The 72,089-nt window shown below is 35.7% G+C and overlaps 2 protein-coding genes across 2 annotated transcripts; both read right to left on the bottom strand.

The window, feature by feature from the left end:
- Positions 1-19,469: 19,469 nt before the first annotated feature.
- Positions 19,470-23,822, bottom strand: LOC128561856 (NKG2-C type II integral membrane protein-like). The gene is made up of 6 exons (XM_053556529.1): positions 23,636-23,822; positions 23,146-23,256; positions 22,962-23,012; positions 22,453-22,604; positions 20,901-21,001; positions 19,470-20,061 (listed from the first exon to the last, which is right to left on the bottom strand). The coding sequence occupies exons 1-6, from the start codon at positions 23,820-23,822 to the stop codon at positions 19,896-19,898; spliced, it is 768 nt and encodes a 255-aa protein (XP_053412504.1). The 3' UTR covers positions 19,470-19,895.
- A 7,161-nt stretch (positions 23,823-30,983) lies between these two features.
- LOC128561826 (NKG2-C type II integral membrane protein-like) lies at positions 30,984-56,941 on the bottom strand. Its single transcript, XM_053556481.1, has 6 exons — positions 56,755-56,941; positions 56,000-56,098; positions 55,811-55,864; positions 55,137-55,288; positions 53,289-53,389; positions 30,984-31,095 (listed from the first exon to the last, which is right to left on the bottom strand). The coding sequence occupies exons 1-6, from the start codon at positions 56,939-56,941 to the stop codon at positions 30,984-30,986; spliced, it is 705 nt and encodes a 234-aa protein (XP_053412456.1).
- Positions 56,942-72,089: the final 15,148 nt, after the last annotated feature.

The raw sequence follows: 72,089 nt of genomic DNA, 5'->3' as shown, positions 1-72,089 counted from the left end.
TATTTATGAATGGGATTTTCAGTTACATCTGCCATATCTTTCCTTGGGGGAGTTGATCTATTCTGGTTATTCATGTTACCAGAGTTTCTGTGCTGATTCTGCCCCATGATTATTTTACACCATTTGACTTTTCCCATGGAGCTTTGTTGAGGACCCGTACAATGCTATGGCCTGAGAAACTGGGGACCTATTTGGTGTGGTGGGGCTAAGTGGTTCTGTCTTGTTTTCAGCTGGTCTCTGTTCGACCCTAGTTAAACAGTTACTCTGGGTTAAAGTCTCAGCTGTAGAGAAATACAGCAATTAAGTCACCCTGTCCCCCACAGGCAACAATTGGAAGAGGAAAATCAAACCTTCCTACAACCACACACCAAGGGCACCACTTGAATAGTCCTCTGGTGATTGGGTTAGTTCAATATGTCCAAATCAATTGTCTCAGTCAGCACCTGTCTCAGACGTGAGAGTTTCAAAGGTCTCTGGGAACTGGATCACAGGGGTCTGGTGACAACTCAAATATGACTTGCTCCAGTGCTTCGTGAAGTCAGGAGGACCCACCCAGCAAATAGAGTAGTCTGGGAAGGTTGATGCCTCCTTCCCCACCTTGCACCTCTGTCACACCCAGTCACTGATAGCCCTGCAGGTCTATGACCCTGTTGCCTCCCATGAACAGATACTCCACGGGTTTGCACCTGCCTGAATCACAAGGAAATCTGTATCTGCTCAGCCAGGCCACTGCTCTCTGCCTCTATTCAGCAGTGGGTGGTGGGGCCTGCAACCTCAGGCACTTGATGGAGGCTGAGGGGTGTTCACTCAGTTCCAGCCTCACTCCCGATTGATGTTACTGAAAGAACAGAATAACTTTGTGGGAATTTGTTTCTGTCCCTGCTAAATTCCTCTGCAGAAGAGAAGCTATTTTGAGTTCTCAGAACCTGTGCCTCAGGCCCTGTCTTTACTCCTGCAGGTTTGTATTCGTAGCACCTTTAGCTCTAGCCTCCTGCCTTCCTTTGTCTTTAGGCTGTTGATCCCCTGAGGGCCGGTTGCATCTTAGGCTCAGTAAAGCAGTCCTCTGGGTCACCACCGCCCTTGGAATTTCTCATCTCTGTGCATGCATTTTCTAGTCCCTGTGCTCCACCCAGGCCAGTACTGCCACAGGCAAGCCCTTTACTCATGAGGCCTGTGTTTCAGTCCCAGATCTGTTCTGTGGTGGTTGCCATCTGAGAAGAGGCCCGGCCTCCTCTGGTTGCCCAGGGAGACAGGGGTGTGGCTTTGGAATATCAGGCCATATATTTGCCAAAAATGGCTGCTGCTCTGTGCCTCAGGGCACTGCTTCTCCGGTGTGGTTCCCTCTCAGCTGACAGTCATCTCCTCACTCCCATGCCACAGAATCAGCACTGAGCAGCTGCAGTCCAGGCTCTGTCCACACCCCTCAAGAAATCACCCAAGAATCTGGACTCCTGGGTGACAGGCCTCCAGACCTCAGAGTGAGAATGGAGGGGAGTGCTTGGAGCTCAGAATTGCAGGTTGAAGCACCAAACTCATTGAGACCAAATGAGCAAATAAACAGATAAAAAGGCTACCAGACACACAAGCCCACAGATGCACAATCAGATATACATAGACATGCAGACAACAAAAACAACAACAACAATAACAACGAACAACTACAATAAAAATAATGATAATCATAACATAATTGAGAAAAAAAGAAAAGGGTAAAAAAATACAAACAAAATGAACAAACAAACAAAAATCTAGAAATCTGATGTTAGCACTCTCAGAAACCATACGAAAGGAAGAAGAGGAAGAGAGAAGGGAGAAAGAAAAAGTGGTGTTCATAAAAAAGTTAAAAAAAGAAGAAAGACAAAATTGAAAATAGAAAAAATAAAAATAAAGAAATATATTTAAAAAATAATAAAAATTAATGATAGTTCCTCCAAGAAAATGATGAGGAAAAAAAGGCACCAACCAGAAAAATATTATTCTTGTATATATGTAGAAATATACATCTATATATATGACGCAGGGATCAACTTTTGTAGGAATATATTTATAATGCAATATACTTTCTGGACATCAGGTGGCGCTGTGAGTGGTTCCCAGGCTTATACCTGATTCACAGTTTATTCTGTTACCATGGTAATCACCCTACCTGGCCAATCACCATTTTGGAGTTTCTGTAAAAGTTTTTTACCTAATTGTTGTGCAACCTCAAGTGCTCTGTTCCAGGCAGCACTCCTATCTGACCTCCCAACTCAGTGCATGAGTCCATGCTTCACAAATCTTTCCACTCTGCTCCTGTGTTCTCCTGCAAAGTGGCAACTGCAATCACTGTGGGGGAGGGTGCTGGCTGCTACAGGGTCTCGCTGTTGCTGCAGCTGCGGTGTGCTGAAACCTTATACTCAGTTTTTGTGGCTCAGAGTGTCACTTTTGAATCTGGAATTTTGAGTCCAGCCAGTTCACTGTGCAGCCTGAACTGCCAGCCCGCACCAATATTCCCCACTAGGAATGGTCCAGTCTATTTAATCACTCCTGTTGTTCTGGGGGAAGGTGCCCGCCATTTCGGACAATTCAAAATGTCTGTTTCCCGGGTGGGATCCCTTCCTTCCAATTTTCCATCGGGTTGCTTAGTTCTTTGTGATTCTGAATGGCTCCGCTTTTGGGTGCCAAACTGCTCAGGAATAAATTTTCGTCAGTTGGGTTTTGCCAGGAATTGCAAACTGCTGTCCTCCATGCTGGCCAAGCAGGAAAAATCTCTACAACAGAGTCCATGGTTTTAAATTACACCTCACATACAGTAATCTACCAATTCACTGTGCATCTCTAGCTGTCTGTCTACACCAATAATCCATGCAGGGAAAAGGTCCAGACCCCCCTTCCTCTCTCCTGATGACTTGTGAGAGGTGGGCTACACGTCTGTCCATCTGCCATCATGCTCTAAATTATGTAATTTGAAAGACATCGTTAGTCATTAGCTTATGAGTACTAAAGAAACTACCTTAATATAAAAAAAAAAAAGAAAAGAAAATTTGGCTTTTGTCAATGTGTACCTGACAACTCAGAACCACACTGACATCATTCTCCTCTAGCTTTTACACTTATTTTATTTATTTATTTTACAGTTTTTGGCCAGGGCTGGGTCTGAACCCACCACCTCCGGCACATGGGGCCGGGCGCCCCACTCCTTTGAGCCACAGGCGCTGCCCTACACTTTTTTTCTTATAAATTAAATTCATTGTCTCACTGCAGTTCAATTTCCCTGTTCTCATTGTTTGCTATGTTCTCCCAGACAGCCTTTCATTCATCAATGATGACGAGCCACAAACCTTTCTTCTGGCAATGTTGCTCCCATGGGACCCCTGCATCCTGGCTTTTCAGTTCATGTCTCCCACCTTTAGATCATTTATATATTATTTTGAAGTAAAAATTAATCACATATTTTACTTTTTCTTGTGAATATACATTATACATAGACAAATAGCCGAGCATTTTGTTGTAAACACTTTGATTTTAGGAGATAAGTGTTGTTGGTGGTACTCTAAGGCACTGTGTGGGCATGTCAGCCCTGCTGATAGGTCGGTCATCACAGCTGTCCCCAGACATATCAGCTGTTGGCATCTGTCTTTTTGGTCTTTGAGCATCTGAGTTGCATTCTGAGATGTCATAGGAGAGTCACAGGGCAGGTTCTTCAGTCATCACCTACAACTTATTTCTTAAGAGGTAGCAAGCCTATGGAGAGTTGATTCTATTCTTCTGAAAACAAGTTTGCACAACCCACTGGCTTTTGTACCTTTCTCTCCCATTCTTCTTTTAATTTCAAATTCATATGAGGGCACAAATTTTTAGGTTACATTGTTTTCACTTCCAAGGTAAAGTTGAATTATAGTACAGCCCTTCAGCCAAGGGGCATGCTGAACACCCTCACATTGTGCACCTTAGATGAGATCCTGCCAATTGCCCTCCCCCTTCCTTCTTGTTCTCCTTCTCCTCTCCCTTACCTTTGATATACTATACTTGTGTTTTATTGTTTGTGTGGACATGTAATTGTTTACATATTGGTTTCATATTAGTATTGAGTACATTCATTTTAGTAAAGTATCTCAAGAATGGAAAAAAATATCCACTTTCGTGTCATTTATCTTTCACTCTGCCTCAGCCAATCACTCCCATAGGAACACCTCAGGATTTGCCATAAGCTTTGTTTTTCTTTTCCTTTGGGGAAATTCTAGAAAATAAAAAAGTAAAACAAATGCTAAAAATAGTGGATTCATAGGACAAGAAAATAAAATATTTATGATTAATATAAAGTCACATATGTTAAGAACACACAGATCAAAGAGAAAATGCTGGCAAACTTCATCAATGAAGAAAAAGTATGAAGAGATGTGTAATTTGCAAAAGGGCTTTGCAAAAAAGCCCCTTCAAGTCAATTAGAAATGTGAAAAGATGCTAATTCTCTCTGATAATGAGTGAATTAAAAAAATTGAAGATCATTGTTTTTGAGTATCACATTGGTAAAGTTAATGAAATCCTATATGAAAAGGGACCCATGACAAGGTTGGCAAATGTGTTTTTCAATGATTATTTATAAGGGTTGGAGTATTTGATGTCTGACAGTTAAGTTCACAAACTTGTCACGTTGCACTTACGCTGGCAGTACTGTACAAATAACCCGGTAAGGTTTGATAACCTTGTTATATCAATGTCTCACAGTTGTGTTCATGTTGATGAGTAGAACTGTTTTGCTGAGGGGCTTTCATTATTATTGCATATTTGATGTGCTCTCTTTCTGTTTTTCGAATGTAGGCATCTAAAGCGATGAATTTTCCTCTCAAAACTGCTTTTGCAGTATCCCAGAGGTTTTGGTAGCTTGTGTCTTCATTGTTGTTATGCTCAAGGAAGTTAATGATTTCCTGTTTTATTTCTTCCTTCACCCATCTGTTATTCAACAGAAGATTGTTTAGTTTCCATGCCTTTGGGTGGGGTCGAGCATTTTTGTTAGAGTTGAGTTCCACCTTTAGTGCCTTATGGTCTGAGAAGATACAAGGTAAAATTTCAATTCTTTTGATTCTGTTGATATTTGTTTTGTGTCCCAGGATATGATCAGTTTTGGAGAATGTTGCATGGGGTGATGAGAAGAATGTATATTCTTTATCTTTGGGATGGAGTGTTCTATATACATCTATCAAGCACAGTTGTTCTAGGGTCTCATTTAAGTCTCTTATATCCTTGTTTAATTTCTGTTTAGAGGATCTGTCCAGCTCTGTAAGAGAAGTGTTAAGGTCCCCTGTTATGATGGTATTATCAGATATCATATTGCTCAGCCTGAGTAAGGTCTGTTTCAAGAATCTGGGAGCATTTAAATTGGGTGCATAGATATTTAGAATTGAAATGTCTTCTTGTTGTATTTTTCCCTTGACCAATATAAAGTGACCATCTTTGTCTTTTTTGACTTTAGTTGCTTTAAATCCACATGTATCTGAAAATAAGATTGCAACTCCTCTTTTCTTCTGAATTCCATTTGCCTGAAAAATTGTCTTCCAACCCTTGACTCGGAGCTTTAATTTGTCTTTTGAAGCCAGGTGTGTTTCTTGCAGACAGCAAATGGATGGCTTGTGTTTTTTAATCCAGTCAACCAATGTATGTCTCTTCAGTGGAGAATTCAAGCCATTAACATTTATGGAGATAATTGATAAGTGTGGTAGTATTCTATTCGTCTTATTTTGTGAGAGTCCATTGCTTAGTTTTATCTTTTGCATCAGTGTGGAGGTTTGGTTCTGTCCTTTAATTTCTGAGTTCTTACTTTGCTGCTGATCCATTGTGGTTGTCAGTGTGCAGAACAGGTTGAAGTATTTCCTGTAGAGCTGGTCTTGTTGTGGCGAATTTTCTCAATGTTTGTATATCCGTAAATGATTTGATTTCTCCATCAATTTTGAAGCTTAGCTTAGCAGGGTACAGAATTCTGGGCTGGAAATTGTTCTGTTTAAGTAGATTAAAGGTAGATGACCATTGTCTTCTTGCTTGGAAAGTTTCATTAGAGAAGTCTGTGGTCACTCTGATGGATTTACCCCTGTAGGTCAACTGGCGCTTACTCCTGGCAGCTTGCAGAATCTTTTCTTTTGTCTTGACTTTGGACAGGTTCATCACAATGTGTCTTGGAGAAGCTCGGTTAGAGTTGAGGCGACCTGGGGTCCGATATCCCTCTGAAAGCAGTGTGTCAGAATCTTTGGTGATGTTTGGGAAATTTTCTTTTATAATATTCTCTAGTATGGCTTCCATTCCTCTGGGGCATTCTTCTTCCCCTTCTGGAATTCCTATAACTCGTATGTTGGAACACTTCATAAAGTCCCATAATTCTGACAGTGAACATTCTGCTTTCTCTCTCTTCTTTTCTGCCTCTTTTACTATCTGAGTTATCTCAAGAACTTTGTCTTCTACCTCTGAAATTCTTTCTTCTGCATGGTCTAACCTGTTGCTGATACTTTCCATTGCATCTTTAAGTTCCCTGATTGACTGTTTCATTTCCTTCAGCTCTGCTATATCCTTTTTATATTCTTCATATTGTTCATCTCTGATTTGGTTCTGTTTTTGGATTTCCTTTTGGTTATTTTCCACTTTAGTAGCAGTTTCCTTCATTGTTTCCATCATTTCTTTCATTTTTTTCAACATGTGTATTCTAAATTCCCTTTCTGTCATTCCTGACATTTCTGTATAGGTGGAATCCTCTGCAGTAGCTACCTCATGGTCCCTTGGCGGGGTTGTTCTGGACTGGTTCTTCATGTTGCCTGGAGTTTTCTGCTGATTCTTCCTCATGGGTGATTTCTTTTATCTGTTTCCTTGCCCTAATTTTCCTTTCACTTCCTCTTGCTCTTTAAGTTCTCGTGCCTGTGGAAGTTGTGGCGGGTTTAGACGGATTGAACACACGTGACCACTTGCCGGTTTTCCACTGTTTTAGTCCTCCTCTTGGGGTCCAGAAGTCTCTCGCTGACTCCCTGTATCCTCTCAGGGGTGATGATAGGCAGATCCCACCGGCCAGAGATGCCTGGAGTCCTATATCCCCAGACTCACGGTGCCCAGATGCAAGGAAGCTGTTACTCTGCTGCCATCTTGCTCCGCCTCCCTATTGCATATTTTTGTATGCCTTTGGGTGAATGTCAGAGCTTAAAATAGAGTGACAAATAAATATTTGTAAATTTCTTATTAAACTTGACAAGAGTGGAAGTGAAATCAGGCACATATTTGTTCAAGATTGAGGGATAAAGCCATGAAGAAAATAGTGGTGTACAAATGGATTAAATGTTTTTTCTTTCTTTCTTTTTTTTTTGGCAGTTTTTGGCTTGGGCTGGGTTTGAACCTGCCACCTCCAGTATATGAGGCTGGCACTCTACTCCTTTGAGCCACAGACACCACCCAGGATTAAATGTTTGTTTGTTTGTTTGTTTGTTTTTTTCCTAAGAGGAGAGAAAGCAACACTGATGAAAAGAGGTCAGGGTGGCCAATAATGAGCAGACCAATGAAAACATTGCAAAAATTCATCAAACTGTGTGTCATAATCATTGATTGACTGTGAGAAGCATAGGAGACCAAGTAAACATTGATAGAGGAACAATTAGGAAAATCTTGGCCAACAACTTATGGTTCTTGCATCACAACAGTGTACGATCTCATTTAGCACTGTTGGCCAAGGACATTTTAGCCACTAAAAAAATTGATGGAACACCATCTCTCCTCAATTGATCTGCCCCTCAGTGTCTTATTTCTTTACCTGAAAATAAAGGAGAAATTGAAAGGGAGACATTTTGATAACATTTGGGATATCAAGGGTATTATGATGACAACTTTGATGACCATTCCAGAAAAAGAGTTCCAATATTGCTTTGAAGTTTGGACTAGGCAAAGGTATCCTTAGTGCATAGTTTCCCCAGGGGATTACTTCAAAGGTGACAATAGTAATATCCAGCAATGAGGTATGTAGCTCTTTCTCTAGGATGAGTTCATGGACTTAATGGTCAGGCCTCATACATGGCTATAGATTTGTTCTGTACCTCAATATGTTTTTTATACTAAATAATAAAGTAGTGGATCTGGGTAGTAAAAATCTGTAAAACATTTTTGAGATAGGTGGGATTGATCTCCATCAAAAGGCAAATGCTGAAATTCATATGTGTTACATGCTGCAAAATACTATAGTCATTAATAGACAATTACAAGAGATTCCTTATCTAGCAAAAACAATCAATGTAACCTGGTTTTGTGTACCCTCAATGAATCCCCAACAATAGAAAAAAGAATAATGTTTATGCAATGACACAGAAGAAATTTAAATATTTATATTCTTCAGAAAAAGCCATTTGTTTGACAGTAAACCTCATTCTATATTAGTGAGATAGATATGATCATATTTATGGGGAAAAATACTTCATTTATTAAAACATTATAAATATGAAAATATATATCCTATATAATATGATGTTTTAATATTTAGTGTGTTCAATATGCTTGTTATAGGTAACAAGGGATGAAGTCTGATATTAATAGCATCTATTTCTGCCTAGAAGGTTAATTAGGAGTTGTTCCTATCATAAACATCTCCAGTTAGCTTTCATTTTATATTGTTTATTATTATTAATTTTAATATGACACTTTATAACTATACCCTACTGAGATGATTAATTTTATGTCTCAACCTGTGAATTCAGGACACCTACAAATCTCAAGAAACATAATTTTGAGTTTGTCACCAGGGTGTTTTCAGAGGAGATTAGGGTTTGAGTATGAGTGGAGCAGGAGGGGCCTCAAAATCTGCCCTCATTGTGAGTAGTCACCAACCAATTTCCCAGAGCCAAGATGCAACAAAAACAGAGAAAAGGATAATGTGTCTCTTTATCTCCTGTAGAGATTGAATTGAACTGTAGCACCAACACAGTTTTGTCAGTTGTTTTTTCTCAGTTGATTTTCTATTCTCTATTTCATTTATTTCTATCTTGATCCTTATCATTTCTTTCCTTCACCTGACTTTAAGCTTCACTTGCTCTGATTTTTCTACTTCCTTGAAGCATAATGTTGGATTGTTTATGTGAAATCTTTTTTTCATTTTTAATGTACTCATTTATGGCTACACAATCCCCTCTTAGTACTGATCTGCCTATAACCCATAACTTTTGATATATTGTGCTTTTTATAATGAGATAATTTCTGATTTCCTCTTTCCCAATGTTTATTCAAAAGTATGCTTTTAATTTTCATGCATTTGTGAATTTTTCCCTTTTTTCTGTTAGTGAATTCAATTCCCCAATGACAGGACAGAACAGACCCTCCAAGCAGAAATTAAACAAAGAAACTTTGAACTTAAATTAGATGTTACAATTTGGACTTAAATTGGATGCTTAGATTGGCTTAGCAGACATCTGCACAACATTCTACTTCAAAACTATTGATTGTATGTTCTCATCAGCTTATAGAGCATTCTCCAAGACTGAGCATATCCTAAGCCACAAATCAAGTCTCAATAAATTATTAAAAATAGAAATTGTACCATGAATCTTTATAGACCATAGTGGAATAAAACTTGAAATTGGTTACAACAGAAACATTCATCCCCACTCAAAGTGAGGGAAAGTTAACAACTTATTACTCAATAATAAGGGTCAAGGAGGAGAAAAAGATAAAAATCAACTGAGATACTGCAAAAGCAGTCCTAAAAGGGAAACTAATTGCCTTAAATGCTCACATCTAGAAATCTAAAAGATCACAGATCAATGACCTAATTAATTGTCTCAAAGAACTAGAAAAAGGGAAAGCAAACCAACCCAAACACAGCAGAAGAAAAGAAATAACCAAGAAAAGATCAGAACTAAATGAAACCAAGAACAAAAGAACCATACACAGAAAATTCATGAATCAAAAAGTTGGCTCTTTCAAAAGATAAAAAAATTGGTAAGCTTTTTGCTAAATTAACCAGGAATGAAAATAAAGGTTTCTAATAAGCTTAAGTAGAAATAAAAAAGGGGAAACAACAGATGCCACCAAAATACAAAATACCATCACTGAATACTATAAAAACTCTATATGCCTAAATCAGAAACCTTCAAAGAAGTGCTTGTATCTATATTGCAGAATCTATTCAATAATATCAAGAAGGAAGGAATCCTCTTGAACTCTTTCTCCAAAGCAAATGACACCCTGATACCAAAGCTAGGAATGGACAAAACAAAAAAGAAAACTACAGACCAGTATCTTTAACAATATAGACCAAAAATATAAAATGTTAGCAAACATCAAAAACTAATACATCATAACAAGGTAGGCTTCATCACAGGGATGCAAGACTGGTTCAATGATGCAAATATAGAAATGTAATTCACCACATAAACAAAAGTAAAAACAAAGACCACATGATCCTTTCAATAGATGCAGAAAAATATTTGACAAAATTCAGCACAATTTTCTGATAAGAACATTTAAGAAAATCAACATAAAAGGGACATTACTTAAATTTGTAGAAGTCACATATGACAAACTCCCAGTCAACATCATAGTGAATCGAGGAAAACTGAAAGCATTCCAGCTTAGAACTCGAACCAGACAAGGATATCCACTATTGCCTTTGCTCTTCAACATGGTGCTGAAAGTCCTACCCAGAGTAATCAGACATGAGAAAAATATCCAAGGTATCCAGATAGAGACAGAGGAGGTCAAACTATCCCTCTTTCCTCAAAATATGATTTCACACCTAGGAAACCCAAGGACTCAGCCAAGACACTCCTTGAATTGATAAATGAATACAGCAAAATTTCCAGATATAAAGTCAACAAACACAAATCAGCAGCTTTTATGTACACCAGCAACATTCAAGCTGGCCATATGAACTTTGACAAATCAAACAAAAACACACACTGAGGGAAAATATCCTTATTCAATAAAGGGTTCTGAGAGAACTGGATATCCACATGAAACAGAATTCGCACCTCTCACCACGCACAAAAGTTAACTCATGATGGGTAATAGGTTTAAGCCTAAGACATGAAACTATAAAGTTCCTAGATGAAAATGTGGGGGAAAACCCTTAAAGATATCAGACTAGGAAAGGACTTTATAAACAAGACCGCATTAGGGATCTTAGCAACAACAACAACAAAACATAAATGGGACCTGGTCAAGTTAAGAAGTTTTGTACAAAGACATAATCAACAAAGCAATAGACAACCTACAGAAAGGGAGAAGATATTTCTATCCTACACATCTGCCAAAGGACTGATAATCAGAATCTACAAAGAAGTCAAGCAAAACAACAAGAAAAGATCAAACAACACCATTGAAAATTGACAAGAGATAAATAGAAACTCTTCTTATGAAGATGAACTAATAGCCAATAAACACACAAAAAAATTGCTCACTATCTCTAATCATTAAGGAAAAGAAAATCAAAACTACATTGAGATTTTACTTAACTCTAGTGAGAAGGGCTTTCATCATAAATCCCCAAAGCAACAGATACTGGTGTGGATGTGGAGAGAAAGGAACACTTATACATTTTTGGTGGGTCTGCCAACAAGTACAACCTCTATAAAAAGTAGTATGGAGATTCCTCAAAGAGCTAAAAGTAGACCTACCATTTGATCTCACAATTCCTCTACTAGGGATTTACACAGAGGAAAAAAAAGACACTTGCACTTAAATGTACATAGTAGCACAATTCATAATCTCAAGGGTGTGGAAATTCATGGATGGGTTAATAAAATGTGGTGTATGTATTCCACATTCTCATATCCACAAACTGTGGATCATCTGCTGCCTCCAGGAGCATGTCTGTGTGAGTGAACATGGATCCTGCCTTTACTCATTACCACCCTCCCAAAGGTGGAGCTATAGGCAAAATCTCTGCAGCTCATCTCCTACAGATGTTGTCATTCAACAAAATACCAAACATACTTCCAAAGTTGCAGTTTTTCCAAATAAACCCTTTTCAGTTTCACCAGGGACGATGTCCCCCATCTTTGAACTTCCAAGTACATCTTTGAACTTCCAAGTATTCTAAACTTTCCTGATCATTATATAAAAACAGTATCCAGCATCTTACAGACTGCACTGTAGCACATGTGGATGGAAGAGTGAAACATAGAAATTAAATATTCTGATAATACTCTCTACACACCACTTTTCTGGAACAATAGAAAGCCAAAATGATAAATAAATTAATATCTATGGTCCAAGAAATGTAGACTAACATAACTTATGGGGATTTGAAAAGATTAAATTCCATTTACAAAATACCTTCACTTGGAAAATGTAGTAATTGAAAATTATAATAGACAACTATGACATTGACTATTTATAGCTTAACTAAAGAGGTGGATCTTTTTCAAGCCTCAGGATTATATTTTAATACTAGTGCTATTCATAATTTGTAACAGTATTTGATTTATTAATCCTGTACCACAAAACTCAAAACTCACAGGTTCTTCATCAAAACACCAAAAATTTAAGACACAGGGAATGATGATGAGATAACTTAGAGGAATGTTATCATCTATACCTTTTGAACCATCCTGTCTTGATCCATTGTAAGCAGTCAAGATGCCAAGACATTTCTGAACCAAGGACTCTATACCTTTTCTAAAACTATAACAAATGTTCTAGAAACCAGTTTTTCATCAGGAGAAATTTTTCACTAACACATAGAATTTTGTCACACTGAAGGTGTCACACATGCTGTTGTGCTAATGTTAAATGTCAAGCCACATAGCTAATAATATCTCAGTCCAATAATGCAGACTACTGAAGTTCACAGCAAGAACAGTAATTTGTTAAAAGACTTGGTTGTCCATTGCCTAAAGTAGAGTTATTCTCTTTTTTCTCACTATGGGTTATTCTCAACATCCAGTGATCAACATTCAATATTAAATGTTTGGGTGTCCACAATAACTTCTCACTACTGAATTTTGATAGGAGACCCTCTGTGTCCCTGAGGACATGAAGTGCCAGACAGAATCCATTTTACAATGTTATATGTACATAATACAACACTGAAAGTTAACAAATTATAGCTCACAGCATGATTACAAGAGAAGGGATACCCATGTAGTATGTAGTGCATACTATATGGCTCCACTTATGAAAATTTAAATAGAAATAAAGTTTATTTGTAATATTAAAAGTAAATACAGTGAGTTGAGGACAAAGGGGGAGAAATGAAGGCATGTACATAGACAGGGCTGCGGGGAGTCAGATCCCTCCCATTTTGTGATCCAACTTGTATTACAGGAGTCCATTCACTTTGTGATGAAGCTGCACAATCATAAAGTGTTTACATACAGTAAATTTAAATAGCAAACTTTAATTTACAATAAAAGCACATAGAGAAGCATGGTTTTCCACGAACAGCAAGAATTGGTAATAATTAAATGTGTTTTAACAGTGTATGAATCAAAACAAACTATTGTGATGTTACACAACAGAATAAATACAGACCTGAAAATAATTAAATTAAATGTGTACAATAATCTGATGAAGTCTGTAAACATAATATTGACAGAATGAAGCTTTTAGTAAACTATTTGCAACATTTGACATCTTGCCATTTCTTCTTCATTATCTACGTGAAGCAGATTGGAGTTCTTAGAAGCACAGGCCATCAAACTCTCATCCCAAGTTTTTGATTCATTAACAATTGGTGGAATATGGAATATGTCCTCTGGACAGTGACGTCAATGATATCTTGAAGAAAAATTATGAATTACTATCTGAACACAACATGAATTTTTAAAATGAAAATTATTCTACATATTTCAAAGGTATAATAATGTTTGTATATGTCTTTGTGTCCTCATAAGCTGGTAAATATAAGAAAATAAAAGAAAAAACACCACATTCAAGTGAAAAGAGTCAGCTCCTCATCTCATAAATATATTGCCACATAAAGCAAAACAACAAACATAAAGTCACCTTTAACATATCTGAAAATCACTGAACAAAATCTCTTTTTTGGAATAACAAAATTATTTAACTGTTATCCTATGACAGTAGTAGTAATTCGAATCAAATAACAAACAGTGTTATAGTCACTTTATATGAATATTTCTGTTTATTTTTGAAGAAAAGGGAATACCTTCTTATAATCTTTATTTACAAATATTTAATATTCAACATTTTAATTTATTTCCCCAAATATATGAATTTTAACTATTACACAAGCTGTGATTGAGACAAAATTAAAAACAAATAATATCAGTATCTTTTGATTTCTTATATTCTGAAAAGAATTATTCTGCTTCTGTGTTATTGTAGCTTCAAAAATTAATAAATATTCATTAAAAATTAATATCCAAATAAGTCACAATAAGGTTAGTTTTTATTTGGTGTATCATTTATGATCATAATTATATGATCTAAAATTGATTTTTATAAGAATAAATTAATAACGGAGGGAAGGATTTGGGGAAAAAAAAAACTTCCAAAAGCCTAAAAACCAAACTTCACTTGTCTGTGTACTTTATGCATTATAATATTATAAGTATTTGATTAACCTCTTTCAAAAATTAATCTCCATTACTGAGTAAGATTTTTTGTCTCTTAACACCTGACAGTGATTATGAAATTTGAATAAATACACAAAATTAAAAGCAAAGACTCTGCACAATTATTTTATCATTTATACTTTGATTGCAAGAGGGACTTTACCTAACAATTGCAATCAGTGTAACTGGCTTATTGTACCCTCAATGAATCCCCAACAATAAAAAAAAATAATAATAATAAAAAGAAAAAAGAAAACTTCAGAATAACAATTTCTCATTTACTTCAGAAAAATATTGTTAGTGTGATAACTCTATTCCCTGATGTTATGAAATGTTTAGAGGCCCTTTCAATCATTAAGTGTAAAAGTTTCTTTTCATTCTTCCAAAACCTACTCACAGGGTAGGACAACTCTTGTTAACATGGTGGACATTCAGATAAAACAGATGATTCTTTCCAGGATCCCAACAATGAGTTTCTCTGGAGGTAACATCATAAATATGTAGGGACAGAAAATGAATGAATAAATAAATGAATGAATGAACAAATAAGACTTTATCAAATTAAAAGGATTCTGTGCAGGTAAGACAATAATCAACAGTATAGACAACCTATCAAATGGGAGAAACTATTCACACTCTATACATCTGGTAATGTAGTAATACTTAGATTCTACACAGATCAGGCAAATTAAGAAAAAAAGAGCAAATAACCCTATCAAAAATTGGGCTAAAGACATGAAAAAGGTTCACAGATGAAGATATACAGATAATCAACGTGCATAGGAAGAAATGTTTAATATTGCTAATCATCAGGAAAATGAAAATTAAAATAACAAGGAGATACCATTATACCCCTATCAGAATGGCTACTATTAAAAGTCAAGACAGGTTCGGCACCTGTAGCTCAGTGAGTAGGGTGTCAGCCTTATACATCAAAGTTGGCGGGTTAAAGCCTGGCCCAGGCCTGCTAACAACGACAACTGCAACCAAAAAGTAGCCAGGCATTGTGGAGGTGGGGGCTTTAGTTCCAGCTACTCAGGAGGCTGAGTCAAGAGAATCACTTAAGCCCAAGAGTTTGAGGTTGCTGTGAGCTGTGATGCCAAGCACTCTACTGAGGGTAACATAGTGAGACTCTGTCTCAAAAAAATAAATAAATACAATAAATACAATAAATAAATAAAATATAAAAGGTCAAGACAGTAAATGGATGCAAAGGGAAAGGAACACTTACGCGCTGTTGGTGAGATTGCAAATTAGTACAAACACTATGGCAAACAGTATGGAGATTCCTCAAGAAAATAAATAAAGACTTACCATTCAGCCCAGTAATCCCACACTGGCTACTATCCAAAGGAAAAGAAGTCATTTCATCTAAAAGACACCTGAAATTGAACACTTATTGCAGCACAATTCACAATAGCAAAGATGTAAAATCAACCTAAGTGCCCATCAATTCATGAATGGATTATCAAAATGTGATACCAGAATGTATACTGTGGAGTTCTACCACTCACTATTAGAAGTAATGAATGAATGTCTTTTGCAGCAATTTTGGTAGTACTGGAGTCCATTCCCTAAATGACATATTATAGGAATGGAAAAATAAACACCACATGTAACTCTCTAATATTATGGAACTAATTGATGACCACAGGTGGGCATTGAGATAAGTAAGTCATTGGAAATCAAGAAGGGGATGGGGAGGACAGAAGTGATAAAAATCTACATAACGGGTACAGTGAATGCTATTTGGGTGAGAGGAACACTAATATCCCTGACATAGGCATTATAAAGTTATCCATATAACAAAAATAGTTGTACCCCCTTAATATTTGAAAGAAATGAAAAAGGAAGGCATTTTATAAAAAGACACCTGCACTCAAATGTTTATCATAGCACAGTTTACAATTTCAAAGATGTGGAATTAATTAAGTGCCCATACTTCATGCGTGGATAAAGAAAGTATGATATACACCATGTAATACTACTCAATCATAAGAAGGAATGAAATAGTGTCTTTTACAATAACTTAGATGAAACTAAGACTATTACTCTAAGTGGATATCTCAAAAATAGAAATCAAACACCAGATGATCTCATTAATAAAAGGGAGATTAACAATGGGTACATACAGGCACAAAGAGATATGAAGGACACTGGAAACCAAGAAGGGGGAGCTTGGGGGACTTAGGAGTAAATATGCATGTATTGGGTACAATGAACCTTGGGTACAATGTGCCTTCTGGTTATAGGCACACCAAAAGGTCTGACCTAAGCATGATAAGTAACAAAAAGTTGTACCTTCTTAATATTTTGAAATTTTAAAAAATGAACCGTATACAGACCAGTAGAAAACTTCTATGGCTTATGTTATAAGGCTAGAGTCATTATTAGTAATGAAGTTTAATAATAATTTATTTATTTTTCAAATCATTAATCATATTTTTTTAACATATGTATGTACCTAATAGTACTATTTCAACATAGAATTGAAAGAAATGAATGAATAAATGATCATAACCACATGATAAACAATTCTGTCTCACTGCTTATTACACAGGAACGGTGTAGCAGTGAGCCTATAGAAAGATTTAACTGGACAATTAACCACTACAAAAATGCACCCATGCACACACTCACACATACACTAACACAGAATACTCATATTTTTATTCTCATAGGAATGTCCCAAGAGTATACTGTAATCTCCTATTATAAGCATATTAATATAAAATATGAAACTGTCCTCTCAATACAGTACCACTAGCCAAGCTTGGCCAGAGGACATAGCCATTTAAAATGCAGTTATTCACTGTTAATAATAATTAATGGAGGGTGGTGATACCTGTGGCTCAAAGGGGTAGGGGGCCGGCCCCATATGACAGAGGTGGAGGGTTCAAATGCAGCCCGGGCCAAAAACTGCAAAAAATATATAAAAATAAAAATAATAATAATAATAATTAATGGAAAAAATAGCATGTAAAATCAGTTTTTCCATCACACTAACCACATTTGAATGGTCATCTAGAACATTTTCAGCTTCACAGAATTACTGTAGCCACAGTTTACCCAATTTGAAGTACATAACCCAAAATGTGACAGTCTACATGATGTTTTATTCTGTCATATTTTGCTAAAGAAAATAAGAACTAAAGAAATCACTACAATTGTTAGTCCCAATGTATGTATGAGTTATAAATAGAATAGAGCAAAAGTCTTTCTTGTGACAAATTCATTGCCTTAAATGTTTATATTACAGAAAATGGAATTAGAAATAAAATTCCCTGAATATGTAACTAAAGAGAATGAAAACAGAAAACCTGAATTAAATACAAGTGAAGCAGAAGAAAGAAAACAACAAATAGTAGAAAAATGATGAGAAACAATTAGTAGGGAAGATCAACAAACCTAAAGATATGTTCATTGAAAACACTTATTAAAATTGAGAAAGACAATTAAAAAAAGAACCACAGAGGGCATAAACGTTTTATTTATACACTAAAAGTATTAATATATTATGGTTTAACATACGTCAAACTAGTAATGAATCCATGTTATAAATACAATTTAAAATGCATGTGAAATTAAAAATTCTTAAAATATGCAAATTACTAAAATGTAGTAAAACAACAGAAGCCCAAATAAACCCTATATGTATTAAACAAGTTGAGTTTGTTATATAAACATTCCTACAAATATATTCTGCAAACTCAGATGGAATCACTAATGAATAATATATAGTACTCTTACATACAGGCTTCCAGATTATCAAAAAAGGAATGCTTCCCAATGTAGCCTTGATAGCACCACCTTTCAAGTATAAAGCAATGAATAAAAACATAACAGAATCTCCATGAACATGCATGAAGATTAAAATCTTAGTGTAAATATAATTTCGCACTGACTTTTTTTAATGATCAGTATGATTTCATTTCAGAAGCACAAGATTGATCTAATATTTTTTATTTTTATTTATTTTTTTTGTAGAGACAGAGTCTCACTCTATGGCCCTCGGTAGAGTGCCGTGGCCTCACACAGCTCACAGCAACCTCCAACTCCTGGGCTTAAGCGATTCTCTTGCCTCAGCCTCCCAAGCAGCTGGGACTACAGGCGCCCGCCTCAACGCCCAGCTATTTTTTGGTTGCAGTTTGGCCGGGCCGGGCCTGAACCCGCCACCCTTGGCATATGGGGCCGGCGCCTTACCAACTGAGCCACAGGTGCCGCCCTGATCTAATATTTTTTAAAGAAATAAAAGTAGTTTAGTTTATAAACATTATATACAGAAATTGTCATTTTCAATTGATGCAAAAATATTAAAAATGTAACACTGATTTGAGCAAATCTATTAGAAAAATGGGAATATTTAAAACTGCTTGAATATGAGAAATTTATGATAAAAAGTCTCATAAATCTGAATGAGAAGTTGATGTTGTCTCATGAAAAATAAGAAATAATGTATATGATATACAAAGAACCATTATTACACCTTATATTCATCATTGAAAATAAAAATTTAAAAAGTGAAAATAAAAAACAATGTATGGCACCAGGACAAAAAATAAAATGGTGATTATTACAGATAAAAGAGTAATTCATATAGAAAATCTAGAAATTCAACATTTCCAGTGGTAAAATTAATACATAAAATAAATGAAGTGACTGCATGTAAGTGGGCAAACTTCAGCTGTATTTCTATTTACAACAACATATTAACTAAAGAAAATATTAATATTTGGATGGTATTTACATAGCATAAATGTGTATTCCTGTATAACTTCATCCAAATAAAACAAAAAGCAATAGAGAGAAATTAAGAAAAACCTAATACATTGCCAGACCTAGCATGATTATTAATTGAAAAATAGACTTTATATAGAGGCCTAATCTGTAAATAATGACTTTAGAGATTAATGCAGTCCCACAAATAATCCCAGGAGAGTTATTTTTAAATATCTTTATTGAGATGTCATGTAGATTGCTTAAATTTCACCCATTTAAAATGTATAAATCAGTAAACCTTAGTATATTCACAGAGTAATGACCAAAACCACTCTGAAATTTAGAAAATTGTCAACACACCAAAGAGAAAAAAATGTAGTAATTAGTGGTCACATCCTATTCCTCCCCTTAGTTTTTTACAACCACTATTCCATCTTCTGTCTGTACAGGATTGCCTATTCTTGAAGTTTCATATGAACAGATTCTCATAATATGCAATTTTTAGAAATGCTAAATACAATGTTGAGCAAAAGTACCCAGATACAAAAGGAATGCTATATTGTGATTTGTGGTGTATATATGACACTAAAAATGTTACTGTGAAAATATTTTCATTATTAGAACAAATTACAATTCATTTTGTCTTATGCAATCATAATATTGTTTTCATTTCAAAAAATATATAATTACATGGCCGACTCCAAACTCAGGTGCTCTACTTCCAACACCTGTGCTTACAATGATATGTTTGTAAAGATCCACATCCTTCTGATTGAAGTCTATCTCACGTAGCACAGCACAGGTATAGCTCTTATGTTTTATTTCTGATATGCTGTAATGGAGAAAAATTTATACTTCCATTATATTTTGTAGAGACAATCCATGAAATCCAAAATCATTGTCCATGTACTTCAAGAGAACAATTTTGTGAAAACAGTTAATGACATTTTAATTTAATATTAGTCAGAGTTGAGTATTATGACAAATGAACACAGTAGTCTCCAATATCTACAGGAGAAGTGTTTGAAGACCACAAGTGGATGCCTGAAACCACCTATTTTACTGAACTCTATTATGCACTATGTTTATTTTATATACTCACAGCTGTGATAATGTTTATAAATTAAGCACACGAAGGGATTAACAACAATAACAAATAACAGAAAAGAGTAAATATAATAATATGCCAGTATCACTATTATTAAGATTTGGGGTCATTATTGAGTAAAATAGAAGGTTCTTGACAAGCAAGCACTGTGGTACCAGGATGATTGCTGTGATCACCAGAGGACCAGGACATGACTAAAGTGTGGGTCGCCCCTACAGTGTAGATCTGCTGGTCAAAGAGATGATGCACATCCCATGGGAGACAGAGCAGGACAATGTGAAATTTCATCGTCCAACTCAGAACATTGAGAAATTTTAAGTTCATAAAGTGTTTTTCCTGGAATTTTCATTAATATTTTTTTTAAGATTGACCTCCAAATAGAGAAAATAAAACCACTGATAAGGTGGGACTACTGTGTCCATTCTTTAATATTTATATCAACATTTTACTAACTTTCAGCATCTTTTTCGTGCCTATCATTCAATTGAAACATACTTATATTAGTCTGATGAATTTCTCCTTTTTCATTTTTCTACCATATACTTCCATTCATTAAAACTTACTGAAGTTTGAAAGTTGAGCCATTTATTGACACCCATGGATGACCACTGCTGTAACGAAAGACTCCAATCCATGACTGACATGACAAGGAGCTCAGAAATTTCTATAGGAACATAAATATTTCATATTTAAATAATTATTAAAGATTTTATAATATTTAAAGTACAAGCAGCGTGTTTTCCATTGGATCTATGATTGTCAAAACAAAATTAATATTCTAAGCAATATTAATGTTGAAATCACTTTGCACTTTGCTAAAATCTTTCACCAATGTTTGTAAGTTTTGCTTAAAATGAACTCTTAAACATTTATACTTAGTAGTTTCATCCTTCTCCTTGTGTTAATGTGGAAAATTATGAACTCTGTAATTTAACAGCAACCCATGTTGCCAAAACAAAAATGATAAGAATTTAAATAAATTCCAGATACTGTACACACATTTTTATTGATGGTAATATTAAATCTATCTGTATTTTTACTAAATTTCTCCAAGTTTGAGGTTAGTATGGAATTCAAAGAGTTTCCATCGAAGAAATCTATGAGACAAAAATACTGTTTTCTGAGCACCTCACCATTCTTTAACCAGATGCACATTCATTTTCTTTTGATTCAGTGTTGGTAGAACAGCAGTGGTCCACAAGATGTGTTTCTCCCTTCTAAATACAACCACAAACTTTAGAACTTAGGAAAGACACAGCAAGGGAGACATTCAAAGAAGGCAAGAGCAGGTGGTGTGGTTTGGGACTCCAGGATCAGGGATCAACACAGTGGTGGGCATCTTAGTTCCTCCGCCCAACAGAAGAAAGTGATATACGCCTGCTGTTTCCCAGCCCAGCAATGAGAGATACCTCAGGTAAGCTCCTTCCCTCTCTGTATTTCCTGCAGCAACACCAGCAAAGCTGGCAGCACCTGCAAAGGTGATGTATCAGGAGACCTGCTAACAGTAAATAGCCAGAGGCAGAGCTTCTGCCACCTCACCAAGAGACAAGATGTGGCTGAGGGGTCCAGCGAAGGAATCCCATGATTACAAAGCTTCACACAGAAAGACTCTGTGTTCTTGAGGATATGAGACTTACCTCCCCCATCCAGAGACACCAAATAGAATGAATTTTAAAATAATAACATAATGTGGAGGGGAAGAAAAGTGACGAAATAACATAATGTGGAAGGGAGGAAAAGTTTCTGTATGCACATAGGGAGGGCTGCTAGGGCTGGAAACGCCTGTTTTTGTGATCTGACTTGTATTACAGGAGTCAGCTCAATTTGTAATAAAGCTGTCCAATCATGATATGTTTTCATACAGTACAATTAAACAGCAAAATTTAATTACAATAAAAGCATTTATAGAAGCATGGTTTTCATGAACAGCCACAATTTTGTAGTAATTAAATTAGTAGTTTATGAATAGAAGTAAACTCTTGTGAAGTCAAACAACAGAATATACAGACTTGAAATAATTAATCTAAAATATATACAAGATTTTGATGAATTCTAGAAGTATAACATTGACTGAATAAGCTTCTACTAAAGTGTTTGAAACATTTAACATCTTACCCTTTCTTCTTCACTATCTATGTAAAGCAGAGTGGAGTTCTTAGAAGCACAGGCCACCAAACTCTCATTCCAAGTTTTGAATTCCTTACTAAAGTAATAACAATTGTTGGAATATGTGAACCAGTCCTCTGGACAATGACTGCAAGGATATCCTAAAGAAAAATTATGAATTACTTTCTGGACGCAATTTGAATTTTTCAAATGAAAATAATTAGTTCATGTATTTTCAATGGTATAAAATATATGTACATGTCTTTGCATCCTCATAGGCTGATAAATATAAAAGAAAAACCACTTGTACACATGCACCTGAAGGTCATCCTCTCATTCCATAATTATATTGCCACATAAGCAAAACATCAAACATAAATGCACCCTGCACATGTTGCAGAAATCAATGAACGAAACCATCTTTTCTGAAGAAGCAAAATTATTTAACTGTTAGTTATCATAATAAATTTTGCATACCCAGAGATTGAGACAAAATAAAACATGATAAATATCCGCACCTTTCTGAGATTTCTGACAATTTGGGAGAGACTTGTTCTGCTTCTGTGTTACTATAATTACAAAAAACAAAGTCATCTTTATTAAAGATTAATATCTAAATGTAATATTCCACTTCCTATGAAATGATTAGAGGCACTTTCAGTCATTAAAGTGAAAAGTTCTATTATAATCTTACATAAATACACTTACAGGGACTAAAAGCTATCATTTTTAACACAGAGGCCAGCAGGACAATGCAGATGACTCCCAGGATCTCAGCCGTGAGCTGGTGCCTGTCTGGAGGTAACGGTAAGACTGCAGGGAGAGAGACAGAGACACTGAGGAGGGAAGGTGGAGACAGTGGTTTAGAGGGTTTACGGAGAAGACAACCTATATTACATGTACAGGGAATTAAAATTATAAGCTCTTGTTGCTAAACCCACTTCTACCATAGGAATCTTTCTCTTAAGACACACTGTTACATTTTCATAAGTATAATCCTCCATGATTTGTTAATCAAGGCCTACAAATTTAACAACCCGAATACAGTTAGTCTTCAGGTTTCATATTAGAAACTATGTCCGAACTTTGAGCTCTGATCCTCACAGTGAAAAATATCCCCTCATCTTTCTCACACCTCCTCCCCTTCTGTACATCCCAGAACAGCTATCTTGAAGATCTTTTAAATGCTTACATGTGTGGGAACACGGCTTGTCTTCCCCCTGGAGATTCAGGGCAGCATTTTGAAGGTTTAATTCCTCGTGGGTTATTTCCTGTTCTGTTACTGAAATGGAGCTTTTCCCACCCTTAGGTTGTCTTTGATGCCTCTTAGTGTCCTTGGCCAGATTCAGTCTTGAGAAGGTGACCCTTTGGTCTTTCATCCCTGCAGCTGTGTGATATTAGAAAGTATGTTCTATGAGAACTGTACTTAAGAAGTTAATAACTGATTTATTTAATACAATGATCTATGATGTAATCAAAGTGTGTTGAGGGCTGAGTAATATTGTTCATTTTACGCCTAAGCAATGTAAAAGTCTGATACTAATTTCCTTAAGCTGTAAACAAAAGTCTTATACTCAAATGGAAATTTTACAAAATCATATTTTATGCTGGACATATATTATTAGTGGGAACAATAAAACTAATAAACTAGCGTGAAATAGAAATCTATAAATAAAAATCTTTATTAATTTATAGTTAGATTCTACGGATATATTTTAACATCCTCAGAACATGTGTGTTACAAATTAATATTCTGTATTGGAAATAATGGTGCACTAATTTTAAAATAATTTAAAAATGCATTAATCAGTAAAGAATGAGTGTTTTTGGATGGAGGAGTAATAATATTAGCACATATGGCAATTTTTTACACTAAAATACTTCTAGTTAGTGACTTACACTTACATTCAAACTTTCAGAAAGATCGTATGTTATCAATATTGTAAGGGTCACTTACAATGTGTAAAAAAAAAGAGTAATAATCCAGATAACGTAATCTAGTATATAGTAAATTAGCTCTGCAGTCTGAGATATAGATTTTCTGGACACTGAAATTTATGATGTATTACCTTCAAAAAGTTACCCAGTCTCTAGAAACCTAGTTTACTTATCTTAAATGGAAAAATAATTTATAAGGTATAATGTATGTAAAACACTGAACATGTATGTGACACTTTCAAGTCATCAAAAATATTAGATATTTTAAATATGATTAATACCATTGATGTATTATTATATCTGACTCACATTAGAGCCTGTAAAATAATTCATTAAGTGGGAGTCTCTTCTATCATCGACGGACATGTTTTTGTTGCAATGTTTTACTCCTTTGTAGGTCTTTCAATTGATAATAATAAAGTTTATAGTCACATTTTATTAGTTATCTCATCCTTTTTTCCACTGAAAACTGCCTGCATTTAATCTAAAAACATAAATGAGAAATTATATTTGACATCCATAATTTGAAGTATTTCTTTTAAACATTTACTTTAAAAGGCAGGGCTAAGAAGAAAATATTGTACCCATTCTGATTAAAAAATCCAAAATTGTTATAATTGTTATGGATATCACTTTAAATAATATTGATTAACAATGCTGACATCATGAGTATGAGGTTTTGACTAATTGTATACAGGCAATAATTTGAATACTTTAGGAAATCTTTCAACATATTTTTATACTTTAGGCTTCTTTTGCACCCTGAATTATTTAAGTAAAAGCACCAATGTTCTTCTATGATATCATCCTATATTAATTTTATCTCAACTGAATCACATCTAGTTTTTATAATTCCCCACTAAGTGAGAATGGCTGCTAAAGGTAAAGACCATCAACACATACCTTCTGTAACCAGAACGTCCTGCCTCCTTCAGCGGAGAGACCTGGTTACTCTTAGTAAGAAAGAAGAAATATCTGTGATCTTCACAGAGTGCCCTGAGAAGCCTCAGAGTGATGCAAGAGCGGAGAAGGAGGATTTCTAATCAACGTGTCACTCAAAGTTTGAACAGGAAATTCTCACTCTTGGGCTATTCTCTAATCACGTTATCTCATCACACATCTCCAACATATAGGTGATATCAGGCTCAGTGTTATTTATTTTGCCTATTTTCCTGTGCTTCTGGAAATTACTGTCATGTTTGCTAAGATAGTAGAGAACAGAAGCTTGACTACCCATGCATTTGTTTTCCTCTCAATCTCAGCCACTAAAATTTTAGGCCTTGTTTTTTTTAAATTTTTTAAATTTTCTCTATACATATACATGTGTTTATTTGGTTTCCACTTTTTGCCTTCACAAAATTAAAAAGGCTTAAAATTTAATAACAATAACGATGTTTAAGATAAGGACTAGAAACAAAAACCTCATAAAGAACAAATGAATATAAATACATTCAGAAAAGTATTTCATTGCCGATGATTGCTGCAATGAAATATTGAGCAATAATAATAATAATGCAAGCAAAATAACATTCACATTGTCAGATAAAAGTATGTCTATCATAGATGGCTTTGACTCAGGTTCAGTACGGAGTTATCAGTTAACTTCTTTTTTTTATTTTTTTGAAAGTCTCAGAAAATAGACAACTAATATTTATAAATAAAATTGAAGATAATTACAAAAAACAGATCATGCCAAATCTTATAGACAATAGAAAAAGGAGTACTTCAAAATCAATTCTATTTCATCTGGCTATACCTGATATTAAAAATGGAAAAATATATTATTATAAAGGGAAATTACAAACATATTTCACTTATAAATGAGGATGCAATGTCCTAAACAACATATTAACAAGTTGAATTAAAAATTATTGTTCAAATAATGTACTTTGGTCAAAAATAATTTATGTGAGAATTAGTCATTGTTCTCTTTTCTTTTTTTTTTATTTTTTATTTTTCGTCTCCTTTCCCTCACTCCCTCCCTCCTTCTCTCTCTGAATGCTCTCTCCTTCCTCCACCTCCTACCGTGTCATTAATTGTCCTCATATTAAAGTTGAATACATAAGATTCATGCTTCTCCATTCCTGTGATGCTCCATTAAAAAGGCAGAAGAAGAAATAAGGTGAGTGATACTTACTTCCAGGCATTTTCTAAGGCACTAATCCATTCATAACTTATTTGCCTCGTATAAATCCCCTGCCTTTTATTAACACTGCCATAGGAAGTAAGTTTCCACATGAGTTCTGCTGGTGATGTAAACATTCAAACACTAGCAAGTATAGTTAGATCTTCTTGTTGTTTCAAAAGGGTTAAAAATGCTAACTTGTTAAGACTTTAATGAGTGTATCAGGTATACTCCAAAATACAGGGAAGTAATGAAAGAATATTCTAAGCATATCTTATTTACTGTGAAAAGATAACAAAACTAACAAAGTAAAAATATAGAATTTAAAATTGGTACTATCCAATTAAAATTAAATAAAAATTATATTTATATCAAATTCGGTATTTATATACAAAAGACATGTATAAAAACAATTATACTTAAATATTGGTATACTATTGAATATAAACTAAATGTTGATGTACCATTCAATCCAGAATCTCAACTATTGCATATTTACCAAAAGGAAAAGAAGATTTTTCATCAAAAAGACACGTGCGCTAGAATTTTATTGCAGCACAATCGACAATTGCAAGGATGTAGAGTCAACACAAGTGCCTATCAATTTATGAGTAGATTAACAAAATGTTGTAGATATATGATATATATAATATATGTTATTATTACTCTTTCTCTCTCTATGTATGCATATGCACACACATACACACACCATGGAGTACTACTCCATCATAAAACGGTGTTTCATACCTTATGAAACAATCTGAATGGAACTGCAGACCATTTTCCTAAGTGAAGGATCTCAAGAATGGCAAAACAAACACCACATGTTCTCACTCTTAAGTTGGAGCTAATTGGTGAGCATGCATGTGCACAAGGGAAGTAAAATTCAATGAAAATCCACCAGGAGGAAAGGGTACGGTGAATACTATTTGGGTAACAGGCACACCTAAAGCTGGGACTCAGCATTACAAGAGCTATCTATTTTACCTAAAACATTTACACTCACTTAATGTTTTGATTTTTAAAAGGAGATAGACAAATGGCTAAGAAACATGAAAAATGTCCAACAACATTAATGCAAATTAAAATTACAAGGAGATACCACTAAATCCCTGTCAGAATGTACATTATTAAAAAGTAAAATAAGTGATAGATGCTGGCATGCATGCAGAGAATGGGATAGTGGGACTTCAAATACATGTAAATTCTAGAAAACAGTATGCATATTCCCTAAATAAATAAATGTAGAAGGAAGTCATTTTATAAAAGGTCATATGCCCTCAAATGTTTATTGCAGCACAATTCACAATTGCAAAGACATAAAATCAACCTAAGTGCACATCAATGTATTCTTCCATAAAGAAAATATGGTATATTGAATATACCATGGATTATTTCGCAGTCATAAAAATGAATGAAATAATGTATTTTGCACCCACTTAGATGGACTGGAGACTATTATTCTAAGTGAAGTATCTCAGAAATGGAAAACCAAGCATAGTGTGTTCTCATTAATCATTCAAAACCAGGAATAGGGAAGGGTGGGAGACTGAAGAATGCCTATGGAGTGCAATAAATATTACTCTGGTTACAGGCACACCAAAAGGCCTACTCAAACATGATACAAGATATCCAGGTAACAGAACATTTGTTCTTCCTTAAAGTTTGATAATTGTTAATTTTAAAATTAAAAGAAAATAAGGAAAACATACCTGTCAACTCAATCAGGTAAAAAACTGCTATGGTTAATGTAGTTTCATTAGGTAAGGTAAAAATAATTATTGAAAATTTAATTTAATAATGATTGATCTTTTAAAACATTAGTTATATTCTTTTAAAATATTAAGTACCTAATAATTCTATTATAATATAGAACTCAAAGAAGTGAATGAATAAATGATCACAACTATATAATAAACAATTCTGACTCAGTGTTTATTACACAGATACAAAAGTGAGCTTATAGACAGATTTAAACTAGATAATTAAACATAACAAACATGCATGCACACACGCACACCCACACAAATATACTACACTAATACAGAATATTCACTTTTTAAGTTCTCATGGAAAATTTTCCAAGGGTATACTATAATCTCATAATTCCAAGCAAGTTAATATGAAATATACTACTGTGCTCCCAATACAATGCCACTTGCTGCTTGGCCTGTGGATGTTTGTAATGTAGGCTTTCACTTTCAATAATAATTAATGACAAATAAATAACACTTAAAAGCAGTTCCTCTATTATACCACCACATCAGAAGAAACATGCAGAACATTTTAAGCTTTGTAAAAAATAATTACAGTTTGCTTAAATAGAAGTCTATAACCAAAAATTTAAAGATCTACATGATTTTTAATTCTATCACATATTAGTAAAGAAAGTAAGAGGCAAAGAAATTAAGACAATGGATAGTCATCATTTCTATTATATAAATTATGAGTAAAATAGAGCAAGTTCTTTCTTGTGAAAAACTGATTGCCTTAAATACATATAGTATAAAAACTAAATTCAGAAATGGAATTATCTGAGCATGCATCACAAAAATCATTTTTTAAAGTTGAAACTACTTTAAATTAAATAGAAGTAAAATAGAAGAAAGAGAACAATCAAGAGTGTAAAATCCTCAGATACACTTAGTAGACAGGATCAATAAAGCCAATGACATTTTCATTGAAAATATTTAATAAAATTGACAAGAAGATTATTTAAGAAAGTACCTGATAAGGCACAAATATTTTATTTCTGGGTTAATTGTGGGAATATCTTTTGGATATTACAGGTAAAAAATAAGGAGAAAATCATCTTATAAATACAATTTCATATCCGTTTGAAATAAGAATTCCTAAAATACACAAAATACCAAAATATAGGAAGAAAACAGATGCCCGAGTAAACATACATGTAATAAACAAATTGAGTTTGTTATACAAACATTCCTATAAATATATTCTACAAACTCAGATCACATCACTAATGAATGATAACATTTCATAATAAAACTCTTACACAAAGGCTTTCAGGGTATCAGAAAAGAAGTGCTTCTCAGCATAGTTTGATAGAAAGATCTTTCAAGTGTATAGCAATGAATAAACGCATAATACAATCTTCCTGTGAACACGGATGAAGAATTAAATCTTACTTCTAACGGAAAATATGCACTGATATTTTTAAAGGGATAATACGGATGAGTTTATCTCAGAAACACAAGACTGGTTTAACATTTAAAAGAAATAAAAATAATATAGCTTATACACATTATACAGAAAAATAAATACTATAAAATGCTGTAAAAATTGTAAAAATACAACATTAATTCAATGCAAAATATATTAGAAAATGAGAATATTAGAAAATTACTGAAATATGAGAAAATTATGATAAAATTTTTTAAAATATGATTGAAATGTTGAAATCTTGTCATCAAAAATAGGAAATAATACATGTGTAATATACATAGAACCATTATTGTACTTTCTCTTCATCATTGGAAATAAATTTTTTTCACCTTTTTCTTTTTTTTGAGACAGAGTCTCAGTTTGTCACCTTGGATAAAGTGCTGTGGCTTTAAAAAATCTATGGCACTAGGGGAAATAAAGTGTGATTATAACAGATAAAATAGTAGTTTACATCAGAAATCGAGAAAACTCTGTACTTGAATTGTGGAATTTAATACACTAAATCAGTGAAGCAACTGTACATAATATCAACATGCAAACTTTAATTGTATTTCTCTTTACAAAATAAAAAAAAATTAAACAAAAATTTAAACAAAAATTGAAACAAAATAAAGAAAATTTTAAAATAAGAATGCTATTTACAAAAGCATAAATGTGACATAGATATATTTCTATATGACTTCAAAACCAAAAATACAAAATATGATAGAGAGAAATTAAGGAAAACCAAACAGATTTCCAGATATAGCACAATATTTCTTGGAAAGGTCAACTTTATAAACAGGCAGACTATTTAAATATGACAATCCCAAGCATCATCCCAGGAGAGGTATTTTCAAATATTTTTTATTGAGACCAATAAGTAAACTTTTAGTATATTTGAAAATTTACAACAAAAATCACCTCTGAAGGTTGTGAAATTTTCATTGTCTCAAAATGAAAAAATGTAATTTGTGATCGCATCTTGTTCCAATCTCCTCTTAGCTTTTGGCAACCACTACTCCACTTTCTCTATGGGTTTGCCTGTTCTTGATATTTCATATAAACAGATGCGCCTAACATGTAACTTTAACAAGGTGACATGCCACACATGCAATGCTCAGAAAAAAGAGCCAGACACAAAAGAAATGGTATCCTGTTCTTTGTGGTGTGTGTATTATACTGCAAACATTTTTTATTCTTTTCATTTATAAACAAATAACAATTTGTGTTGACATATTCAATAACAATATTATTCTCATTTCACAAAATATAAAATTGTACAGCAAATCCAAACTCAGGTGCTTTCCTTCTAAAGCTTGTGCTTACAGACATAAAGTTTTGAAGTTCCACATCCATCTGATCGAAGTCTATGTGAATATAACTCAGCACAGTTACGTTTACCAGGGTTTTTTTCAACTATTCTGCAAAGGAAAAAAAATACATATTTCTGTCATATTTTATGGGAACAATCCAGGAAAGGAGAGCATTTTCCATGTAATTTAAGAAAAAAATTTTATGAATACAATTAATGACATTTCAATGCAATGTTACTAAGAGTTATTATGAAAACTGAACACAGTAGTCTCCCATATCTATAGGGGATGTACTTCAAGACCACCAGTAGATTCCTGAAGCCACCTATTTTACTGAATTCTACCATATACTATGTTTATTTTATACACATACACACTTGTGATAATGTTTTATTTATTAATTAGGTACTGCTGGGCATGGTGGCTCACACCTATAATCTCCACACTTGGGAGGCCTAGGCCAGTGGACTGCCTGAGCTCATGGGTTCAAGACTAGCCTGAGCCAGAGGGAGACCTCATCTCTAAAAATAGCTGGGCATTATTGCCAGCGCCTGTAGTCCCAGCTACTTGGGAGGCTGAGGCAAGAGATTCACTTGAGCCCAAGAGTTTGAGGTTGCTGTGAGCTAGAGCTATGATGCCATGGCACTCTATCAGGAGCAACAAAGTGAGACTCTGTCTCAAAAAAAAAAATTATGTATATATATATATTTTATATATATGCATATATTATATATATATTAGCCACAAGAAGGGATTAAAACAACTAATAGAACAAAAAAGCATAATAACATGTCAGCATCACTACTCTTTTCCTCTGGGTAATTATTAAGTGAAACAAGAGGTGCTTGAATGCAACCACTGCAATATTGTTGCAATTGATCTGCTCATAGTAGGAATGATGTGAAATTTCATCCTGCTACTTACTCAGAACAGTGAGCTCATAAAGTGTTTTTTTTCTTGAATTTCCATTTAAAAATATTCTGACCATGGTTGACTACATTTCCCTCAAATACAGAGAGTGAAGCTACCAATAAGGGGAGACCACTGCAGTCCACTCTTTAATATTTATGTCAACATTTCATTAACTTTCAACATCTTTTACATGCCTATAATTCAACTTAAGCTTACTCATATCAGTCTTCTGTTTTTCTCTTTTTTATAGTTTTCCTACTAGATAGCACCACTGAAAAAACTTACTTCACTTTGAAAGTTGAGCCATTTATTGACACCCAGGGATGACCACTGCTCAGACGAAAGACTCCAACCCAGGACCAAAGTGACAGGGAGTAAAGAAATTTCTACAGGAACATAAATATTCTATATGTAGTAATTATTAAAGATTTTATGTTCTTTCATTACATCTATAATTGTCAAAACAAATTTAATATTTTATGCAAGAAATATTAAAGTTGAAAAATCACTTTTTACATTGCTGAAAACTTCCACAAATTTTTATAACTTTTGTATAAAATGAACTCTGAAACAATTGTACTTGGTAGTTTCACTCTTCTTCTTGCATTAGTGGGGGAAAAATATGATCCCTATAATTTGATAGCAACCCATGTTGGAAAAATGAATATACACATAAATTTAAATAAATTTCCTAACACTGTTACCTTTCTCCTGGTGTTAATATTAAATCAATCTATTTTTACACTATATTTCTCCATGTTGAGGTTAGGCAGCCGCCATTGAAGAAGTAAATGACATATAACCCCAAAAATATAGTTTTCTAGACATACCATACCATTCTTTAACCAGGTAAGTGCCCAGTTTTTTGTTTCAGTATTAGTGGAACAGCAATGGTCCAAAAAGATGTGTTTCTCCATTCTAAATACCACCACAAATTGTAGAATTTATGAAAGACAGAAGTAAGGGAGGAACTAAAAGGAGGAATCAATGCAGGGGCGGGAAGGGGGAAGGGGACCTCTTACTGCCCCAACCGAACAAAGAAACTGATCTATGCCTGCTGGTTCTCAGCACCTAATGAGTTGCCTCAGGTAAGCTGCTCCACGCCCTCCGTATTGAGAGGGAATCCTGCAGCAACACCAGCAGAGGTGATCTGTCCTGAGACCTGCCAACTACGTGCAGCCCAGGAAGAGCTTCTGCTAGGTCACCAGGAGACACCAGTGTAGATGTGGCTGAGAGGGTCCAGCAGAGGAATTCCATGACTACAAATGCTTCATACAGGAAGACTCCATGTGCTCGAGGATATGACACTTACCCCACCTTCTGGAGACACCAAATAGAATGAATTTTAAAATATACATAATGTGGAAAGGAGGAGAAATGATGAGGGTATGTGCATGGGCAGGGCTGCTGGGGCTGGAAACACCCGTTTTGTGATTCGACGTGTATTACAGGAGTCCACTCGCTTCGTGAGAAAGCTGCTCAGTCATGATATTTTTATACACAGTACAATTAAATAGCAAAATTTAATCTAGAATAACAGCATTTATAAGAGCATGGTTTTCACGAATAGTCATAATTTGTAATAATTAAATAAGCTTTATCAGTTTATGAACAGAAGTAAACTATTGTGAAGTCAAACAATAGAATAATATGCAGACCTGAAATAGTTAAAGTGTAACATTTACAAGAACATGATGAATTCTACAAATATAACTGAATAAGCTGCTACTAAAGCGTTTGAACATTTGACATCTTACCATTTCTTCTTCACTATCTATGTAAAGCAGAGTGGAATTCTTAGAATCACAGGCCACCAAACTCTCATTCCAAGTTTTTAATTCCTTACTAGTGTAATAACAATTGTTGGAATATGTGAACCACTCCTCTGGACAATGACCACAAGGATATCCTAAAGAAAAATTATGAATTACTTTCTGGAAACAATATGAATTTGTTCAATGAATATTAATTTACATGTTTTCAATGTATAAAATATATGTACACGTCTTTTCATCCTCATAGGCTGGTAAACATAAAATAAACACCACACACACACGTGCACCTGAGGCTCCTCCTCTCATCCCATAATTATACTGCCACGTAAAGCAAAATATCAAACAGAAATGCACCGAGTACATGTCTAAAAAATCACTGAACAAAACCATCTTTTCTAAAAAAGCAAAATTATTTAACTGTTACCATATGATGACATTAAGAATTTGAGTAAAACTGGAAAAGGAGGTATAATGACTTTAAATCAGAATTTCTACTTACTTTTGAAGAAAAACGAATGCCCTCCTATCATCTTTTTTTATGAATATTTATTGCCCGATATTTTAAAATTTTCTGCCAAAAATATTGATTGTAAATTGTACATAACAAAGACTGAGACAAAATAAAACATGAATAATATCAGTACCTTTCTGAGTTGCGACATTCGGGAGAGAATTGTTCTGCTTCTCCATTACTATAACTAGAAAATAAAGTAATCCATATCAAATAATTAATATCTAAATACAACATTTCTAACTATGAAGTGGTTAGAAATAATTTCAGTCATTTAAGTGCAAAGTTCTATTATAATCTTACAAAAATAGACTTACAGGGACTAAAAGCTACCATTTTTAACACAGAGGCCAGTAGCACAATGCAAATGACTCCCAGGATCTCCGCAGTGAGCTGGTGCCTGTCTGGAGGTAGCAGTAAGACTGCAGGGAGAGAGACAGAGACACTGAGGAGGGAAGGTGGAGACAGCCGTTTAGAGGGTTTACAGAGAAGACAACTTACAGGTACAGAGAATCACAGGAATAAGCTCTTGTCGCTAAACCCACTTCTACCACAGGAATCTTTCTCTTAAATATACTGTTGCATTATCATAAGTGTAGTACTCCATGATTTGTTAATCAAGGCCTACAAATTTAACAATGCATGAATAAAATTAGTCTTCAGGTTTCATATTAGAAACTATATCCAAACTTTGAGCTCTGATTCTCACAAATGAAAACTGTCCCCTCACTGGGCCAGACGTGATGGCTCACGCTTGACTCCCAGCACTCTGGGAGGCTGAGGCATGTGGATTGTCTGAGCTCAGGAGGTCGAGACCTGTTTGAGCAAAGTGAGACCCCCATCTCCACTAAAAACAGAAAAACTAGCCAGGCATGGTAGCACACCCATGTAGTCCCAGGTACTTGGGAGGCTGAGGCAAGGGGATTGCTTAAGCCAAAGAGTTTGAGGCTGCTGTGAACTAGGATGCCAGGCACTCTACCCAGGGCACAGAGGAATACTCTGTCTCAAAAACAAACAAACAACAACAACAACAAAAATAATAAAACAATCCCTCATCTTTCTCACACCTCATCTGTACATCCCCGAACAGTTATATTGAGCTATTAAATGCTCACATGTGTGGGAGCACAGCTTGTCTTCCCCCTGGAGGTTCAGAGTAGCATTTTGAAGATTTAATTCCTCATGGGTTCTTTCCTGTTCAGTCTCTGAAATGGAGCTCTTCCCACCCTTAGGTTTTCTTTGATGCCTCTTAGGGTCTTTGGCCAGGTTCAGTCTTGAGAAGGTGACTCTTTGGTCTTTAATCTCTGCAGCTGTGTGATATTAGAAACTATGCTCTATGAGAACTGTACTTAAGAAGTTAATAAAGATGGAGACTTTACCTCTTTCATGTTTACATGGATGGAGCTGAAACATATTCATCTTAGTAAAGTATCTCAAGAATGGAAGAAAAAGTATCCAATGTACTCAGCCCTAATATGAAACTAATTTATGGCTTTATATGAAAGCTATAACCCAGTTATAACCTAAGAATACGGGGAAGGGGCAGAGGGAAGTGAGGGAGTGGGGAGGATGGGTGGAGGGAGGGTAATTGGTGGGGATTACACGTCTGGTGCATCTTACAAGGGTACATGTGACACTTAGTAAATGTAGAATATAAATGTCTTAACACAATAACTAAGAAAATGCCAGGAAGGCTATGTTAACCAGTGTGATGAAAATGTGTCAAACGGTCTATAAAACCATTAATGCCCCATGATCGCATTAATGTACACAGCTATGATTTAATAAAAATAAGTAAATAAATAAATGATTTATTTAATACAATGTTCTATGATGCAGTGACAGTAAGTGTATTACAATGTAAAAGTCTGATGCTAATTTCCTTAAAGCTGTACACAAAATTCTTATCTTTGAACAGGTAATTTTACAAAATATTTTACTCTGGACATATATTATTAGTTAGAACCATAAAAACAATAAATTAGTGTAGCATAGAAGTCGATAAGTAAAAATGTCTTCATTAATATAAAGTTGGATTCTACAGATATATTTTAACACCATTAGAATATGTGTGTTAAAAATTAAAAATTTGTATTTGAAATAATAGGACACTAATTTTAAGTTAATTTTAAAATACATTCATCAGTAAAGAATGAGTGCCTTTGGATGGAGGAAAAATAATATTAGAACATATAGTAATTATCTACACTAAAATACTTCTAGTGACTTACACGTTCAAAAGTTCAGAAAGATGGTATGTATCAATATCCTAAGGGTCACTTTCAATGTGTAAACATGAGTAATAATAATTCAGATAACATAATCTCAGTGAATGAGCTCAGTGAATGAGCTCTGCAGTCTGAGATATAGAATTACTGGCATTGAAATTTATAATGTATGACCTTAAAAAGTTACCTAGTGTCTAGAAACCTAGTTTACTAACCTTGAATGGAAAAAATAATTTATAAGGTATAATGTATGTAAAACACTTAACATGCATGTGGCAGGTTAACCTCTCAAAAACATTAGATATTTCAGCTATGATTATGCCATGGCTGTGTTATTATATCTAATTCACATTAGCATGTATAAAAGAATTCATTAAGTAAAAGTCTTCTCTATCACTGAGGGACATATTTTTGTTGCAATGTTTGCTCCTTTTTAAGTCTTTCAATTGCTAATAATAGTTTATGGTTCAATTATACTAGTTATCTCACATTTATTTCCGCTAAAGGTAAAACTAACTGAAGGTAATCTAAAAACATAAATGAAAAACTGTATTTGACATCCATAATTTGAAATATTTATTTTAAACATTTGCTTTCAAAAGTAGGGCTAAATAGAAAATATTATCGTACCCATTGTGATTAAAAAATTCAAAATTAATTGTTCCAATTGTTGTGGCTATCACTGTAAGTAATACTGATTAGCAATGCTAATATCATGCATATGAGGTCTTGACTAATTCTCCACAGGCAATAATTTGAATACTTTAGAAAATTCTCTGGCATATTTTATACTTTAGGCTTCTTTTGCCCCTGAATTATTTAAGTAAAAACACCAGTGTTCTACTCTGATATCATTCTATATTAATTTTATCTCAACTGAAACACATCTAGTATTTATAATTCCCCACTAAGTGAGAAGGGCTGCTAAAGACAAAAAACATCAACACATACCTTCTGTAACCAGAACGCCCTGCATCCTTCAGCGGAGAGACCGGGTTGCTCTTGCAAGAAAAACGAAATATCTGTGATCTTCACGGAGTGCCCTGTGAAGCCTCAGAGTGATGCAAGAGTAAAGAAGGAGGGTTTCTATTCAATGTGTCAATCAAAGTTTGAACAGGAAATCCTCAATCTTGGGCTATTCTCAAATCACTTTATCTCATCACACATCTCCAAAATACAGGCGACATTTAGTTTGTCCTGGTATAATTTAGTTTGTCCATTTTCCGGTGCCTCTGGAAATTATTTTCCTATTTGATAAGGTAGTAGAGAACAGAACCTTGACTACCCATGCGGTTAAGTGTTTCCCTCTCAATCACAAACGCTAAAATGTGAGGCCTTGTTAGCAGAATCTTCAATGTTTAAGTTGTACTTTTAGACAAGGTTGCTAAAACTTGGCATTGCACACTTCTTTTCCTGTACTCTTGTTAATATAATCGCTACTATGATGAAAAACATTTTAAAATCATAATCACATTATGAGTAGGATTTAATTGAATGTATTTAACAGTAAGTATTCTAAGGAATTGCAGCATTCTCAACTTTATTGTAAATGACATCAATTCCCAAACTTTTCTTCTTGATTCTTTGACTGAGTTCTTAAAATTTCCACGTTCAGTTTTGTTCTTTATAAATAAGTTAATCAGATTTCTCTGATAAAGTAAATGTCTCAGGAAAAGATCAAATATTTAATAAAATTGAGCTATGTTGATACCGGAATTTTATCTTCAGTAGGTTCTTGGTCTCAGTCATTTGAAGAATGAATCCACGGACCACAGATCAGTGGTAAAACAGGATTTTTTTTTTTACAGAAAAGAATACAAAAATCCCAAAGCTACCAGCAGGGAGAGAAAACCCAAGTCAGGAGAGAAAAGCTCTCTCTCCCTGGCCTTGTCTGTCTCACTGACTCAGGGCTTTCTTTATCTAGGGGTATATATAGTCTCATGGGGCCCTCTGTAGTTACAGTTAGCATGTCTGGGAACCTTTGTAGTCGGGGACACTGGTGTCTGGGGCATTTCCAGGTAGCAAATGAATGACTACATTTCCTTTCATTCCCAGGCCTAGGAAACTTACATGAAAGTGACCAGGCTGAGGAAATGAGGAGTTCCTTGTTCAGCCATGAGTGCAAGGGGAGGGACACCTAAGCTGCTGGTATATCCCCAGCAGTTGTCTGGACTCTCTGGCTACTGGAGCCTCCTGCAGTGGGGCGGGGAGTGGGGTGCTGCCTATCCTCCAGCCCGCTGGTTCCTCCGCTCACTGCCCCCACACCAATACCACCAAGGTTGAGGCAGCTGGTCTACCCCTGAGCCCAGCTCCACAAAGCTGGCTGGGATGCCACTTGTCTTGTATCAATATCACAATGCCAGAGATTGAAATATTAAACTACTCAGTCTTGTTCACTGATTCATTCATTCTCCAATTTATGAATTGTCTGTATTTTATTTATTTATTTATTTATTTTTATTGTTAAATCATAGCTGTGTACATTAGTGCAATCAAGCGGTACAATGTGCTGGTTTCATATACAATCTGAAATATTCTCATCAAACTGTTCAACGTAGCCTTCATGGCATATTCTTAGTTATTGTATGTAGACATTTGTATTCTGCCTTTAGTAAGTTTTGCCTGTACCCATTCTAAGATGCACCATAGGTGTGGCCCCATCCATTACCCTCGCTCCACCCTAATCTCCCTCCTCCCTTCCCCTTTCTTGTCCCATTCCTCATAGACTTGTGATATAGTTGGGTTATAGCCTTCATGTGAAAGCTATAGGTTAGTTTCATAGTAGGGCTGAGTACATTGGATACTTTTCCTTCCATTCCTGGGATACTTTGCTAAGAAGAATATGTTCCAGCTCCATCCATGTAAACATGAAAGAGGTGAGTCTCCATCTTTCTTTAAGGATGCATAATATTCCATGGTATACATGTACCACAATTTGCTAGTCCATTCCTGACTTGATGGGCACTTGGGCTTCTTCCAAAACTTAGCAATTATGAATTGGGCTGCAATAAACATTCTGGTACAGATGTCTTTGTTATATTGTGATTTTTGGTCTTCTGGGTATATACCTAGTAAAGGAATTATAGGATTGAATGGCAGGTCTATTTTTAGGTCTCTAAGTATTCTCTAAACATCCTTCCAGAAGGAACATACTAGTGTGCATTCCCACCAGCAGTGTAGAAGTGTGCCCTTTTCTCCACATCCATGCCAACATCTCTGCTTTTGAGATTTTGTTATGTGCGCTACTCTTACTGGGGTTAAGTGATATCTCAAAGTAGTTTTGATTGGCATTTCTCTGATGATTAAGGATGATGAGCTTTTTTTCGTGTGTTTGTAGATCTTGTGTCTGTCTCATTTAGAGAAGTTTCTGTTCAAGTCCCTTGCCCACCTTGAGATGGGATCACGTGTTCTTTTCTTGCTAATACGTTTGAGTTCTCTGTGGATTCTGGTTATTAGACCTCTATTGGAGGTATAACCTGCAAATATTTTCACCCCTTCTGAGGGCTGTCTGCTTCCTTTACTTACTACATTCTTGGCTGTGCAGAAGCTTTTTGGTTTGGTCAGGTCCCAGTAATGTATTTTTGATACTGTTTCAATTTGCCTGGGGAGTCCTTCTCATAAATATTCACCAAAACTGATTCCTTCAAGAATTTTCCCTGCACTTTCTTCAAGAAATTTTATAGTTTTATGTCATAAGTTTAGATCTTTTATCCATTGAAAGTCTATCTTAGTTAATGGTGAAAGATGTGGGTCCAGTTTTAACCTTCTACAGGTTGCCAGCCAGTTCACCCAGCACCATTTGTTAAATAGGGAATCTTATCCCCACTGAATGTTTTTAATTAGCTTATCAAAGATCAAATAACAGTAAGTACCTGGATTCATCTCTTGGTTCTCTATTCTGTTCCAGACATGTACTTCTCTGTTTTTGTGCCAATACCATGCTGTTTTGATCACTATCGATTTATAGTGCAGTCTCAGGTCTGGTAGAGTGATTCCTCCTGCTGTGTTTTTTATTGCTGAGTAATGTTTTGGATATTCAAGGTTTTTTCTGATTCCATATAAAATGAAGTATTATTTTTTCAAGATCTTTAAAATATGACAATGGAGCTTTAATAGGAATTTCATTAAAATTATATATTGCTTTGGGTAGTATAGACATTTTAACAATGTTGATTCTTCCCAGCCATGAGCATGGTATGTTTCCATTTGGTAACATCTTCAGCTATTTCTTTGCTTAAAGTTTCATAGTTCTCTTTGTAGAGATCTTTCACGTCCTTTGTTAGGTATACTCCCAAATATTTCATCTTCTTCGTCACTGCTGTGAAAGGAATAAAGTCCTTGACTGTTTTTTCGGCTTGGTTATTGCTGGTATATATAAAGGCTACAGTTTTATGAGTGTTGAATTTGTAGCCTGAGACATTCCTGTATTCCTTGATCACTTCTAAAAGTTTTGTAGTAGGATCCCTAGTGTTTTTCCAGATATACAATCATATCATCTGTGAAGAGTGAAAGTTTGATCTCTTCTGACCCTATGTGGGTACCCTTGATCGCCTTTTCTTCCCTAATTGCAATGGCTAGAACTTCCATTACAATGTTAAAAAGCAGTGGAGACAATGGGCAACCTTGTCTGGTTCCTGATCTAGGTGGAAATGATTTCAATTTAACTCCATTCAATACGATATTGGCTGTGGGTTTGCTGTAGATGGCCTCTATTAGTTTAAGAAATGTCCCTTCTATACCAATTTTCTTAAGTGTTCTGATCATGAAGAGATGCTGGATATTATCAAAAGCTTTTTCTGCATCAATTGAAAAAATTTTATGTTTCTTATTTTTTAGTTTATGTGCTGAAATACATTTATAGATTTACATATATTGAAGCAGCCTTGAGACCTTGGGATAAATCCTGCTTCATCGTGGCATATAATTTTTTTGATGTGTTGTTGGATTCTGTTTGTTAGGATCTTATTGAGTATTTTTGTATCAGTATTTATTAGTGATATTATTCTATAAATTTCTTTTCTTGTTGGGTCTTTCCCTGGTTTGGGGATCAAGGAGATGTTTACTTCGTAGAATGTGTTGGGTAATATTCCTTCTTTTTCTATATTTTGGAAGAGGTTTAGTAATATAGGTACTAATTCTTCTTTAAGGTTTGGTAGAATTCTGACATAAAGCCATCTGGTCCTGGACTTTTCATTTTAGGGTGATTTTGTATAGTTGATGTTGTTTTAGAACTTGATATAGGCCTGTTCAACATTTCCACTTCATTCTGGCTAAGTCTTAGTAGGTGGCATACTTCCAGGTATTGGTCGATTTCTTTCAGATTTTCATATTTCTGAGAGTATAGTTTCTTGTAGTATTCATTAAGGATGTTTTGAATTTCTGAGGGGTCTGTTGTTATTTCATTGTTAGCATTTCTGATTGATGAAATTAGAGATTTTACTCTTTTTTTCCTGTTTAGGTTGGCCTAAGGTTTATCTATTTTATTGATCTTTTCAAAAAACCAACTTTTGGATTCATTGATCTGTTGTATAATTCATTCGTTTTCAGTTTTATTTAATTCTGCTCTGATTTTGGTTATTTCTTTCCTTCTGCTGGGTTTGGGGTTGGTGTGTTCTTCCTTCTCCAGTTGCTTGAGATGTCCCATTAAGTTATTAACGTCCTCTCTTTCTGTTTTCTTGAGGAAGGCTTGCAGTGCTGTAAATTTCCCTCTTAGGACTGCCTTTGCAGTATCCCAGAGGTTCTGGTAATTCTTGTCTTGATTGTTGTTTTGTTCCAAAAATTTGGGCACTTCCTTCTTAATCTCATCTATAACCCATAAGATTCTTCAGCATAAGATTGTTTAGCTTCAATGTCTTTGTATGGGTAATTAGGTTCCTGTTGTTATTGAGTTCAACTTTTATTCCATGATGGTCTGAGAAGATGCAAGGAATAATTTCTATTTTTTTTTTTTTTGCTGAGGTTAGATTTGTGGCCTAGGATGTGGTCGATTTTGAAGTATGTTCCGTGGGCTGATGAGAAGAATGTGTATTCAGTTTTGTTGGGATGAAATGTTCTGTAGATGTCTGTTAAGTCCCGATGTTGAATGGTTATGTTTAAATCTAAAATTTCTTTGCTTAGCTTCTTTTTGGAGGATCTATCTAACACTGCTAAAAGGGTGTTAAAATCTCCAACTACTATGCAACTGGAGGAAATCAAGTTGCTCATGTCTGTTAGAGTTTCTCTTATAAATTGAGGTGCGTTGTGGTTGGGTGCATAAATATTAATAATTGAGATCTCATCATATTGAGTATTACCTTTAACAAATATGAAGTATCCATCCTTATCCTTCCTTACTTCAGTTGGTTTAAAGCCTATTGCATCTGCAAATAGGATTGCAATGCCTGCTTTTTTCTGCTTTCTATTTGCCTGGTGTATAGATCACCATCCCTTCACTTTGAGTCTGTATTTGTCTTTTAGTGTAAGACGCAATTCTTGTATGCAGCAGATATCTGGCTTGAGTTTTTGTATTGAGTCAGCCAACCTGTGCCTCTTTAGAGGACAATTTAATCCATTCACATTAATTGAGAATATTGATAAGCCTTTCGAGAGTCCAGCGGACATTATTAATCCTTTTGCAACTGTGGAAGTTGGAATTTGATCAACATTTTCTGGGTGGGTTTACATTTGTGGTGGAGGATTACACTGGTCTTTATTGAGGATAGGTCTGAGAATATCCTGGAGAGCGGTTTAGTTATGGCAAACATGTGAATGTCATTGAAGCATTTAATTTATCTGTCATAAATGAAACTCAGTTTCATTTTGTTCCAGTACATGATCCTGGGTTGAAAGTTATTTTGTTTTAGGAGATTAAAAGTCGATGACCATACTCCTGTAGCTTGAAAGGTTTCAGCAGAGAGATCTGCAGTTATTCTAATATTCTTGCCCTTGTAGGTGATGGTTTTCTTTTGTCCAGCTGCTTTCAGAATTTTCTCCTTCCTATTAACTTTAGTGAAATTGATTATGATGTGTCTGGGGGAATGTCTTATTTGGGTTGAGGCGTGCTGGAGTTCTGAAACTGTCTGCTATCTGAATTTCAGAATCTCTTGGCATGTCTGGAAAGTTCTCTTTCATAATCTCATGGAGAAAGACTCTGTGCCTTGTGAAGGCACTTCGTCGCTTTTGGGGATCCCTATAAGACGAATATTGATTTTCTTCAAATTATCCCAGAGCTCTCTGAGTGATCTGTTTTTGCCCTCCATTTCTCCTCCTCCTTGAGAGTTTGAGAGCGTTTGAAAGCTTTATCTTCAATGTCAGAAATCCTTTCTTCTGCTTGCTTCATTCTGTTACAGAGGGATTCTACTGTGTTTCTCAGATCTTTGAGGGCTCCAACTCTTGTCTCAATGTGTCAAAATCTTTGGTCATTTGGTCTTTGAATTCGTTGAATTCTTGAGATATCTTTTGGGTTACTGCTTGGAATTCTAATTCAATCTTATTTGCTATCCAGATTCTGAATTCGATTTCTGACATCTCAGCTATTTGTTTGTGCATGGAGTCTTGTGCTTTGTCTGCCCCATTGATCCTTGGCTTAGTTGATCTATTCTGATTATTCATGTTGCCAGAGTTTTTCTGTTGATTTCACCTCATGATTTTTTTCACCATTGCCTCTGGCCGGTGTTGGGGAGGTTTCTCTCCAAGATTAGACCCCAGCGGGATCACTCTATTTTTGCTGGATCTTTGTAGGGAGTGACCCTGTGTAGTTCCTCTGGGGCTTCCCTGGATAATTCTGGTTGTGGAAGCAGCTCCAGATGTGAAAAACCCGATCCAGCAATGGGGGGGAGGTCATGTGCATGGTTCTGGGGGTGCCTGGCCCCCACTGTTTTTGGCACAGAGACCCAAGGCTCCAGCAGTCTCTGGCCAGGAAAAGGGCTCTCTGAAGAGGCACGGATGGCTCCAGAGAGCACACAGCTACCAGAGTCCCAGGTCAGATGAGCGGCTGGTGTAGAGGCAGGGAGGGTACAGGAGGGAGGACACAGGGTTGCACAGCTTCCGCAGTTCCTGCTTAGGGCATGCAGAGATGCGGTGGGTGCCGGGTGTGGGTTGGGGGTCGCGGTGCAGCTCTTTGGATGTCCAGGTGACCCTAAGCCCAAGAGTTTGAGGTTGCTATGAGCTGTGATGCCAAGGCACAGTAATCAGGGCAACAGCCCAAGGCTCCAGTGCACCAAAACTTGTCTCACTCTGCCCCTGAGGGTTAAGGCTATAAGGCAGCTCAGTCCCTGCTTTTAGGCTGCTCATACACTAGGTTACTAGCTCCCGCCTGTCCTTGCTCTGCAACCCTGAGGGCAGAGCTTGCCAGGGCAGTTCTCTCACAATGGCTCCCTACGGCCCACAGCCAAACACTGTTATATCCGTTCAGCTCAGTGGCTCAGTGTGGGGCCCTAGACAAGGCCCAAAGTTCTCGCACTCCTGCTCAAGCTCTCCCCAATGCAGTTCAACTGAGTGCCAAGTCCAAAAACACCAAAACAGTTCGCAGGTGAGTCCTTTCTGGTTTGCGGTCTCACTGCTGCTTGTTCTTACAGCCTCCGGTGGGATTAGGTCTATCGAACACATCCAACCACTTGCCAGTTTTCCACTTTTTTGTCCTCCTCTTGGGGTCAAGAAGTCCCTTGATGACTCCCTGTATCCTCAAAGGGATGATTATAGGCAGATCCCATCAGCCAGAAATGCCTGGAGTCTTGTCTCCCCAGACTCACTGTGCCCAGTTGCAGGGAAACTGTTACTCGGCTGCCATCTTGCTCCACCTCCCAATTGTCTGCTTTTTAATACAATATTTGTTGCGAATGTCTAATTTCTGAGTTAACGTGTGCAGGAAGAAAGTCTAATGTCATCTAACTAAAAATGTGCAGGACGATAAAGTAGACTTTTAAGACACATGAATGTAAAGAAAAAAATTAACTACTCTGTATTAAATAGGAATCAAATTTTTCATCGTTCCTCCTCTCATATTCTTTTTCAGTAGGTCCTTAAGTATTGGAAGAATAAATCTGTTGACCACAGATCAATGGTATGACAGGATTATTTTACAAGAAAGAATACAGAAAAGTACCAGAGCTCCGAGCAGAGGGAACTTATATATATGATCTGTCCTAACAAAGGAATGGATCCCTTCCCCATAGGGCAGAAGTGTCAGTGGGTGCCTAGGCCTGGAAAATGTACATGAAATTGAGCAGGCTTGGGAAATGGGGGTTCCCTCTTCAGCAACAAGTGCAATGGGAGGGAGACAGAGACCGTGGGTGGAGACACTAGGAGGTGCTCCTGGAGCTGTCTCCCCAGCAGTGGTCTAGCCCCCCTGGCTACTGGAGCCTCATTGCAGCCACTTCTGCCTATCATCCAACCCACTTGCTCCTCTGCTGCAGCACTGAAGGACCCAGTGCAGAACCCTAACCCTGTGGTGGGGTTGGGGTTGAGGGGGAAGCGGCTACAGTTTAAAAAGACCATTTTTTCTTCTTTAATTCTAAATAAGAAATTGACCTTGAGTGTTTTGCTGAATGCCAGCACCTTATCTCAAGACTACTTGTAACATAGCAACCACAGGTTTTTTGTAGCCAGAAAAAGTAGTTTTTAACAAACTCTGTAGTAACTCTTTAATTGCTGGAAATAAGGGTTTTGACTGCAACACTACAATGTGTTAACTAACTTCCACCCAGAGATGTTAAGGGCAGTGGGAGACATAGGGGATATAAGAGAGAGAGAAGGTAAAAAGGCTAGTTAGCAGGGTGAGGTGGTGGGGCAGAGTGGGTCTTTCACCAGGGGCTGAGAGATTCTCAGTGGTGCCCCCTGAGTGAAAGTTGGCCCTTGTGCCCCAGCCACAACCAGTGAGGGCCCACCCTCCCGAGTCTCACATCCTCCAGGCAGGGTCAGTTCCAGATAAGCCAGCCAATCCAAATGCACTCCTTTGTTTTCACAGTCTCCAGGTAGAGCCAGTCCTGGATAGAGCCAGCCAATCCTAAACCTCCTAAGTTACCTCAGTCCCTGCCCCCACCAACCCCCCAACTTGGTCCCAGTTTCCCCCGGGAAATTTCCCCCTCATTTTGCTGCAACCCAAAATGCATCACACCAAAGAGTATAAAACCTGCCATCATTTCTACCTCAGGGTCATCCCCTCTGAGTAGAGTTCTGTCGGAGGTATGGCCCGAGCATGCTTGAATAAAGTCACTTCTTTGTTTTTTACTTGTGTGTCTGGTGATATTTTAGTGGCGGAATTTGGTCTTAACACACCAAAACCCCAAGGGTGGAGACACAGAAGGCCAGGTAGATCCTCCCATCAGATGGGGCTGCACCTGCTGAGGCCACGTGATCTGTATCAATATCAAGAAACAAGGGAAGGTTTGGTATTTATAATAAAGCTTGTAAAATTTTGTTTCAGAAAAGCTCAATCTTTAACTTTCTGAAGTCTAGAAAAATGGAATTTGAGTTCATATTTATGTCCTTGGAAGCGGAACACTTAAGTTAGCCTACAAAGAAAATGGCTAATTTTGACTACATATATGTGCATTTTTGTTAATTATATTTTAATGTCTTTTAATAAAGTAAATTAATAATATGATACATATTCTTATGTCCATGTCTCATGTATTACCATTAGATATAAAGTTTTCAATGACTAAATTAATAATTGTATCAGTCACATCATAGAACTAAAACAATGTCCTCATTAGAACTCCAAATAATATCGTATGAACTAATGCCTTCTTTTTAAATTTGAGGTACTGATGTCTATTAGTCCTACAACATCCACTTGATACTTTCAATTACACCATGTTGTATATTCATGCCTCACATGAGGACAGGGATACATGCCACAATTCTGAATAGCATAACCAATTGTAACACAATGTTTAATTAATACATGTATTTATGTGTTACACATATTTAAAATTCAAAAGGCCAGCAAAAATATGGCGTAACAGATAAAAACTGGTATACCTGTACAAGGCATTTATAATGAATGGAACTTGCTCACTGGGTGAGTCAGTGAGTGAATAGTGAGTGCTGTGAAGGCCTACGAGATTACAGTGTACTGTTACAGTCTTTATAGACACTGTAAACATCAACTACACTAAATTTATAAAAAGATTGTTCTTTCTGCAGTCATAAGTTAATCTTAGTTTGCCAGAAGTTTTAATTTCAAAAAGCTTTTGAATTGTTCAAACTTTTTGAAGCTTTGTAATAATAATTAGCTTAAAACACAAACATATTGTACAACTGTACAAGTATATGTTCTTTATATCCCTATCCTATAAACCTTTTTCTATTTTTTAAATTTTTCGTTAAAAACCGAGACAAAGAAAAACACATTAGCCTGGGTTACACGGAGTCAGAATGCTGGGTCTCACGGCCTTCCACCTCCATGGCTAGTCCCATGGAAAGTCCAACAGCATGTATGGAACTGCCATCTCCCATGACAACAATGCCTTCTTCTGGTACATCTCCTGAGATATCTCCCTGTGGTTTTTTAACAGTTTACTCCATTTTTATAAATAGATAGAGTACCCTATTAAATAATGATAATAAATATAGTATCATAAACACATATACCAGTTAGAAGGAACATGGTTGCTTTTATAATTATCCCATAGTGTACATTGTACATAGTGTATGTTTACTTTTATGTGACTGTCTGTACAGTAGGTTTGTATATAGCAACATCACCACAGAAAACTGAATATGGCATTGTGCTATAATTACTAGGTTGTAACGAGATAGGAAGTTTTCAACTCCATTATAATATATATAATTATATATTATATACTCTTACATGCCATTATGGTGTACAAGTGAATGACTGTATGTTGTGTCCTTTCTTGCATGTTACTATGGTGTTTTTACTGTTCTAACATTTAACTTTAGTAGAGAGTCTAGGCTTATACAAAGGCATAGTAAAAACATAAAGATAAGAAAAATTACTGAAAATATTAGAAGTAGCTAGAATTTACTCTATGTGATATAAATACATATGAACATACATATGTATAAAACCTAAACATGTATTCCTGTAACTATTTCTAATAACTATAAAAACTAGTGTCCTAAGAGCTCTGGTAAACTGGAAGTCAACATTAAGTGAAATAATTCTTTTAATATGATGGTAAAATGAATTGAATTTCAAAATTCTTTCTAACGGAGAAAATTAGTTGCTACTCACTCTAACTAAAAAAAGTAAAATTTAAGTGTCTTTTAAAGACAATGTACTTCTTTCCAACAGAAAATTAGATCTGCAGAAATTATGTAGGTATTTAAAATGGATATTGGATGGATAAAATATAAATCACAAAGTTGGAAACTTTAAAATGTACATTTGTATTAGAATTCAGGAAGTAAATACTGCTTAATCTGTAAGTGATAGTCTAGGGTAATCTCAGTCACTTTCTGCTGCTATGACAATGCACCACACACCAGACAATTTATGAATAATAGAAGTTACTCTCTAAGTTCTGGGAGTAGGGAAGACCCACATCAAGGTTCTGGAGTTTGATACATCGTGTGGGCTACTACCTTATTGCTGGGTCCTCACTGGTGGAAGACAGAAGCACAAATGGGGTGAGTGCCAAGTTCCCTTCAGGCATTTTCTAAGGCACTAATCCATTCATAACTTAATCATTGCCTCTATATCCCCTGTCTTTTATTACAACCACCACAGGGATTAAGTTTCCACATGAATTCTGGTGGAGACACAAATATTCAAACACTAGCAAGTATAGTTAGATCTTGTTGTTTCAAAGGGCTGGAAGGGCTACTTTGTCAGACTTTAATGAGTGAATCAGGTATACCATAAAATACAGAGCAGTAAATGAAAGACTGTTCTAAGGATATTAAATCAACATATCCATAAAGATGACAGTAAACAATAAAAATATTTCTTGTGAAAAGATAACAAAGGTAAAAAGTAGAATTTAAAATTGATAATAGCCAATAAAAATTAAATAAGAATTATAATTAATTATGTCAAATTAGGTAGTATATACAAAAGAAATGTGTGCAAACAATTATACTTAAATGTTGATAACCTATTGAATATAAATAGAATACCAAGCATGATGCAAGGTATCAAGGTAACAAGAACATTTGTACCTCCTCCATAATTTGAATTTTTTTAATTTCAAAAACTAAAACAAAAAATATATACACACTGTGCAACAAAATGAAGTAGAAAACTGCAATGGTTAATGTAGTGTCATTATGTAAGGCAAAAATAATGATTGGAAATGCAGTTTAATAATAATTGATTTATTTTTCAAACCATCCGTTATATTCTTTGAAAATATGTAGGCACCTAATAAAACTAACTCAACATAGAACTCAAAAGAAGTGAATGAATAAATAATCACCATGTAATAAACAATTCTGACTCACTATTTGTTACACAGGTACAACAGTGACCTTATAGAAAGATTTAAACTAGATAATTAACCATTACGAGCATGCATATTCACACACACACACACACATATTACACTAATACAGAATACTCACATTTTTGGAAAATTTTCCAAGAATATTCTATAACCTCATAATTCCAAGCAAGTTAATATGAAATACAGTACTGTGCTCCCAATACAGTGCTGCTAGCTGCTTGGCCAGTGGACATGTGTAAGATAGCTTTTCACTTTCAATAATAATTAATGAAAAATAAATAACAGTTAAAATCAGTTCCTCTATAATACCACTACATTAGAAGAAACATGTAGAACATTTTAAGTTTTGCAGTAAATACTCTAATTATAGTTTGTTTAAATGGAAGTCTATACCCCCAAATTTAAAAATCTACATGATTTTTAATTGTCATATATTACTAAAGAAAGAGGAAAAAGTTAAGACAATGGACAGTCACTGTTTCTACTATATGAATTAGGAGTAATGTAGAGCAAATTTCTTTCTAGTGAAAATCAATTGCCTTACATATATATACTATGAAAACTAAATTCAGAAATGGAATTATCTGAACATGTGTCAAAAAATTTCTTTTAAAGTTGAAGAAAAATTACATTAAAATTAAGTGGAAGTGAAATAGAAGAAAGGAAATAACAAATAGTATAAAATCATAAGACAGTTAGAAGGGAAGGTCAACAAAGCCAGTGATACTTTCATTGAAAATACTTAATAAAATTAATAAAAGATTAATTATTAAGAAAGAACCTGATAAGGCACAAATATTTTATTTCTAGATTAATTGTGGTAATATCTTTTGGATATTACAGATAAAAAACAAGGAATGATTCATCTTATAAATACAATTTAATATCCATTTGAAATAAAAATTCCCAAAATACACAAAGGACCAAAATATAGAAATAAGAGATACCTGAGTAAGCACTACATGTACTAAAAAATTAAGTTTGTTAAACAAACATTCCTATAAATATATTCTATACACTCAGATCATATCACTAATGAATAACATTTCATAATAAAACTTTAACACAAAGGCTTCCAGGGCATCAAAAAATAAATGCTTCCCAGCATAGTCTCAATAGCAAGAATTTTCACGTGCATAGCAATGAATAAAAGCATAATACAATCTCTCTGGGAGCATGGATGAAGAAATAAATCTTACTTCTAATATAATATATGCACTGATCTTTTTAAAGGGTAATACAGAATAATCAGGATGAGTTTACTCAGAAACACAAGACAATTTTAACATTTAAAAGAAATAAAAGTAATATAGTTTATGCACATTATACAGAGAAGAAAATTTAATTTAAAATGCTGCAAAAATAGTAAAAATACACTTCAATGCAAAATATATTAGAAAGTGGGAATATTATAAAATTACTGAAGTATGAGAAAGTTATGATAAAAAATTTTAAAATATGATTGAAATGTTGAAATCTTCTCATCAAAAACAGGAAATAATACATGTATAATATACATAGAACCATCATTGTACTTTCCCTTCATCACTGAAAATAAATTTATTTTTATTTATTTATTTTTTACTTGAAACAGAATCTCATTTTGTCACCCTGGAGAGAGTGCTGTGGCTTTAAAAAATTTAATGGCACCTTGGGAAAAAAGTGTGATTATTATAGATAAAATGGTACTTTACATCAAAAATCCAGAAAACTCTATACTTGAATTATAGGATTTAATACACAAAATCAGTGAACTAACTGCAGATAAGATCAATATGCAAACTTCAATTGTATTTCTATTTATAGCAACAAAATAGAGAAAATATTAAAATGAAAATGCTATTTACAAAAGCATATATGTGAAATAACTATTTCTATATGACTTCAATACCAAAAATACATAATATGACAAAGAGAAATTGAAGAAAACCTAATAGATTGCCAGACATAACACAATATTTCTTGGAAACATCAACTTTATAAAGAGGCAGAATATTTAAATGTGACAGTCCCAAACATCATGCCAGGAGAGTTATTTTCAAATACTTTTTATTAAGATGGTATGTAGATTGTATGCATTTCATCCATTTAAGTATACAAATAAGTAACCTTTTAGTATATTTGCAGATTGACAACAAAAATCACCTCCAACGGTTACAAAATTTTCAGCACCTCAAAATGAAAAAAATGTAGACATTTGTAGTCACATCTTATTCCAATCTTCCCTTAGCTTTTGGCAACCAACATTCCACTTTCTCTATGGGTTTTCCAGTCTTGATATTTCATGTAAACAGATGCACATAACATGCAACTTTAGAAGGTGACATGCCATAAATGCAACGTTCAGCAAAAAAAGGCAGACATGAAGCGATATCCTGTTCTTTGAGATGTGTGTATTATACTGCAAATATTTTTTAATCTTTTTATTTATAAAGAAATAACAATTCATTGTGACTTATTCAATAAAAATACTTCCATTTCACAAAATATAAAACTGCACAGTCGAATCCAAACTCAGGCGCTTTACTTCCAGAGCTTTCGCTTACAGATAAAACATTTTGGAGATCCACATTGATCTGACTGAAGTCTAAGTGAGGTTAGCACAGCACAGTTACGTTTACCACCTTTTATTTCTACTATTCTGCAATGGAGAAAAATATATATTCTGTCATTTTTTATGGGGACAATCCATGAAACAAGAGCATTTTCCATGTAATTAAAGAAAATAATTTTATGAATACAATTAATGACATTTCATTGCAATGTTAGTAAGAGTTGCTATTATGGAAACTGAACACAGTAGTCCCCCATATCTCTAGGGGATGTGCTTCAAGGCCACCAGTAGATGCCTGAAGCCGCATATTTTACTGACTTCTACTTTCTACTATGTTTATTATAGACATATCCACACCTGTGATATTGTTTTACTTAGAAATTAGGTATAAAAAGGGATTAAAAACAATAACTATTAGTACAAAAGAGTAAATATAACAACACACCAGCATCACTACTCTTTGCCTTTGGGTGATTATTAAGTAAAATTGGAGGTGCCTGAATACAAGCACTGCAATACTACAATTGATCTGCTCACTGGAGGGCTACTGAGTCACTGATAGGTGGGTCACCTCTAGCATATAGATCTGCTGGTCAAACAGATGGCTCAGGTCCAGGCAAGACAGAGCAGAATGATGTGAAATGTCATCTACTTACTCAGAACACTGAGCTCAATAAAATGCTTTTTTCTTGGATTTTCATTTTGAATTATTCTGACCATGGTTGCCTACATTTACCTCAAACTACAGAAAGTGAAGCCATCAATAAGGGGAGCCCATGTGGTCCATTCTTTAATATTTATATTAACATTTCACTAAGTTTCAACATGTTTTTCATGCCTATAATTCAACTTAAACTTACTTATATTAGCTTGCTGTTATTCTCCTTTCTATAGTTTTCCTCCTATATAGAGCCATAGAGAAAAACTTACTTAAGTTTGAAAGTTGAGCCATTTATGGACACCCATGGATGACCACTGCTCTGACGAAAGACTCCAGTCCAGGAATGTTTTGACAGGATGCCCAGAAATTTCTATAAGAACATTAATATTTTATATTGAAATAATTTTGAAAAATCTCACAAATTTTTAAAGGTGCAAGTACTGTGGTTTTTTTTTTTTGGTTTTTGGCCGGGGCTAGGTTTGAACCCGCCACCTCCGGCATATGGGACCGGCGCCCCACTCCTTGAGCCACAGGCGCCGCCCAAGTACTGTGTTTTTTAATTAGATCTACATTTCTCAAAACAAAATTAATGTTTTAAGCAATATTAAAGTTAAAAATCTCTTTATACATTACTAAAAATGTTCACAAATGTGTAATTCTGGCTTAAAAGGAACTCTTAAACATTTATACTCAGTAATTTCATTCTTTTTACATTAATTTTTAAAATTATGACTCATGTAATTTAATAAGAACCCATGTTAGCAAAAAAATATATAACATGAATTTAAATAAATTTCCAGACACTGAGTATACATTGCTCCTGATGCTAATACTAACTCAATGCACATTTCTACCATATTTCTCAGAGTTTGGGGTCTTGAAGGGAATTGAAAGGGTTTCCATTAAGGAAATAAGAGATGTGGAGGCCAAAAATACTGGTTGGTGCACACCCCAGCACTCTTTAACTAGCTACACCCCCACTGTTGTCTGTTCTGGTGTAGGTGCAATACCAGTGGCCCCCAAACAGGTGCTACCCTCTACTATATAAAACTATGAACTCTGAAATTTATGAAAGACTCAAGCAAAGGAGACTCTGAAAGGAGTAAGGAGAAGGTGGAATGGTTTGTGACTGCAGGGTAAAGTATCAACATAGTGTCTAGGCATCTTAAGTCTCCTACCCAACAGAAGAAAGTGACCTTGGCCTGCTGTTTCCCAGCACTCCACCAGCAATGAAAGGTGCCTCAGTGAGCTCATGTCTTCTATGTATTGAGAGGGAGTCCCACCAGCACCACCAGCAAGGCTGGAACCACCATCAAGGGAGATCTAACAGGAGACTTGCTAACAATAAGAAGTCAGAGGAAGAGCTTCTGCTCTGCCACCAAGAGACACCAGGGTAGGTGTGGCTGAGGGGACCAACAAATGAATCCCATAACTACAAATACTCCATCCAGGAAGCTTCAGTGTCCCTAAGGACAGGAGACTCATGTCCCACACTAAGAGACACCAGACAGAATATGTTTTAAAATGCTATATGTGCATAAGACTGTAGTGAAAATTAACAAACTACAGCTCACTGCATTAATATGGGTGAAGTGCACCAATGTCACACAGGATAAAAGGAGACAGACATGAAAGTGCACATTGGTCACTTATGAAAATTCAAAAACTGGTAAAGTTTGTAATACTAAAGTTCAGGGCCATGGTTTTAGGAGGTGGGAGGAGAAGCGATAAGGTCTTTCACATAAGCAGAGCCACTGGGGCTGGAAACGCCTCTGTTTTGTTATCTGATGTGTATGGTAGGAGTCCATTCACTGTATGATAAACTTGCCCATTCCTGGTGTGTTCACATACAGTACAATTAAATTACAAAATTTAATTTAGAATAAAAGCGTTTATAGAAGCATCATTTTCCAAGAGTAGTAAGAATTGGTAATACTTAAATATACATTAGCTTATGAATAGAAATAAACAGTGCCTACTGAAGTCACATAAAAGAATAGTGTACAGACCTGTAAATAATTAATCTAAAACATGTACAAGAATATGATGAATTCTATAAATACACTATTGACTGTAATAAGCTTCTACTGAAATGTTTGAAACATTTAACATCTTACCATTTCTTCTTCATCATCTACATAAAGCAGAGTGGAGTTCTTAGAAGCACAGGCCATCAAACTCTCATTCCAGGTTTTTAGTTCCTTACCAATGTAGTAACAATGGTTGGAATATGTGAACCACTCCTCTGGACAATGACCACAAGGATATCCTGAAGAAAAACTATGAATTGCTTTCTGGAAATAGTATGAATTTTTTAAATGAATATTAATTTACATATTTGTAATATAGAAAATATATGTATATGTCTTTGCATCCTCATAGGCTAGTAAATATATAAGAAAAACCACACACACACACACACACACACACGCACCTGAGGTTCCTCTTCTCATCCCATAAATATACTGCCACATAAAGGAAAACATCAAACATAAATGCACCCAATACATGTCTAAAAAAATCATTGAACAAAACCATCTTTTCTAAAAAAGCAAAATTACTTAACTGCTATCACATGATAACATTACTAATTTGGGTAAAACAGGAAAAGGGGGTATAATGACTTCAAATGAGGCATTTCTACTTTTAAAAAAAAGGGAATACCCTTCTATAATCTTTATTTATGAATGTTTATTGCCCAATATTTCAAGTTCTTTCTGCCAAAAATACTGATTATAAGATGTGCATACTCAAAGATTGAGACAAAATAAAACATGACTAGTATCAGTACCTTTCTGAGTGGTGACATTTGGGAGAGAATTGTTCTGCATCTGCATTATTTTAACTGGAAAAAATAAGTAATCCTTATTAAATAATTAATATCTAAATATAATATTTTACATCCTATGAAATAGAGACACTTTCAGTCATTAAAGTGAAAAGTTCAATTATAATCTTACAAAAATATACTTACAGAGACTAAAAGCTATCATTTTTAACACAGAGGCCAGTAGGACAATGCAAATGACTCCCAGGATCTCAGCCGTGAGCTGGTGCCTGTCTGGAGGTAACAGTAAGACTGCAGGGAGAGAGACAGAGACACTGAGGAGGGAAGGTGGAGATAGCTGTTTAGAGGGTTTACGGAGAAGACAACCTACATGTACAGAGAATCAAATGGATAAACTCTTGTCCTAAACCCACATCTACCACAGGAATCTTTCTCTTAAAATACACTGTTGCATTTTCATAAGTATAATCCTCCATGATTTGTTAATCAAGGACTACAAATTTAACAATGCATGAATAAAATTAGTCTTCAGGTTCATATTAGAGAACTTTGAGCTCTGATCCTCACAATGAAAAACATCCCCTCACTGGGCCAGACATGATGGCTCACGTTTGACTCCCAGCACTCCGGGAGCCCGAGGCAGGTGGATTGCCTGAGCTCAGGAAGTCAAGACCCCAAAGGGAGACCCCATCTGCACTAAAAATGCGAAAAACTAACCAGGCATGGTAGCACACACCTGTAGTCCCAGCTACTTGGGAGGCTGTGGCAAGGGGATTGCTTGCACCCAGGAGTTTGAGGTTGCTGTGAGCTAGGATGCCAGTTACTCTACTCAGGACACAGAGGGACACTCTGTCTCAAAAAAATTAAAATCTCCTCTTCTTTCTCACAACTTTTCCCCAATCTGTACATCCCAGAACAGCTATATTGAAGATCTATTAAATGCTTACATGTGTGGGAGCCCGGCTTGTCATCCCCCTGGAGATTCAGAGTAGCGTTTTGAAGGTTTAATTCCTCAGGGGTTATTTCCTGTTCAGTCTCTGAAAGGTAGCTTTTCCCACCCTTAGGTTTTCTTTGATGCCTCTTTGGGTCCTTGGCCAGGTTCAGTCTTGAGAAGGTGACTCTTTGGTCTTTCATCCCTGCAGCTGTGTGATCAGAGACTGTGCTCTATGAGAACTGTACTTGAGAAGTTATTAAATGTTTTATTCAATATAATGTTCTCTGGTGTAGTCAAAGTAAGTATATTATAATGTAAAAGTCTGATGGTAATTTTCTTAAAGCCATAAACAAAATTCTTACAATTGAACAAGTAATTTTACAGAACATATTTTACACTGGACATATATTATTAGTTGGAATCATAAAAGACAAGAAACTAGTGTGGAATAGAAGTCCAAAATTTCTTTAATAATATAAAGTTAGATTATAAGATATATTTTAACACCATTAGAACATGTGTGTTAAAAATTAAAATTCTCTGCTCCGCGCCAGCTCGGCTCAGCAGCTAGGGCGCCAGCTACATACGCTGGAGCTGGCGTGTTCAAATCCTTCTTGGGCCTGCCAAACAACAGTGACAATTACAATCAAAAATAGCCGGGCATTGTGGCAGGTGCCTGTAGTCCCAGCTACTCAGGAGGTTGAGGCAAGAGAATCGCTTAAGCCCAAAAGTTAAGAGGTTGCTGTGAGCGGTGGTGTCATAGCACTCTACCCAAGGTGACATAGTAAGACTCTATCTCAGAAAAAAACTTAAAATTCTATATTGGAAATAATAGGGCACTAATTTTAAGATAATTTTCAAATGCATTCATCAGTACATAGTGAGTGCCTTTGGATGCAGAAATAATATTAGAACATATAATAGTTTTCTACACTACAATATTTCTAGTTAGTGGATTTACACATTCCAACATTCAGAAATATCATACGGTATCAATATCATAAGGGTCACTTAAGATGTGTAAAAATGAGTAATAATTCAGATAACGTAATCAGGTATATAGTATATGAGCTCTGAAGTCTGAGATATAGAATTACCTGCATTGAAATTTATAATGTGTGACCTTCAAAAAGTTACCTAGTGTCTAGAAACCTAGTTTACTAATCCAAAATGGAAAAAATAATTTACAAGATATAATATATGTAAAACACTTGACATGCATGTGACACTTTAACCCCTCTAAAATATTAGATATTTCAACTATGATTAAATCCATGGCTATGTTATTATATCTGATTCATATTAGTGAGTATAAAAGAATTCCTTAGGTAGGAGTCTTCTCTCTCACTGAGGGACATATGTTTGTTGCAATGTTTTGCTGGTTTTTAAGTCTTTCAATTGCTAATAATAGTTTTTAGTTGGATTTTACTAATTATCTCAAATTATTTCAGCTAAAAGTAACACCACCTCCATTTCATCTACAAACATAAATAAGAAATTGTATTTGACATCCATAATTTGAAGTATTTATTTTAACCATTTGCTTTTAAAGGCAGGGCTAAATAGAAAACATTATTGTACCTATTCTGATTAAAACTCCAAAATGAATTGTTATGATTGTTACAGATTTCATTTTAAATAATCTAGATTAGCAATGCTAACATCATGTGTATGAGTTCTTGACTAATTGTCTACAGACAATAATTTGAATACTTTAGGAAATCCTTCAACATATTTTATACTTTAAGCCTCTTCTGCACTCTGAATTATTTAAGTAAAAACACCAATGTTCTTCTCTAAAATCATCCTATATTAATTTTACCCCACTGAATCACAGCTAGTATTCAAAGACTGTCAACACATACCTTCTGTAACCAGAACGTCTTGCATCCTTCAGTGGAGAGACCTGGTTACTCTTGATAGGAAAGAAGAAATATCTGTGATCTTCACAGAGTGCCCTGTGAAGCCTCTGAGTGATGCAAGAGTAGAGAAGGTGGATTTCTAATCAATGTGTCACTGGCTTGGCGCCTGTAGCACAGTGGTTACGGTGTCAGCCACGTGCATCAAGACTGGTGGTTCAAACCCAGCCCAGGCCAGCTAAACAACAATGACAACTGCAACAAAAAAATAGCTGGGTGTTGTGGCAGGTGCTTGTAGTCCCAGCTACTTGGGAGGCTGAGGCACGAGAATCGCTTAACCCCAAGAGTTGGAGGTTACTTTTGTGACAGCACTGTACCCAGGGTGACATAGTGAGACTGTCTCCAAACAGAAGAAAAAAAAATGTGTCACTGAAAGTTTGAACAGGAAATTCTCACCTTTGGGCTATTCTGAAATCACTTTATCTCATCACACACCTCCAACATATAGGTGACATTGAGCTCCTAGCATGATTTAGTTTGTCCATTTTCAAGTGCCTGTGGAAATTATTGTCTAATTAAATATGACAATAATTAGACAATTATTGTCATATTTGCTAAGATCGTAGAGAACAGAAGCTTGTCTACCCATGCAGTTAAGTGTTTCTTTCTCAATCACAAATGCTAAAATGTTAGGCCTTGTTAACAGGACCTTAAATGTTTAAGTTCTACATTTAGACAATGTTGCTAAACTTTCCTTATGCCCTTGTTAATATAATAGCTATCATGATGAAAAACATTTTGAAATCATAATCATATTATGAGTAGGAATTTAACGTATTTGTCACTAAGTATTCTAAGTATTCCTAAGTATTTTAAGGAATTACTACATTCTCAACTTTATTATAAGTCACATCAATTCCCAAATTTAAATTTCCAAATTTTTCTTCTTGATTCTTTGGCTTAGTTCTTAAAATTTCCACGTTCGGTTTTACTCTTTATAAATAAGTTTATCAGATTTCTCTGATAAAGTAAATGTCTCAGGAAAGGATCAAATATTAAACAAAATTGAGCTATATCACTATGCCAGAGATTGAATTATTAAAAAAGTTCTTGATTTTGTTCACTGATTCATTTTCCCATCATGACAAATTATATGTGTTTTAATAGGAATAATTTGTTGTGAATGTCTAAGTCTAAGTTAACCTATGTAGGAAGAAATTCTAATTTTAAAAAATGCTACCTAACTAAAAATGGGCAGGGGGCCTTTTATGACATTGGCTAAATGACACATGAATGTAAAGAGAAAAAATTGATCTACTTTGTATTAAGTAGCAATCTTTTCATCATTCTTCCCTTCATATAAGGAAATGGGAGAATTTTGGTATTTCTAATAATACCAAAGGATATTTCACAAAAACTTGTGAAAATTTTTTTCAGATAAACTTAATTTTCACTTTCTGAAGTCTAGAAAAATAGAATTTAAGTTTATATTTATTTATTTATTTTTGAACTTTTTTTTATTGTTAAATCATAGCTGTGTACATTAGTGCAATCGCCTGTACCCATTCTAAGATGCACCATAGATGTGGCCCCATCCATTACCCTCCCTCCACCAAAACCTCCCCCCTCCCTTCCCCTTCCTTGGCCCTTTCCCCATAGTCTTGTGCTATAGTTGGGTTATAGTCTTCATGTGAAAGCTATAATTTAGCTTCATAGTAGGGCTGAGTACATTGGATACTTTTTCTTCCATTCCTGAAATACTTGGCTAAGAAGAATATGTTCCAGCTCCATCCATGTAAACATGAAAGAGGTAAAGTCTCCATCTTTCTTTAAGGCTGCATAGCATTCTATGGTATACATGTACCACTATTTGCTAGTCCATTCGTGGGTCGATGGGCACTTGGGCTTCTTCTATGACTTAGCAATTATGAATTGGGCTGCAATAAACATTCTGGTACAGATGTCTTTGTTATATTGTGACTTTTGGTCTTCTGGGTATAAACCTAGTAAAAGAATTATAGGATCGAATGGCAGGTCTATTTTTAGGTCTCTAAGTATTCTCCAAATGTCCTTCCAGAAGGAACGTATTAGTGGGCATTCCCACCAGCAGTGTAGAAGTGTGCCCTTTCCTCCACATCCATGCCAACATTTCTGGTTTTGGGATTTTGTTATGTGGGCTACTCTTACTGGGGTTAGGTGACATCACAGAGTAGTTTTGATTTGCATTTCTCTGATGATTAAGGATGATGAGCTTTTTTTCCATGTGTTTATAGATCTTGCATCTATCTTCTTTAGAGAAGTTTCTCTTCAAGTCCCTTGCCCACCCTGAGTTGGGGTCACCTGTTCTTTTCTTGTTAATACGTTTGAGTTCTCTGTGGATTCTGGTTATTAGACCTTTATTGGAGGTATAACCTGCAAATATTTTCTCCCATTCTGAGGGCTGTCTGCTTGCTTTACTCACTATGTTCTTGGCTGTGCATAAGCTTTTTAGTTAGATCAGGTCCCAGTAGTGTATTTTTGATACTGCTTCAATTGCCTGGGGAGTCACACCCATAAATTATTCACCCAGGCCGATTCCTTCAAGAGATTTCCCTGCACTTTCTTCAAGTGTTTTTATAGTTTCACGTCTTAAGTTTAAATCTTTCATCCAGTGAGAGTCTATCTTAGTTAATGGTGAAAGGTGTGGGTCCAGTTTCAATCTTCTACAGATTGCCAGCCAGTTTACCCAGCACCATTTGTTAAATAGGGAATCTTTTCCCCACTGAATGTTTTTAATTGGCTTGTCAAAGATCAAATAACGGTAAGTAGCTGGATCCATCTCTTGGTTCTCCATTCTGTTCCAGACATGTACTTCTCTGCTTTTGTGCCAGTACCATGCTGTTTTGATCACTATGGATTTATAGTACAGTCTCAAGTCTGGTAGCGTGATTCATCGTGCTTTGTTTTTATTGCTCAGTAATGTTTTGACTATTCGAGGTTTTTTCTGATTCCATATAAAACAAAGTATTATTTTTTCAAGATCTTTAAAGTATGACAATGGAGCTTTCATAGGAATTGCTTAAAATTATATATTGCTTTGGGCAGTATGGACATTTTAACAATGTTGATTCTTCCCAGACATAAGCATGGTATGTTTTTCCATCTGTTAACATCTTTGGCTATTTCTTTTCTTAGAGTTTCATAGTTCTTTTTGTAGAAATCTTTCACATCCTTTGTTAGGTATACTCCCAAATATTTCATCTTCTTTGGCACTACTGTGAAAGGAATAGAGTTCTTGACTGTTTGTTCAGCTTGGTTATTGTGGTATATATAAAGGCTACAGATTTATGGGTGTTGATTTTGTAGCCTGAGACATTGCTATATTCCTTGATCACTTCTAAAAGTTTTGTAGTAGGATCCCTAGTGTTTTCCAGATATAGGGTCATATCATCTGCGAAGAGTGAAAGTTTGTTCTCTTCTGACCCTATGTGGATACACTTGATCGCCTTTTCTTCCCGAATTGCAATGGTAAAACTTCCATTACAATGTTAAAGAGCAATGGAGACAATGGGCAACCTTGCCTGGTTCCTGATCTAAGTGGAAATGATTTCAATTGAACTCCATTCAATACGATATTGGCTGTGGGTTTGCTGTTGATGGCCTCTATTAGTTTAAGAAATGTCCCTTCTATACCAATTTTCTTAAGTGCTCTGATCATGAAGAGATGCTGGATATTATCAAAAGCTTTTTCTGCATCAATTGAAAGAATCATATGGTCTTTATTTTTAAGTTTGTTTGTGTTGAATTACATTTATAGATTTACGTATATTGAACCAGCCTTGAGACCCTGGGATAAGTCCCACTTGGTCATGGTGTATAATTTTTTTGATGTGTTGTTGGATTCTGTTTGTTAGGATCTTATTTAGTATTTTAGCATCTATATTCATTAGTGATATTGGTCTATAATTTTCTTTTCTTTTTTTTTTGGCCGGGGCTGGGTTTGAACCCGCCACCTCCGGCATATGGGACCGGCGCCCTACTCCTTAAGCCACAGGCGCCGCCTATAATTTTCTTTTCTTGTTGGGTCTTTCCCTTGTTTGGGGATCAAGGTGATGTTTGCTTCATAGAATGTGCTGGGTAATATTGTTTCTTTTTCTATATTTTGGAAGAGTTTTAGTAGTATAGGTACTAGTTCTTCTTTAAATGTTTGGTAGAATTCTGATGTAAAGCCATCTGGTCCTGGGCTTTTCTTTTTAGGGAGATTTTGTATAGTTGATGCTATTTCAGAACTTGATATAGGCCTGTTCAACATTTCCACTTCGTTCTGGCTAAGTCTTGGTAGGTGGCGTGCTTCCAGGTATTGGTCGATTTCTTTCAGATTTTCATATTTCTGAGGGTAGAGTTTCTTATAGTATTCATTAAGGATTTTTTGAATTTCTGAGGGGTCTGTTGTCATTTCATCATTACCATTTCTGATTGATGAAATTAGAGATTTCACTCTTTTTTTCTTAGTTAGGTTGGCCAAAGGTTCATCTATTTTATTGATCTTTTCAAAAAACCAGCTTTTGGATTTATTGATCTGTTGTATAGTTCTTTTGTTTTCAATTTCATTTAATTCTGCTCTGATTTTGGTTATTTCTTTTCTTCTGCTGCGTTTGGGGTTGAAGTGTTCTTCTTTCTCCAGTTGCTTGAGATGTTCCATTAAGGTATTGACTTTCTCTCTTTCCGTTTTCTTTTTTTTTTTTTTTGTAGAGACAGAGTCTCACTGTACTGCCCTCAGGTAGAGTGCCATGGCGTCACACAGCTCACAGCAACCTCTTAACTCTTGGGCTTACGTGATTCTCTTGCCTCAGCCTCCCGAGCAGCTGGGACTATAGGCGCCCGCACAACGCCCGGCTATTTTTTGGTTGCAGTCTGGCCGGGGCTGGGTTTGAACCCGCCACCCTCGGCATATGGGGCTGGCGCCCTACTCACTGAGCCACAGGCGCCGCCCCTCTCTTTCCGTTTTCTTGAGGAAGGCTTGCAGTGCTATAAATTTCTCTCTTAGGACTGCATTTGCAGTATCCCAGAGGTTCTGGTAATTCTTGTCTTGATTGTTGTTTTGTTCCAAAAATTTTGTGATTTCCTTCTTAATCTCATCTATAACCCATGTATCCTTCAGCATAAGGTTATTTAGCTTCCATGTTTTTGTATGGGTATGCAGGTTCCTGTTGTTATTGAGTTCGACTTTTATTCCATGATGGTCTGAGAAGATGCTAGGAATAATTTCTATTTTTTAAAATTTGCTGAGGTTAGATTTTTGGCCTAGGATGTGGTCGATTTTGGAGTATGTTCCATGGGTTGATGAGAACAATGTGTATTCAGTTTTGGGGGGATGAAATGTTCTGTAGATATCTGTTAAGTCCAGATGTTGAATGGTTGAGTTTAAATCTAAAATTTCTTTGCTTAGCTTCTTTTTGGAGGATCTATCCAGGACTGCTAAAGGGGTGTTAAAATCTCCAACTACTATGGAAGTTGAGGAAATCGAGTTGCTCATGTCTGTTAGAGTTTCTCTTATAAATTGAGGTTCATTGTGGTTGGGTGCATAAATATTAATAATTGAGATCTCATCATATTGAGTATTATCTTTAACACATATGAAGTGTCCATCCTTATCCTTAATTATTTTGGTTGGTTTAAAGCCTATTGCGTCTGCAAACAGGATTGCAATGCCTGCTTTTCTCTGCTTTCCATTTCCCTGGAATATAGATAACCATCCCTTCACCTTGAGTCTATATCTGTCTTTTAATGTAAGATGCGATTCTTGGATGCAGCAGATATCTGGCTTGAGTTTTTGTATCCCGTCCGCCAACCTATGCATCTTTAGAGGACAATTTAAACCATTCACATTGATTGAGAGTATTAATAAGCCTTTCAAAAGACCGGTAGACATTTTTAATCCTTTTGCGACTGTGGAAGTTGGAATTTGATCAAAAATTTTTTGGGTGTGTTTACCTTTGTGGTGGAGAATTATGCTGGTCTTTATGGAGGATAGGTCTAAGAATGTCCTGGAGAGCTGGTTTAGTTGTGGCAAATTTCTTCAACATGTGAATGTTGTTGAAGTATTTAATTTCTCCATCATAAATGAAGCTCAGTTTAGCTGGGTACAGGATCCTGGGTTGAAAGTTATTTTGTTTTAGGAGATTAAAAGTCGATGACCATCCTCTTCTAGCTTGAAAGGTTTCAGCAGAGAGATCTGCAGTTATTCTGATATTCTTCCCCTTGTAGGTAATGATTTTCTTTCATCTGGCAGCTTTCAGAATTTTCTCCGTCATATTAACTTTAGTGAAATTGATTATGATGTGTCTGGGGGATGTCTTATTTGGGTTGAGTCTTGCTGGAGTTCTGAAACTGTCTGCTATCTGAATTTTCGAATCTCTTGGCATGTCTGGAAAGTTCTCCTTCATAATCTCATGGAGAAGAGACTCTGTGCCTTGTGAAGCCACTTCGTCACTTTCGGGGATCCCTATAAGATGAATATTGGTTTTCTTCAAATTATCCAAGAGCTCTCTGAGAGAGTGGTCTGTTTTTGTTCTCCATTTCTCTTCTTCTTTGAGGGTTTGGGAGCGTTCGAAAGCTTTGTCTTCAATGTCAGAAATCCTTTCTTCTGCTTGCTCCATTCTGTTACTGAAGGATTCTACTGTGTTTCTCAGATCTTTGAGGGATGCAACTTCTTGTCTCAATGTGTCGAAATCTTTGGTCATTTGGTCTTTGAATCCATTGAATTCTTGAGATAACTTTTGGAATTCTAATTCGATCTTATTTGCTATCCAGATCCTGAATTCAATTTCTGACATCTCAGCTATTTGTTTGTGCATGGGGTCTTGTGCTGTTTCTGCCCCATTGATCCTCGGGGGAGTTGATCTACTCTGATTATTCATATTGTCAGAGTTTTTCTGTTGATTTCGCCTCATGATTGTTTTTCACTGTTGCCTCTGGCTATCCTCAGAGTTGGGAGGTGTCTCTCCAAGATTAGACCCCAGCGGGATCACTCTATTGTTGCTGGATCTTTGTAGGGAGTGACCCTGTGTAGTTCCCCTGGGGATGCTCTAGCTAGGGAGTTCTGGTTGTGGAAGCAGCTCCAGTTTGTGACACATCCGGATCCAGCAACAGAGCTGGGGGTGGTGTGCATGGTTCTGGGAGTGCCAGGCACCCAGTGACTTTGGCACAGAGATCCCAAGGCTCCAGCAGTCTCTGGCCAGGAGAAGAGCTCTGCGCAGAGGCAGGGAGGGCTCCAAAGGGCACGCAGGTACCAGAGTCCCTGTCCAGATGAATGGGCTAGTGTGTAAGCTGGGAGGACACAGGAGGGAGGATGCAGGGTTGCGTGGCTCCCACAGTTCCTGGTCAGGGAATGTGGAGGCCCAATGGGTGCGGGTCACCGGTCGGGGGTTGCTGCACAGCTCTTATGGAGGTCTGGGCGGCATCAATCCAGGAGTTTGAGGTTGCTATGAGCTGTGATGTCACAGCACTCTACCCAGGGCAAAAGCCCAAGGCTCCAGTGTGCCAAAACCGTCTCACTCTGCCCCTAAGGATTAAGGCTGTAAGGCAGCTCAGTCCCTTCTTTTAGGCTGCTCAGTCAGTAGGTTACTTTGACCTGCCCAATCCTTGCTCTGAGACCCTGAGGGCAGAGCTTGCCGGGGCAGTTCTTTCACAACGGCTTCCTGCACATAGCTCAGTGGCTCAGTCTGGGGCCCCAGACAATGCCCAAAGTTCTCTACACTCCTGCTCAAGCTCTTCCCAAGGCAGTTCAACTGAGGGCCAAGTCCAAGAATACTGAAGCAGTTCACAGGTAAGGTCTTTCCGGTTTGCAGTCTCACCACTTCTTGTACTTATGTTTGCCGGTGTGATTAGGTCGATAGAAAACACGCAACCACTTGCCAGTTTTCCACCATTTTTGTCCTCCTCTTGGGGTTCAGAAGTCCCTTGCTGGCTCCCTGTATCCTCAAAGTTATGATTATAGGCAAATCCCACCTGCCAGAGATGCCTGGAGTCTTATCTCCCCAGACTCGCTGTTCCCAGTTGCAGGGAAGCTGTTACTCAGCCACCATCTTTAATCTCTACTCCCTTAAGTTTATATTTATGACCTTGGAAGCAGAACAATTCAGTGAGCCTTGGAAAAAAATGGCTAATATTGACTAGGTATATATGCATTTCTGTTAATTATATTTTAATGTCTTTTCATAAAGTAAATTAATAATATGATACATATATTTTTATTTTTATGTTGTGTGTATTACCATTAGATTTAAATTTATTTATGTTTACTTTTTACATTTTCAATAACTAAATTAATTATTCTTTCTATGAGTCACATTATAGAACTAAAACAATATCCTCATTAAAACTCCCATTAAAACTCCAAATAATATAACCTTAGCTAATGTCTTCTTGTTAAATTTGCAGTACTTATGCCTATTATCCCCACCAACATCCACTTGATATTTTCAATTACATAATGTTATATATTGATGCCTTACTTGGGACAGGGATACATGCCATCATTCTGAATAACATAACCAATTGTAGCACAATGTTTAATTAATACATATATTTGTGTTACACATATTTAAACATAAAAGGTCCTGAAAAGATATGCCATAAAGGGGCAGAGCAAAATGACAGACCAGAAGGATTATTTAGCTGAACTCTTCTAGTACAACTAGGGAAAAAGAGATAACCCAGCCATATCTGGAGTGGGGACCTTACCCAGAGTCGGTGCTCAGAGAACACAGCAACGTGCTAGTGAGCTGGATACAGCATGTGATCCAGACCAGTGGAAATCTGACTCATTAGGGAAGTGATTGCAAGCCACCAACATTGCAAGTGATTCCAAGCCACCAAGGATTGCTCCCCCCCCAACACACACACAGAGGTCCAGGATAGGAGGAAGCCTTCCTGAAGTTTTTGGTTTGGGGGGAAAGCTTGGAAGAGTGGACAGACTCCAACAGTATTCAGCAACCAGATTTGAATACCAATTCAAGTGGATTTGCCATCAGGTTGGTGATTGGTAAGGCAGCCATAGTGAGAATGTCTGGGAGGCCGGGGGCCTTGTGGGAAGGTCATGAGAAGGTCTTAGCAGGAGCCTAAAGCGCATCTTAATTCCACCTGCCAAGATCAGTCCCTCCAGTCAAGCTGAGGGAGTCCTGTACCCCATGGAAACTGGCATCAGGGGGTATTCTGGGACCAGCCCCTAAAGGATTCTGGGGAGCTTTAAGCTCCCAAACCCATGGAGTCTGAATGCTGAGGAAAGAATCAGGCGATCACCTACTGTTAACTAAGTTAGGAATAAGGACCACAGAGGTTGCTGGCTGTGTTCTCTGCCTCCTAAAAAACCACAGCACCATATAGTGCAACATATATTTCTATTAAAGTTGGTACCTTCTACTATATATATGTATATATGTACATATATAAACTTTTTTTTAGTATTTTTTAAATAAATTAATTCATTTTTTTTGTTGTTTTTTTTTTTACTTTTGAAATTTTATTTCTGTTCTTTTCTACATTGCTCAGGTTGCTGCTAAATTTGGCTATTTGAGGTTTCTTTGTTTTGTTTCTTTTTGTTTTTTGGGGGGTTTTTGTTGTTGCTGTTGTGATTTGTTTTTGCACATTGGGCTGGTTCTATTCTTAACTTCCATTTTTACTTTCATCAAGAGCAAGGGCTGCTGCAATTTGGGGCATGGTATTTTAGCCTCATTTATACTCTGTCTCTACTCAGTTCCTTTCCGTTCTCTCTTTTAATAGAGACTCCTCTACTTTTTTCATCTTTCTCCCACATGGAACAGCTAAAATATCATATTCTTTTTTGGTCTTTCTTCTTTCTTTCCTTTTTCCTTTTCTCTCTCTTTCCTTTATTTGATACAACTGTATTTTTAATTTTCTCTATCTCTTCATATTTTATTATTATTATTTTCTCCTTTTTCTTTCCTATTTTTCTTTTTTCACTGAATGCTAGGGTGGCACAACTATGGTCTTGTGGGAAAGTCACATAGCAGTCTGGTTCAAAGAGGTGAAGAGATCATGGTCTAGGGAGCCCTTCTACCTTTGGTTGCGGGAAGACAGAATTGGCACGTCAACACTGCAGAATTTTTCTATAATTTTTTCATTTTTATTTTTTTTCCTTCACGTTTTTGGGTTTTTCCTTTTCTTCCTATTTTTGGAAGAGAAAGACTTTGGCTTTGCTCAGGCTATTAAGGATCTCCTGATTTTAATGAAACTATCCAGCCCTCAAAATCTATGAATTACAGGTGTGGCCTTAATACTGTTTGAAATGATACCATTTATTCAATCACTCTCTTGGTCTCATCCTGTCCTCATTTTCTCCTGTTCTTCAATTCTTTTCTTTCATCTCTTACCTTTTTCTTTTTCTCTTTCTCTTTCCTTCTTTTTTCTGTTTTCTCTCTTTTCTTATTATTTCTCCCTGCTTGCACATTACCCTTCTCTTTTTTTTGGCCTTATACCAAGAGGTCACTTCAAGACCTAAGAACTGAGACAAGGTAATTTGCAGGAAAGGAGGAATTGAGAGAGAAAAAGGAGGACAAAGAGGTGAACAAGTAGAAAGAACACATGAGAAGGAACCAACAGAAAAATTTTGGCAATGTGAAAAACCAAAACAGAGCAACTCACCCAAGAGACCATGAGGCAGCTATTGCAGAAGACTCCATCTAAGAAGAATTAATGGATTTGACAGAAAGGGAATTTAAAACATGGATGATAAAGATAATAAAAGAAATGGATGAGAAAATGGAAAATCAGAACAAAAAGTTGGACAAGAGATATGTAGAATATAGAAAAGATATGGCAGAGCTTAAGGAAATGAAGGAGACAACTAGGGAATGTAAACATGCAACAGAAAGTATCAAAAATAGTTTAGACCATGGGGAAGTAAGAACCTCTGAGCTAGAAGATAAAGTTTTTGAGTTAACACAGGTAGTCAAAGAGGCAAAAAAGAAGAAAGATAAAGCTGCACCGTCACTTAAAGAACTCCATGAAAAGTTCAAACATATGCATAATAGGCATCCATGAAAGTTAAATAGATTGTCCAAAAAGAATGGAAGAATGGAAGCCCTACTGGAGACTATCATAAATGAAAACATCACAAGTTCCTCTGAAAATCCTGACACACTCCTTTTAGATAGATATCAAACCCCAGGTCATCTCAACTCAAAAACAGCTTCTCCAAGACATATTATAATGAACCTGTCTAAAGTCAAGATAAAAGAAATGGACACTTTATACTGCTCAAGGAAACAATACAACAAGAAGGCATTTTAATTTTAAATAGTTATGCACCCAATTTATATGCTCCCAGATTTATGAAACAGACTTTGATGAGTCTAAGCAAATGATATCCCATAATACCATAGTAGCCAGGAACTTTAACACCCCTTAGATAGAACTGGAAAGATCCACTAAACAGAAAATAAACAAAGATAAAAAGGACATTTGACCCTAGAAGAAATGTAATTAATAGAAATATACAGAAGACACAATCTCAAAGCTAAAGAATGTACATTTTTCTCATCAGCCCATGGTGCACACTCCAAAATACATCACACCCTAAGATTCAAATCAAACCTTAGAGAATCAAAAGAAATTAACCTTGCACCTCTCAAACCACAAGGCAATAAAGGTGACACTCAATTCCATCAACAATGTTCATCCCACATAAAGGCATGGAAATTAAACACCCTTTTATTACAGGATAGTTGTGTTCAGGAAGAGATGAAAGAGAAAATTGTTAAATTAGTCAAACATAACAGTATTGAAGATACAAGTTACCAAAACCTGTGGGATACAACAAAAGAGGTCTTAAGATGGAAATTTATCACATTATATCCCTACATTTGAAAAACAGAGAGAGAGCATCAACAAACTTATGACCCATCTTATAGATTTATAGCAAAAGAATAATGGAAACCTAAACCCAATGGAAGAAAAGAAATAACCAAAATTAAATCAGAGCTTAATGAAGTTGAAAGCAAAGAATCATTCAGAAAATTGACATAACAAAAAAATGTTTTTTTGAAATAAATAAATAAATTTGATGAACCTATGGCCAGATAAGTAGAAATAGAAAAGTAAAATCTCAAATAACCTCAATCAGAAACAATAACTGGGAAATAGCAACTGAAGCCACAGAGATACAAGAGATCATCTCTGAGTTGTACAAGAAAATCTATGCCTAGAAATTTAACAATGTACAGGAAATGGACCTATACCTGGAAGTACACTTTCTCACGAGACTTAATCATGAAGAAAGAGATCTCTTGAACAGACCAATTTCAAGAACAGAGATCAAAGAAACAATAAAAAATCTCCAAACCACAAAAATGCCCTGGTTCAGATGGCTTCTTTCCAGTGTCCTAACAAACCTTCAAAGAAGAGTTTGTACCCATTCTGCAGAAATTATTACAAAAAATTGAGGGGGAAGGAATCCTCCTCAACACGTTCTGTGGTGTTGAAAAGACCTGACTAAGAAGGAGAATTTCAGACGAATCTCACTAATGCATATAGATGCAAAAATTTTCCACAAAATCCTAGCCAATAGATTACAACTATATATATAAAAAATCGTTCATCCTGATCGAGTATGTTTCCTCGCAGGAATGCAAGGCTGTTTTAACATACACAACTCCATAAATGTAATTCACCATATCAACAGCAGCAAAAACAAATACCATATGATCCTCTTAATAGATGTAGAAAAAGCATTCAATAAAATTCATCATCCTTTTCTAATTAGAACACTTAAGAATATAGACATAGATGGCACATTTCTTCAACTGATTGAAGCCATCTATAATACACTCATAGATAATATTATACTGAATGGAATAAAACTGAATGGTTTCCAATTTAGAAATGGAACCATTCAAGATTGTCGTCTATCACCACTACTATTCATGATAGTGTTGGAAGTTCCAGCCAATACAATCAGGTAAGAGAAGGAAACAAAGGGCATCCAAATGGGGGCACCAGAGGTCAAACTTTCACTTTTTGCTGATGATATGATCTTAACTTAAAGACTCAACCACAGGACTTGTGGAAATCATCAAAAAATACAGTAATCACTTATTTTTCTTACTTAAAAATCACCTAAGTATAGCTGATAGTCTCAGGCTATAAAATCAATGTACACAAATCAGTAGCCTTTCTATATGCCAATAACAGCCAAGATGAGAAGTTAATCAAGGACACAATTCCCCTTACAGTAGCTTAAAAACACTGAAAGTCCTAGGAATATACCTAACAAAAAAGGTGAAGGACCTCTACAAAGAAAATTTTGAAATCATAAGAAAAGATCTAGCAGAAGATATTAACAAATGGAAGAACATATCATGCTCATGGGTGGCAAGAATTAGCATTGTTAATATGTCTATACTTCCCAAATCAATCTATAGATTCAATGCAATCCCCACTAAAATACCATCATCATACTTTCAAGATTTGGAAAAAATAATTCTTTGTT

This window comes from Nycticebus coucang, chromosome 12, assembly GCF_027406575.1.
Source record: "Nycticebus coucang isolate mNycCou1 chromosome 12, mNycCou1.pri, whole genome shotgun sequence".
Classification (NCBI taxonomy): Eukaryota; Metazoa; Chordata; class Mammalia; order Primates; family Lorisidae; genus Nycticebus; species Nycticebus coucang.
Note: the sequence above shows the minus strand (reverse complement) of the source record. Positions and strands in the feature narration are given on the sequence as shown.

Bases quoted from the DNA above. Each gene is read 5' to 3' on its own strand.
- LOC128561826 (XM_053556481.1), bottom strand. From the start codon at position 56,941: ATGAAAGACCAAAGAGTCACCTTCTCAAGACTGAACCTGGCCAAGGAC. The intron at 56,099-56,754 runs GTAAGCATTTAA...CTCTCCCTGCAG, and splicing joins CAAGCCGGGCTCCCACACAT to TCTTACTGTTACCTCCAGAC. The intron at 31,096-53,288 runs GTAAGTTTTTCT...TTTCCTTTGCAG, and splicing joins GGCTCAACTTTCAAACTTAA to AATAGTTGAAAAAAACCCTG.
- LOC128561856 (XM_053556529.1), bottom strand. From the start codon at position 23,822: ATGAAAGACCAAAGGGTCACCTTCTCAAGACTGAATCTGGCCAAGGAC. The intron at 22,605-22,961 runs GTGCGGATATTT...ATTTTTCTTTAG, and splicing joins TTGTCAGAAATCTCAGAAAG to GATATCCTTGCAGTCATTGT. The intron at 21,002-22,452 runs GTAAGATGTTAA...ATGTTCCTATAG, and splicing joins TAGATAGTGAAGAAGAAAGG to AAATTTCTGAGCTCCTTGTC.